Raw genomic sequence first — 72,089 nt, forward strand, 5'->3', positions numbered from 1 at the left:
AGAATCGGGGTAGGGAGTTTGTCTGTGTAGATAACTTAATTCTTGTTTATGGGCGGTTATAAGGATATTTGACTGATGTAATGTAATATTTCTGTCTCGTTGTTCGCTAGCCATCAATTAGATGAGTTGCTGGAGGATTGTCATCTGATTGTCATTTGGGAAGCCTTTTTGGTCAAGAAGTATTGGAAGTGGAGTCAGCACCCACCAAACATGGGTGAATTTGGAAGCATTGTCATTTGCAACACTGATCAGCTCTTCAATTTCTGCTGTTTGTCTGATCCGAAGATACCAATCAATTATTGGGGGGGGGGGGCGATATTCCACTTGGAAGGGATACATAGTCTGGCTGCATTAACTAAATGGCAAGCCACAAATTTGTAATAGGTGGAGTTAGGAAGAGCTGCAGCAAGTACTGAGCTGGGGTGAAGTCTAGTGTAAATGTAGTTAGTTGTGGAAAGCATTTTAAGGAGGGCTGTACCATTGGATGAAAAATAAAACAATATAAATGCAGCACTGATATTGAAAGATGAATATAAAGTCCACAGTGTATGATCAGTCCATGTCGGTTAGCATCTTTGTTTTCAAAGATGGAAAACCATAGTGGGCAATCAGGGCAGCCTACACCTCCACCACATGCAGCAATAAGCCTCTTACCAGATCCAATTGATCACTGCTCTCACAGTGATCAAGATAGCCTCAAACTCCCAAAAGCAGATCCCACTGAGGGACAATTAGTTTATCTCGAGATTCTCCCAGAGACAGTGAACACTAATCCCTGTGGGCTTCCATACAAAGCGTGATGCCAAAAGTAAAAAAATAGAAGAGGACCAATGGTGCATGTCAAAACACCAATCAAGGATGACGCAGCCTACTTCGAAACATGTAGGTGGAGTCTGCCATTAACCCGACATCACATGCCGGAAGAAGCCCGTCTCTGTATAGCTGTTTTAAATCGTATGATCTTTTGCTGTCTTCACAGTGTATGTTTTATGTGGTGAGTGCAATAAATCTTTTTATTAAAACGTCCTGTTTTGAAGTACTGCGCCATTAGTCCTCTTCTATTTTTTCCCTTTTTGGCGTCACGCATCCTAAGGAAGCCCACAGGGATTAGTGTTCACTGTCTCTGGGAGAATCTCAAGATCAACTAATTGTCCTTCTGTGGGATCTGCCTTTGGGATTTTGAGGCTATCTTGATCACTGTGAGAGCAGTGATCAATTGGATCTGGTAAGAGGATTATTGCTGCATGTGGTGGAGGTGTAGGCTACCCTGATTGCCCACTATGGTTTTCCATCTTTGTACACCAAGGTGCTAACCGACATGGATTGATCATACACTGTGGACTTTATATCCATCTTTCAATATCAGCGATGCATTTATATTGTTTTATTATTGTTATCATTTATTTGATTGATGCTGGCTGCTCTATTATAGTTGGAAGTGTGTTTTTTTTATTCTTTATTATCTACCATTGGATTGTCTTTGAATTCTGCAGGAGTGTGTTGTGAGGGTAACCAAGGGATAAGTTGTATTGGTGCTGTAGAGTGCGCTTGTTCCAGCTGGACCCATACCTTAGTATTACAGTTTGAGTTCCAGTCCACTATCCTTGCTAGGTGACAGGCAATATAATATTTGCTAATGTCGGGCAATCCTATGCCTCCTTTTAATTTGGGCAGGGTGAGCACAGTATAGCTAAGTTTAGGGCGTTTGTGCCCCCAGAGAGAAAGGGTACACAATGGGCACTGTTTTTAGCTTGTATGGGAGGCGGGGGAGTATGTTCTTTTTAACAATAGAGGCCCTGTTCCAGTACTGGGCACATGTGGTCCCAGGCCACCCTATTGGATGCCTGTTATTATGCGCTACTAGGGTACCTTGAAGACCTTTTGGGTTGGCAATCAATGAGTTATATGTGAATAGGAAGGGGTCAACAAGGATGTCAGTAAAGGTTTTATAGTAGGGTGCTGAGATGCCTTCTGTGCCTGGGCTTTGCCTGGGATTAATTTGTTTCAAGGAAAGAGTTAGTTCTTTAGTATTTGGAGGTCATTACATTTTCTGCAATTTCTCTTCTGGTATGGGTTTGGGGGTATATTTTGAAAGAAATTCAGAGATGAGCTCCTGCCCAGTAGGTGGTTGCTGTGTTATTTTGTAGAAGGAGGAACAAATTGGTTGGCTATTTCATCAGTTGATGCTAAGTGGTGACCATCTGACGATTTAATGTGAAGGATTGTGTAGGCGGCTTTTTTGGATTGAAGGGCTCTTGCTAATAGTTTGCCACTCTTATTGCTATTTTCATAGAAATGTTTTTTTGATATTTTGTAGGTATTTGGGTTTTATAATTTGGTCAAGAGTAGTGAGACGTTCCTTTCTTGCTGACAGTAAGTCGTTAAATACTTGGGCAGCTTGTGATTTTTTGTGGTTTGCTTCTAGGGCTCTAGGGCTTTCTCTATGAAAATCCACCAGTGCATGTACAACAAGGCTGACATCCTCTTGTCCCAATGCCAGACCTTTTTCTGGGGTTGTGTAAGTGGAAACCGAAGTCCCATCCACTACCACAGGGAATCCATCTTCTATTAGTTGGGGCAGAGGCCAGCAATACTCTGCCCTGTTGCCAGCTCTTCTGCTGGATTGCTGTAAGTGAATACCACAGTCCCATCCACTGATATCAGCCCAAGCTGCAGTTGTGAGATGCTGATTGCATTCTCACCCAGGAGCTCCTGTGGAGTTGATTGTTGTAGGCAGAGGCCAGTAGCGTTCTGCCCAACTGCCAGCTGTTCCACTGGGCAGTAAAGTGAAACACTGGTGGCCTTGCACAAATCCTTCAGGGCTGCCAATTGTTGTATGTAGGGGTCCACAGCGCCATGCTCTGAAGTCAGCTCTTCTGCAGGAGATCACCGGGTTGTTCCTCCTAAACAGAAAAGTCTATTAAATTCCCAGTCTCTGGTGGTGTCTGGGGATCGAAATTCACCATCTCCTGTCTGTGGAATCCAGAAGATGTTACTGGTGCTGGGCAGAGGCTAGCAGAGCTCTTCCCTGTTGTCAGCACTTCAGATTTGGGAACAGCAATCTCCGGAGTTTTCACAGCCGGCTCTAAGGCATGCTGCTGAACGTGTTCTAGCAGTTTCCTGAATGCCCTTTCCATATGCTGTTCTTTCCTTAGCAAGTGTTCTAGATCAGGGTCAAGCTCTGAGACCCCTGTGAGATGGAGCCTAGCCTCTCTGTATTCTCACAGGTCCTCAAGGGTAGGTTCCCCTTCATCACCAAACACAAACGCATCTGTAAGGCTCTCCCACAGCAGTCCAGGGCCACCAAAGTCATATCCCTCCGGAGAGCATTCTGATGTCTCTATTAAATATTTATGCTCTGCGTGCCATTGCAGAGCCCGATAATGATTGTCCAGCTCTATCTCCTGCTGGACCAGCCTGTCCAACTCAGATACTCATTGCTCCTGGGGCCGCTCTCCCAGGAATGCCATCCACAACTCCCGTTGGTCACTAGCCCATTGCCCTGGGGTTGGAAAGCACTTGCCCTGGTATATATCAGCAAGCTGGAGGGCTCCAAGCCAGAGCTCCAACCGAATGTGCTGCCTGAGCTGTAGCTATTAATCTGCAGATATCATCCTGGGGTATACTGAAAAGGTGATCCGCAGCACCCCCTCAAACTCTGATGCCAGATCCATATCTCCGTTGGGTCGACCAAAGTCTGCTATCACGATCTTGGATCCAGGTGGAGGTTTGGATGTCCCAGACTGCAGGAAGCATCCCACCGCTTGCCACCAATGTGACGGAATCTGGACACCTGGACTGGGTATCTCCTCCAAGAACCTGCTTCCTAAGCTATGGAACATGGGATCCATGAATTTGGCTATAGTTACCCCAAGAACTCGACAGTACAAGTTTTGGAGTCAAACCAGAATCAAACTGTTTTTTTGAAATACAAAGCACAAGGAGATAAACACTCTGGGACAACCCCTCCCCCTTAGAGCCAATCCACAAAAACACATACATCCAGTAATAAGCTTTCTCAAGGCAGACATGAACAATAGAACAATGGAATGCAGGTATTCAACAATAACAAACCCCCACCCCACTAGCAAGGATCTATGAAATGCTTCTGCAATATCCTAGCAGTCTGCAATATATCTTCATATATTTCCTGAGGGACACTGCTCATAAATATTACTGTCCCAAGTGAAAGAGCCCCTCACTCTTTCAACACAAACCACACATATAGAACCCAGAATAGCCGGAGTAACACAAAATGCTGAATCCTGTGTGGTTGTACAGCGAGTCTGATAAGTGCAGACCCAACTGGGGTTCTTGGTCACCTTGTGCCCCTAATAGACACAGGGTGCCTTACACATAAGAGGGGCTTGGGAAGCTGGACAAGTAGTCTCCCAACCTACCTAAAGCAATCTGGGTTCCACAAGACCCCCAACCAAAGCGACTCATGTCACAAGATTATTTTAAGGGTCCTCGGCCTGAGTATGCCCTCTTTGAAGCAAAAATTTGTCAAACAGCATACTATGTCTCTTGGCGGATCTGTGTCTTTACCCCTAGGTCACAGTGCTCGATGAATCCACTCCATTTCAATCATGGTGGTTCTGGGTCTGTCAAGGAGGTAGTCAAATATGGCTGTGACCACTTGTTGAATGTAATCATGTTTCACTGATTCAGGAACACCACAAACTCGAAGATTATTTCTAGGGCGTCGATTGTTGAAGCCTTCAAGGTGCCTGTGCATGTCTCACATTTGAAGGATCTGGGCATCCTTTGTAGTATAGAGCTGTTGAATGTGTGACTCTTGATGGGATGTGAGCATTTCTACATCTTGTACTCTCTCTGCAATGTTCTGGAAAATCTTCTTTAAGGTCGTTATTGGCAGCTGAGAATGCAGAAGATAATGTATTTTTTATATCTGCTGCAACAGTGTGCAGATCGTGCAGGCTGACATGTGAGGATTGGGCAGTGGTCTGCAGGGAGCTTGTGTCACTGGTGGTTGGTGCCGAGCCAAGCTGGTGTTGTGAAAGTGACTGAAAGGATACTTGCATGCTCGAGAGGGAGGACACCGCCATATTGGAGGCCTGGGTCTGGAAGATCTCCGATATTTGGCGGCTTAGCTGCGTCCCCTGAGTGCCTTGCTCCCGGGGAGAGCAAGAGCGGGGGCCGAGTTACTGTGGGATGATCTTTTCATGTTGTCAGCGATTCGTGTGACGTATTCTGCCTATCTGGATTTCCCCAGAACCTGATTTTCATGTTTCCCCTACCTGATGAAGAATCTTAATAGATCCGAAATGTTGTGTTTTTTGTCATTTTAATGTCTCCTTGATGAGTTATTTACTCTCTTAATAAATATGCAAGGTGCTGCAGTTTGGAGTTTTTCTGTTTTTATATATATATTTATTAATTAATTTATTACAGGTACTTATATAGCCATATTAGTGATGATAAGCTTCGAGTTTGTTCGCCCGTTCGCCGAATGGGGAACAAATGGGCTTCTTTGTGGGAACTTCGAGTTCCCGCATGCATAATTAATTGAATAGGTTTTATTTAATATCCATAATTAATATTAATCATCCACTGGCCAGGGATCTGTAACGCTCATGCGTTTTATGTATAACGTGGATTTACAGCTGCAGAAATATTCCACTTCAGTAGTCATGTAGAGAAACGCTGAGACACCAATCCCAACTCCCAAGACTCATCATGTGTGGATGATCTCAATTCAGCAAGTAAATACACACACTCAATAAGATGTTCCTAGAGTGACTTATGTATATTGATACAGTGATGATAGGCTGAAGAGACAGGTTGGGTAGAGATGATAGTTGACAGATACTTGAAAGGAATGTTCTTGAAAGTAAGATAGTAGCAGATGGGATGCAGATAGGTTTAGCAATCATGTATGGTAGCAGATGATAGAGTAGCAGGTGAACATACAGGAGAGATCAACCCAGTGCAAGAGCAGATGGTAGTAGGCTCAAGAGCTAGCAATCTTAGATGATGCAGATGTAGTAATAGTCTTTAGTATGCAGCGCTAGATAGTGTAAGCTTTTAGTATGAAGGCTATAGAGGTTTCCCCTGTGGGGTACTTATCACTAGTAGCAATGTAGCAAAGGAGAGGTTCGGCAAGAGCGGATGATCCGGTAGCGGGATACAGGGATCAGCGCAGCGTGGTTCCGACAGCGAGGTATGCTTGCAAGCATGAGAGCTTCAAGGCAGGTTAGCATCAAGGCACACAGCAGGTGTCAGAGCAGGTTGAACGAACACATGTGAGTGAAAGCTGGTGATTTAAATAGCTGTGCAGTCCGGCGCTCAGTGATGACAAAAGAGAATGGTGGGGCGCATACACTTAGGAAAAGAGTAATTAGGGTACCCAAAGGTACCAGAACATTACAGGATCAAACCCACAGCCTCTCACTAGCAAGCCCGTTATTCTACCAGCTACGTCAGTACTTTATCCACTTCACCTAAGCAATGGATTATGGGGTGCTGGTGATGTCAGAGCCCTATTAAAGCGCTGTCAAACTCAGATAGAAGTTAGTTAGCCAGAGAGAGTCTGAGGTTGATCAGTTGGCTCAGTGGTATAGCTGGTAGAATAACAGCCTTGCAAAAAAGAGGCTGTGAGTTTGAATCCCCAGGCCAGCGGGTGATTAACATTAATTATGGATTTTAGTAAAAACCTATTAATTGTCCCCGCCCCTTCTGAAGTGACATCAGTAATTAATTCACTGCACCTGAGCAGTGGATTATGGGGTGCTGGTGATGTCAGAGCCCTATAAATGAGCTGTCAAACTCAGATAGAGAATTGTTAGGCAGAGAGAGTTTTAGGTTCCTCAACTGCCTCGGTGGCGTAGCTGGTAGAATAACAGGCTTGAAAGTGAGAGACAGTGGGTTTGATTCCCTGACCAGCGGGTGATTAATAGTCATTTACATTTAAGGCTTTAAAATTAGGACTCTCTAGAACATTTTCCCTGTTCGAGATCTTCTGGTGCGAACCGAACAGGGGGGTGTTCGGCTCATCACTAAGCAACATCAATTTACACAGTGCTTTGCGCTCAACGAGTGTACAATCTAATGTTCCTAACTCACATTCATACACACTAGGGCCAATTTAGACAGGAGCCAATTACTGTAACCTACCAGCACTTTTTGGAGTGTGGGAAGTACCTGGAGTACCTGGAGGAAACGCACGCAGGCACAGGTAGAACATGTAAACTCCAGGCAGGTAGTGCCATGGTTGGGACTCAAACCGGTGATGACCCTTGGTGGTGTCTTTATTTATTTATTATTTGCTTATTAATAAGAACAGGAAATTGTACATAAATTCTAGTTTTAAAGAAGCATACGTAGCGGCCCATGGTTTCTTATTTATATATAGTGCATTCATAAAGTTTTCAGACCCCCTTCACTTTTTTCACTCATCTTTTACTCATCTGGCACTACAAACTCGCCTAAGGTGGCCACCCAGGGCAATTGCCCTGCATCTAGGTGGATGGGGAAGAAGAGGGGACAGAGCCTGGAGGGAGAGGGGGGGAGGAAAGAGCCAGGTGGACAGAAGAGAGGAGGGGAAGATGGAGCCAGGTGGACAGGGAAGAGAGGGGATGCTGCCAGGTGGAGGTGAGCACAGAGCCAGGTGGACAGAGGGGAGAGGGTGGTGCTGCAAGGTGGAGGGGAGTATGGAGCCAGGTGGATAGAGGAGAGGGAGGATGCAGCCAGATAAAGGGAAGCATGGAGCCAGGTGGATAGAGGAGAGGAGGTGAGGGGAGGACTGAGCCAGGTGGACAGAGGAGACGGGGATGCAGCCAAGTGGAGGGGAGGACAGAGTCAGGTGGAGGGGGGACAGAGTGGATGCAGCCAGGTGGAGGGGAGGGCAGATTGGATGCAGCCAGGTGGAGGATGGACATAGTGGATGCAACCAGGTGGAGCAGTGGGCAGGGTGGATGCAGCCAGGTGGAGGGGTGGACAGAGAGGATGCAGCCAGATGTAGGGGTGGGCAAGGTGGATGCAGCCAGATAGAGGAGTGGACAGAGATGATGCAGCCAGGTGGAGGGGTAACAGGGTGGATGCAGCACTCCAGTGATAAGGTCCTGTCCCTCTATGGTAGCTTTTATGCCCATTGCTCCCCTTACCTGAAAAGTTCTTACCTTGGGGGATATATAATAGAATCACTGGCACTTTCTCTCTGGCTCCCTCCATGTGCCAGTCAGTCAGTCAGCAGCAGTCTGTGTCACTGTGACACCTGTATTAGGATCAGGGCAGACATGGGGTCTCCTCACAGGCTGATAGTCACAGCTCATGCAGGGGAGACCTCTTTCAGCTCCTCCCCTGTCATGGACTGCCTCACCCATCAGCTGATTGCTAGTCTCCATCCCATGGGCCAGACGGCAGGCTGGAGAGTGGCCAGGAGGCCACAGACCTAATGGGTGGCTGGCCACGGAAAGGCGGGGTTAGCCGCTCAGACTCCAGGGACAGCTTAGCTTTGGGCCTCAAATGGACAAGTGGCCAAGCAGCCCTGGCCCACCAGCCAAATGCCCAGAATGCTCTATGGCCAGTCCGGGCCTGGTAGCAGGAGCAGCAGACCCAGGACTTGCCAGACGACAGGCTGACACTAGCTAGCAGGCAGGTGACCGCTCACAGGTGCAGGGAAGACAGGTAACTCGTGGCAGGCAGGAAGTGTGGTCAGACAAGCCAGGTCAGCAGCAGACTGTCAGGCCTAGGTCTATTGTTGTTGCACTGAGGCATAAGGCAGTCAGGAGATGGTTTGTCCTTCTTTTGCTGTATGGACAGGGGTGCAGGAGGCTCCTATAGGATACCCCATGAGTGCAGCTAATGTAGGCCTCCTGTAGGGAGGATACCGTGTGCTTGGATTCTTGGAACATAATCTTCAGCTTTGCAGGGTTGGCCCATTGATATTGGACTTTGTGATTTTGCAGGGCTTTTGTTAATGTATTCAGTTCCCTGCGACGTTGTAATGTATGCTGCGATAAGTCAGCAAACAGCTGTAGGTGAGCATAGGGTTCCGGTAGAGTCACCGTAGTTTTAAATTTCTGCATAATTTGGTTTTTGGCATGATAGAAATGGATGCACAGGATAACATCCCTGGGTATAGAGTCAGACAGATGATGAGGTTTTGGGAGCCTGATAATGTAGTCAATGACCAGCTCAATATTTTTAAGCTCCGACAGAACTGCCTTGATCAGGCTGCAAACATACATTAGGTGGATAGTTCAGGAGATTGCACAGCTTCAGATATCCCCCGGATTTTGATATTATTCCAAAGGGACCTTTCTTCTAGATCTACCAACTTGTCTTTGATCCAGTTATATTCCTTAATGTGTGCGTCATGAGCATCAATAAGATCATTTACAGTGGATTCATAGTTCCCCATTTTTGTTCCATATGTGTCACTCTGTCCCCTAGGGAGGTGATATCATGATTAAACTGCTGCATGAGAAAAAGCATATCTGACTGTGTCTAAGGGACCATTAACATATTGACGAGGGTAGTGTCCAACACTGGTTGATTGTTAGTAGGAAAAAGGGCTATGGCATCAGGTTGTGCCCCTTGGAACCCATGAGAGATATAAGGATGGCTCGGCTCATGAAAGTCAATCATAGGAGACTTTATCTGCATGCTTGCTTTAGCTGAGCTGCTGGTGACCGGAGTGCCTGGAGGAAATGCAGAAGAGCTGTGAGGGGTAATCTGGACTTCCATTGAGTTATCTTGTGGATTCATGGATGCAAAAGGCTGTGATGTTTGGAAAACAGCTGAGATGGCTGCTGAGGCAGCGGGTTTGGCACCATCTTTCTTGCACAGGTCTGCCAGTTAGAACATGAATGCTGAAAATTTCTGTGGGCGCCTCGTTTCGTTTCTCTTAGTAGCCATGCCGCCGCTATGCTTAGGGGGATTTTTCCATTACCATAACAAATTTAAGAGAGGGAAGAGGGAAAACCGGGATCTCATAAGCTGCACTAATTTAAATAGCAAGCCTAGGCCAACATTTGCCAAAAAAGAGCACATGCTGCGGTTTTACTGCAAGAATTAACATAACATTAACTACTTGTCCTCCGGAAAGTTTTACCCCTTTTACGACTAGGCCATTTTATGCAATATGGCACTGTGTTTTTTTAACTGACAATTGCGTGGTCAGGCGACATTGTACCCAAATAAAATTGATGTCTTTTTTTCCCACAAAATGAGCTTTTATTTGGTGGTATTTGATCACCTCCGCAGTTTTTATTTTTTGTGCTATAAAGTAAAAAAGACTGAAAATTTTGAAAAAAAAAAAAAAAAAAAAAAACAATATTTCTTACTTACTGCTATAAAACATATGCAATAAAAAAAACATTTAAAAATCAAATTTCTTCATCAATTTAGGCCAATATGTATTCTGCTACACGTTTTTGGTAAAAAAAAATGCCCAATAAGCGTATATTGATTGGTTTGCACAAAAGTTATAGCGTCCAAAATCTATGAGATATATTTATGGAATGTTTTCTTTTTTTTTTACTAGTAATGGTAGCAATCAGCGACTTGCAGGGCTGCAAAATTGCGGAGGACAAATCGAACACCTAACTGACCCTTTTAAAGCTTTTTTGGAGACCAGTAACACCAATACAGTGATCAATGCTACAAATATGCACTGTCACTCTACTAATGACACTGGTAGGAAAGGGGTTAACATCAGGCGCTATCAAAGGGTTACATATGTGGCCAACATGTGTTACTGTGTGTGCTGTGTGAGGTGTTTTTGCTAAACAGCACATTGCTGCTGACAGAAGAGAGCCCTGTGTTTGTTTACCTACACAGGGCTCTCTTCGGTAATCCCCTGGAGCCGATCCTCGGGTGCCGACAACCAATCAGCAACCAGCACCCACTGATTGGTTCATGCTGCAGCCAATTGCAGCACAACTGGGATGATGGGGGTGTGCAGGCGCGCTCCTAAGCCCGGCAAACGGATCGCATACTAGGTATGTGATTCAGCACAGGAGAGCCGCCATACCGCCATATATGTACTGTATACGTTTGGCAAGTGGTTAAAGCTTTGTTTCTTTTTAATTAAAATAACATGTTATACTTACCTGCCCTGTGCAATGGTTTTGCACAGAGCAGCCCCAATTCTCTTCTTCTGGGGTCCCCTGCCTGTGCTCCTGTCCCCTCCTCTTCGGTAGGTGCCCCCATGGAAAGCCACTTTGTATGGGGGCACCCATGTGTGCTCGCTCTTGAGCCACAATGTCTGTGTCTATTGGAGTGTTCGGCTTGGCCCCATCCACCCCGCTCCCTCGGTGCAGCATTTGATTGACAGCAGAGGGAGCCAATGGCTCCCACTGCTATCAATCTGCCCAGGGAGGAGGGAGACAGTGACAAGAGCCAGATCGGGCTCAAGTAAGAGCAAAGGGGAGCTGGGGGGGGGGATTTGTGCAATATAGAAGGTTTTAAAGTGGATGTAAACCCTCATATATGCCCAGTGATGTGAAAAGCCTCAGATAAGGCACAGAGATGAAAAAAATCCTCCTAGATAAGTTTTATTTGTATATCTGCTCTCTTCTCCTTTCCACTCCCTTTGAAAAGAGAAGATCATGTAAAAAATCTTTCTTCATCTTTCAGCAGTACATAGGGGTGGGGAGACTGGACCTTCACTGTGTGAGAGCTGATTGGAGAAAAGTGACACCCCCCCCCCCCTCTACATAGGCAGAGGAACCAAGGAACATGCAGGTGTAATGTTCTGGTACCTCTGGTACCCTTATTTCCACATTTCTCTCTTAAAATTGCGTCCCATCTTGCTATCCAAATGGGACGCATACACCTTTAAGGGCAATGACATCATCGCCGAGCGCCGCTATGAGCGGCTATTTCAATCGCCGGCTTTCTCTCACTCGTTGCTCGTTCAAACCGCATGTTCACCGCACCTTCTCTTGTGAAGCTGGAGCTGCTGGCTATTCCCTTTGCCTGAACTGAACCGGAACCTCGCTGCCGATCCGTATATCGCTACTGGATCACCTCTCACTACTGAACTTTGTTACTACTAACTATCTAGTGATAAGTACCCCACAGGGGATTCCTTACTAACCTACACTTCTACTGTCATCTACTGCATATACCAGGACTATCTCTATCTAAGCTATTTCCTATCATCTGCATAGACTGTTAGCTCTTGGGATTACCATCAACTATCCTTGCACTAGGTTACTCTGTCTTGTATACTCCATCTGCTGTCCCCTACCATCTGCACTATACTTGACATTAGAACCTATCTGCTTACTACCATCACCTACCACTCTCCTAATACTACTCCTAGGTGCTCACCATACTATAGTCTGTCTCTCACCTATATACTCTCACATATTCTATCCCTCCATTAACATCAGATTGAGTGTATGTATATTGCATAAACAGGCTGTGCACAGTGATGAAGTCCTGAGAGTTGGATATGTTTGTTCAACAGAATCTCTACACGACTACTGAGTGTGACAATTCTGCAGCTGCAAATCCATCCACTAACAAAAACGCATGAGCGTTACAGATTGAACGAGCCTTAAAAAAAATTATGGATTCAGCAGAATTACCCACTCATGTACTACAATTAAAAAAGCAAGTAGATGCATTGATCCTTGCTCTTACAGATGTAAAAAACGAAAATCAGGCTTTAAGACAGCAGGTTGGCCGTCTCACGCAGCTTTCTGCTGCTCAGCCCCGTGAGCCTAAGATAAACCCTCCTCTAGTGTTTTCTGGTGATCGGAGTAAATTTCGTGAATTTAGAAACGCATGTCGATTGCTTTTCTTGTTAAAACCTCTGACCTACACCACTGACCAAATTAAAGTCTGTACCACTATCTCCTATCTGACGGGTGAACCCCGGGCCTGGGCAGACGCTCTCTTTGAGAAAGATGACCCACTCCTTAACTCCTATCCTTTATTCCTAGCGCAACTCGCTAGTTTATATGAAGACCCCAATAGGCAGAGTACTGCTGATACCCAATTGAGGGCTTTAAAACAAGGAAGGAGACCTGTTGAAGATTTCGTGGCAAATTTTAAAAGATGGTCCCCTGATTCAGGGTGGAACGACACATCTTTGCGAACGCAGTTCAGACTCGGCCTATCAGAGGCCGTTAAAGACGAGCTCGCCCGAGCGGATTTACCTGGCACTTTGGATGGCCTGATACAGACCAGTATCAATATTGACAGACGACTGCGAGAAAGAAAGGCTGAGAAGATGGGCTTACCATTATCCAGTCCTTCTCGGATGTCGCCTGCTGACCCTACTCCTATGGAGGTAGGAATGATACGCCCACCTTTGACCCTTTCCGAACGTGCCAGGAGGAAAACCGAACATCTCTGCATGTACTGCGCATCCCCGGATCATTTGATAAGCGGCTGTCCCCTTGTCCGCAAAAAAGAGGGTGAGTGTTCAAATGTCTTGCTAGGGGGATTAACAACTTCCTTCTCTAATCCTTATCTTTTTGTTCAATTGACATTGCAGTGGGACCAAACTAGGATCACCACCAAGGCTATGATCGACACTGGATCTTGTGGAAACTACATTGATACTTGTTTTGTCTCCTTAAATAAAATACCTATTGTTTCAAAACCCAAACCTGTCTCTGTTAGTTTTATTAACGGTACCCCTTTATCCTCCGGTCCCATCACCAATCAGACACAGGCACTCCTTGTAACTGCTGACGAGTCTCATGTGGAGACCACCACCTTTGATGTATTAACCTCACCACATTTTCCCATTATTTTGGGACTTCCCTGGTTACACATACATCAACCAATCATCGATTGGAAAACAAGAACGCTAGCTAGCCTTCTCTTCTCACTATTGTGAAACTACGTGTAATCTCCCCTCATATGGTAGGATCCTGTCTGTGGTGTCGGATGACATTATACCAAAATGTTATCAGGATTTATCGGAGGTTTTCCTTGAGAAAAACGCTCAAGTGTTGCCTCCCCATAGGGACTATGATTGTTGTATCGATCTACTCCCTAATAGCAAGTTGCCTTTCGGTCATGTTTATCCTCTTTCACAGGATGAACTCTCTCATCTCAAAGAATATCTGGACGAAAACTTGGCAAAAGGATTCATCCGACCTTCTACTTCCTCCACTGCTGCTGGGCTCTTCTTTGTCCGCAATAAGGATTCTAGTCTTAGGCCTATCATTGATTTCAGACAATTAAATACCATTACAATAAAGGATCGTTATCCTTTACCTCTTATTCCTGAACTTATCGAACAGGTGCGCGGAGCTTCCTACTTTTCAAAATTGGACCTAAAAGGGGCATACAATTTAATTCGAATCCGTGAAGGGGATGAATGGAAGACGGCATTCAGAACCAGATACGGACTGTTTGAGTACCTCGTGATGCCATTTGGGTTATGTAATGCTCCCGCAGCCTTCCAACGTTTTATAAATGAGATATTCAGAGACTTGCTTGATGTTTGTGTTGTAGTATATTTGGACGATATACTTATTTATTCTCATTCCTTACCTGAGCACATAAAACATGTAAGACTTGTGTTGTCAAGACTACTTGCACATAACTTATATGTTAAATCAAAAAAATGTTTATTCCATAAAGAGGAAGTACTATTCCTAGGATACATTATATCTAAAAATGGAATCAAAATGGACATGAGCAAAATATCCTGCATTTTGGATTGGCCTGTGCCAACCACTCGCAAAGCATTACAAAGGTTCCTCGGATTCTCTAACTACTATAGGAAGTTCATTAAGAACTTCTCTGCGATTGTGAAACCTCTCACACAACTCACAAGCACAAAAAAAACATTCAAATGGTCAGAAGAAGCAAATGGAGCTTTCTGTCTGTTGAAATCAAGCTTTACTTCTGCTCCCATACTACGCCATCCAGACCCATCCCTTCAATACATCTTGGAGGTAGATGCGTCAAATATGGCAGTAGGAGCAGTTCTCTCACAACGACCAACAAACACCTCACCTCTTCACCCAGTTGCTTTCTTCTCAAAGTCATTAAGCAGCCCCGAGGTGAATTACCCAGTAGGTGAGAAAGAGTTGCTAGCCATAAAACTGGCACTAGAGAATTGGCGACATCTACTTGAGGGTACTCAATTGCCAATCCTTATATATACTGATCACAAAAACCTTCAATACCTTCAGACTAATAGAACTCTTTCCCACCGGCAGGTACGGTGGTCGTTATTCTTTTTGAGATTTAATTTTTTAGTGACCTACACACCTGCAGACAAAAATAAAAAAGCGGATGCGCTTTCACGATTAGTCGAGAATGATTGCACCGAGGTTCCCTCAGTTCCTATAATACCACATAAACGTATTGTCGGCGTCGTTCGTTCCCTGAAGGAGGAGATTTTGCACAGCATAGGACTGGATTCACCTCCACCACAACTAAATGCTGATGCAGAAGGCTTCCTTTTCTACAACGATAAATTATATATACCCCCTACTATGCGAACCAAGATCTTGCAATTGTCGCATGATGTACCTATGGCAGGACATATGGGTATGACTAAAACTTTCAATCTACTTACGAGGCAGTTTTGGTGGCCAGACATGAAGACAACCGTAAAAAAGTTCGTTTCATCTTGTGATATATGTGCAAGGTCTAAAATTGACAACACAAAACCATCGGGGTTACTTTGTAGTTTACCGATACCCCAGGTTCCGTGGGAAGTGGTATCCTTAGACTTCATAGTGGAACTACCACCTTCCAAAGGATTCAACACCATCTTAGTGTCAGTGGACCATCTGACCAAGATGGCACATTTCACTCCTATCCGATGACTACCTTCATCCAAACAAACAGCGGAATTACTTGTGAAACATGTCTTTAAGTTACATGGTATTCCAAAAGCACTGCTGTCTGACCGTGGTTCACAATTCATCTCAAAGTTTTGGCTAGCTCTATGTCAGATACTACGAATAGAGCGTAAACTTACTTCTCCTTACCACCCTCAGACCAACGGACAGACAGAGAGAGTTAACCAGTGCATTGAGCAATATCTACGTTGCCATACTTCATATCTACAGGACGATTGGGTGGACCTCCTCCCGCTGGCGGAATTCGCCTATAACAACGCGACCCACAGCACTACTAAACAAAGTCCATTCTACTTAAATTATGGGTTTCATCCCACACTCCTTCCACCACGTATCTTGCCATCAAGTAATCCAGTGGCATCTGATTATCTTACCCAGATAAAGGATTCTCTGGGATTACTCAACAATACCATCTCACATGCTCATAGCCAACAAAAGAGGTACTACGACCTCCGTAGGAAACCCTCTCCCCAATATGCCATTGGGGATCTTGTCTGGCTTTCTACAAAAAATCTGAGATTAAAGATCCCTAGTAAAAAACTTGGACCTCTATTCCTGGGACCTTTCCCAATAAAGAAGCTTATTGGAAAAGCTGCAGTACAACTCACATTACCAACAGACCTCAAGATACATCCCATCTTCCATGTGTCGCTACTAAAGCCCCATGTTCCTAACCAAGGAATAAGGCCTACCATATCACCTCCACCTCCTGTACAAGTTGAAGGTGGAGAAGAATTTGAGATAAAGGAGATTCTGGATTCCCGTATCCATAGAAGAAGACTCCAATATCTAGTACGATGGAAGAACTATGGGCCCCAAGATGACACCTGGCTGGATACCTCCGATATACATGCCCCTAGATTGATTCGCAATTTCCACTCGAAATACCCGGAAAAACCAGTTCTAGAGGCCTTCCGGAGCCAGCCTTAAGGGGGGGGGGTACTGTAATGTTCTGGTACCTCTGGTACCCTTATTTCCACATTTCTCTCTTAAAATTGCGTCCCATCTTGCTATCCAAATGGGACGCATACACCTTTAAGGGCAATGACATCATCGCCGAGCGCCGCTATGAGCGGCTATTTCAATTGCCGGCTTTCTCTCACTCATTGCTCGTTCAAACCGCATGTTCACCGCACCTTCTCTTGTGAAGCTGGAGCTGCTGGCTATTCCCTTTGCCTGAACTGAACCGGAACCTCGCTGCCGATCCGTATCTCGCTACTGGATCACCTCTCACTACTGAACTTTGTTACTACTAACTATCTAGTGATAAGTACCCCACAGGGGATTCCTTACTAACCTACACTTCTACTGTCATCTACTGCATATACCAGGACTATCTCTATCTAAGCTATTTCCTATCATCTGCATAGACTGTTAGCTCTTGGGATTACCATCAACTATCCTTGCACTAGGTTACTCTGTCTTGTATACTCCATCTGCTGTCCCCTACCATCTGCACTATACTTGACATTAGAACCTATCTGCTTACTACCATCACCTACCACTCTCCTAATACTACTCCTAGGTGCTCACCATACTATAGCCTGTCTCTCACCTATATACTCTCACATATTCTATCCCTCCATTAACATCAGATTGAGTGTATGTATATTGCATAAACAGGCTGTGCACAGTGATGAAGTCCTGAGAGTTGGATATGTTTGTTCAACAGAATCTCTACACGACTACTGAGTGTGACAATTCTGCAGCTGCAAATCCATCCACTAACAAAAACGCATGAGCGTTACAGCAGGGCTGTATTCTGAATAGACAAGTTCCCTGTTTATCTGCCTCTAAGCTCCCTCCCCAACACACATTTTGAGCTCATGTTATCTCATGTGTTCTTGAAGTTGTCAGAATTGCTGACAACAGAAGAACGAAGCACCAGAGAGAAGCGACACTTAGAGTTATGGAGAAAGTTAAGTAAACACTACAGATATATGTGCTTAGCTCAAATTTCATAGAATGCATTAAGGTGAAAAACCCTAAGGCTGTAGAACCACTTTAAGATGCTACAGAGGATACAATAGGATAGTTTTATCAGGAATAATAGGCCTAATCATTGTATTCCTAACTTTTATTTTACCTCTTCACACCTAAGGGTAAAACAAATCTACAGGTGCATCTCATAAAATTAGAATATAATCAAAAAGTTAATTTATTTCAGTAATTCGATTCAAAAAATTAAACTTTTACATTAGTATATCTATTCTAATCTATTATACAATATCTTAAATTTAAAGCCCTATCAACAAAAAATAACAATACTAAAAAAACAAAATAAATTCTGAAAAGCCCAAAACACCACCCATGAAACCAAAACCCTCTATTTTTAAAGGATAACATTGAAATAAAAGAGCAATTCAACCTAAAATAGAGGCCACCATACAATTTAGATGAATAACCACCCAAAACGAAGAAAAGCCCCCAAAATATTGCACCTTGAATGGATTTTGAACCTGCATAATTCACCTTGAACTCATGGTAGAGGCAAACCAGAACCTTATCCCAGTTTGTAACATTTAGTTTGTATAGCCTCATGGCATATGATGGATCTTTACAAAATAATAATAATATAATAATAATAATAATAATAATAATATCTGATTCCAGATTCCGGTGTCTCGATGCTCAGATTCCTGTTTTCCTGGCAGCAGAAAAAAGTTTGGATCTTCAATACATAAATGTTGCTATGAGTGCGTTTTGTGTCCAGAAGGAGAGATCTCCAACATTACCGGTAGATTTTGTATTTGTTAGTAAGTTATTATTGGACCGGGCAGAAGTTACCTCTGTAGTTAAATGTCAGGAAAAAATGTAGTACATCTCTGCCATGTGTGCACATTTCCCTAAGCTTTATCCTTCTAAAGACCCTGAATGTACAGAAAGATCCCTGTTGATCCTGCCAGGAATATACTCAGCTCCTAAGTTCTGCTATGGGCTGACAACATAGAGGAGTTTGTTGTCTGAAATAAAAATAAATGGTGTCAGCCCTAACCAGTTGTATTTTGCTACTACTATTAACACTATTACTACTGCTACTAAACTACTAAATCGCTCTCCTCTTCTCATTTTCTGACAGCATCAAAAGGTATTTTTACACATATTTCCAGATTTGTCAAAATGCACAGCGACAGTAAAGTTTTTTTCTAAAGTTCATGAAATTTCTAAAAAGTTCTAAAATTCATGAATAAAGCGTTATTCTTAAATCCCAGTCAGTGACTTTTCCTATGCTAAGAATATGTCATCAATCTGCTGCAGGCAGGAAGAAACATTTTATCAGTCTCTTCTCCTCCAGTGATCAGACTGCAATATTGTAACTTTGTAGCAAGTCAGAGTCTGCAGCAGGGGCTGATCTGTGCCGGGCATCCAATAACACAGCTAAGAGCTTTGCAGGCACCAGTATTCACATGATTGTGTCATCTCTCCGTCCAGGAAGTAGGCGATGACCCTGTATGATGCCTGAATAAAGATGGCTCCATCCTTCTAGAGAGAAAATCAGATGAAGGCATTGACAGGGGGACACCTCTGGACAGCGGCAATGTCAATCTGGGGGAGGGGAGTTTTTAGATGCACTTGTAAATTTAGATGGATTTGACTTATAAATAAAGCTGAACTTCAGATAACACTTTTTAAACAGTGATAGTAACAACATTTTTCCTTTTGGGATTTACATTAATAAGTATAAGCTGGTCATTTTAAGCACCCCTGTCAGTGATAAATGGTTTGGCTCAACTCTCTAACTGCCACTTTTGCTGGATTGCTTATTCTGTCAAAAGAAGTTAAAAATATTAGACTTAGTGGCAGGACTTCCCCGCCTATTCATGTCGCTTCCCTTAACGTCCAGGGTATAAATTCCCCATTAAAACAATGCAAGTACTTCCAAAATTCCCATTCCCAACAGATAGAGGTGCTTCTCCTACAAGAGACCCTTTCCCCAAGCAAGGTAATCCAAAATGTATCCACCCTAAACTTCCTCAATTCTAGTTGGCCAACACCGAGGATAAGACTAAGGGGGTGGGGATTTTCTTCTCCAAAAAGACTACCTTCTTACCATCACAGGAAATCAAAGATCCTGAGGGTAGATTCCGGGTTCTTTGGACGGGGCCCAATATTCCTTTGTCTCTTATAATGCCCCTAACTCTGGCCAAACACAATTCTTCTCTTCCATGTTGTCTACCCTTTCTCCTCACTTGGTAAGCACATTAATAATGGGAGGGGGGGGGGATTCCAATCGTGCATCGGATCAGATGCTAGATAAATCAGGCCGAGGTAGCTCTCATCTTTTGTGTCCCCCTAGACAAAGATTAAAGATTGCTAGGCTCATACAGTCCCATGGGTTGGTGGATATTTTGGGGGAATTTAATCTGACCTCGAAGGATTATACCCATTTCTATGCACCACACCAGACCTACACTGGAATAGACCATATCTTTATTGCTCCCTCCGCCATTCCATTTGTCACCAAGTCATTCATTAAGGACTCCCCACTGTAAGACCACTGAATGGTTTTAATTCTCCATAAGAAACCCCTGGGCCACAATGGCATGTTTCGCTGGTGCTTAAATGAATCCTTATTAAGCGACCCTGTCCAATGAACTATGCTGGATAAAGAAATAGGGGAATGTTTTTGGGTTAATGACAATGGGAAAGTCTCTCCTGAAACATTCTGCCTATAAAGCAGTCATCCAGGGAAAGATTATTCAACTTGCCACCAAACTCAAGTGCGAATGGTGGGCTGATAATGACAAGTTGGAATGAGAATTTCACATATTTTCCATATGTGACAGGACTGGCCCACAGTGTGCTTGTGTGCTTCCATCAGTATGCCGCTTCCTTCAGTCCTGAACACAGATATCAGATATTAGCTTTAATATGCAAGACTAGCCAAAAATAGGTTGTAGAAGATCCGGAACTTTTTATTGAACAAACTCACACAGAATACATACCCCACCAGGTCAGGAGAACCTGATTACAATATCGTATGCAGATGAAATTGTATGCAGAAATATAATTAACCTGAGCTAATAAACTAGCCATCTGGAAAGAAACATGGGAATCCACACGTAGACAATGTTGTAATTAACATGCTAAATAAATTAAACCAGCTTGGGTGACCAGAGTGGCCGGCAACAAGGCTAAAACCAAAGTACATCACACATCATCCTAAGTATAAACACAGAACACCTTATTAAACTGACAATAGCAGGAGATCCCAGTAGCAGACTGTCCGGCTCCGACCTACAATAGTCTATGAGGCAAAGCTCATACAATGTTCCATCATTCTGATACAGTGACATTAATGTATCATAGATTTCTTGAGGGATATTGTGGATAAACATTACTGTCCCATTTGAAGTAATCCAAACTATATTCTCAGTGTCCATTTAAGTAGCTGTCCATCATTTTCTAAGTCACCCTGTGCCCCAATTAGACCCAGGGTGACTTTACACATAAGAGAGACCTAGGGAGCTGAGACAGGGATTTCCCAACCGCTTTAAGGTAAGCTGGGTTCCACGGGCCCCCCAACCAAAGTGACTCCCGTCACAATATAGACATAGTCCCACTTCTAAATCTCATGCCCTTTTGGAATCAAGTTTCCTATCTTTATATTTGGCCTTCAGGCTGAAAAAAGCCTTCAGTGGTTCAGAGCACGTTTCTACCTTCAAAAAATAAAATAGGTCCCAGATTGTCTGCTAGGTTGATGCCGAAGCCCCGTTCCTTTTCCCTCCCAAAATTGTGTGTTTCCACGGGGTCACTCACACAGAATCCACAACAGATCATGGTCACGTTTCATGACTTTTACTCTAAGCTATAAAGGGCGGATGAGGGAGCCTGACCTCTCCACATCTCTGAATTCCTGAATGGCATCCCACAATAGGAGGGCCTTATTTATTTGAAATTTTGGATAGATGTCTGAATTTTCTACAGATCCTACGGGCTCTATACTCTTACCCGAGTGCTCAGGTTAAATTACAAGTTCACTACTCAAATCCTTTCTCAATACACAAAGGCACTAGACAGGGGTGCCCTCTTTCCCGTATGATTTTTGCCATTGCAGTTGAAACCTTGGCCTTAGCCATCAGGAATCATCTGGACTACTGATGAGCTGAACATGCCTCGGTTCGATTTGCACCAGAACACCGCTAACAGAGGAAAAGTTTGTTCGAACAAACAAACCCCATTGAAGTCTATGGGACTCGAACCTCGAAAATCAAACGGCCTAATTTTGAAGGCTTATATGCAAGTTATTGCCCCAAAAAAGTGTATGGGGGTCCGGGTCCAGACCTGGGAAACATGTAGCAATGAAAAAAAAGTTTTTAAAAACCATTGTTTTTAAAGGAGCACGGATTTACTGATTTTAATGAGGCTTAAAGTGACACTATAAAAATGAAAAATTCCTTCAAATATCATGCCTGGGGGGTACCCTGCATGTGCCTGTAAAGTAGTGCATCTCTACGATGTATGTAGCCTGCTGCAGCAATACTGACAATGTCATATACAAATATACAAACAAATTTAAAATCACATGTACTTGTCATACAGGTGCAGAAAAATTGGGCCTTGCTTGTTGATGGTGCCTGAACACCGTAACCCCTCACAGTTACTCTTGGTGGGTGCAGCAATGGGACCTGCTGGTAAGAATTCCATGCAAATTTGAAATCGCATGTGCTATACAAGTGCCAAAAATTGGGCCTTTGCGGTAGGTGGTGCCTGAACACCGTAACCAAGGCCTCGCAGTTACTCTTGCTTGGTGCGGGAATGGGACCTGCTGGTAAGAATTCCATGCAAATTTGAGATTGCATGTGCTACACAAGTGCCAAAAATTGGGCCTTTGGTGTTGGTGGTGCCTGAACACTGTAACCCCTCACAGTTAGCAGGACACAGGGACATGGCCTGCTGTTAAAAGTGACATACGACATTTCAATTGTATGCACCTGTCTAGAGATTGACTAACATCGGCCGGGGCGGTACCCAAACGTCAGCCGCAAATTTTCTCAAAAGTCAGCGAACCGCAAGTTTGCGGTGGGCCCATTGACTTTAGGCGAACTTTAAAAACCTTTAGGTCATATTTGCAGCCACAAAAGATGTACTAGCTGTGCACAAGTAGTCCCAGCACATGGACAATAACATAACAGAAGTATTGCAATTGAAAAAGTTGCCCTAATTTTTTTTTTTTTACAGCAAAATTTTTTTTTTTTTTTCATAAATCAGCCAGAACTGACAGCAGCCAGTAAATACATGTCTAATACATATAGGGTCCGTTCACACAGCTGTAAAATGGGTCCGCATCCATTCCACAATTTGGCGGAACCTTTACAGACCCATTGATTTTCAATTCCAGTCTGAAAAATTAGGCATTTACTGGATACAGAAGTAAGTGTCGGCCATTCCAGGTCCCAAAAATTAGCCCACATGGGTTTACCTGACAGCTAAGAATGTAGTATTCTGTGGCTGAAGGTACATTAGGCATTCACAGGATACATAAGTGTCGGTCAGCATAGGCCTGAAAAATTAGCCCACATGGGTTTAGCTGACAGCAAAGAACGTAGTGTAATGACGGCTGGAGGTACAGTAGGCGTTCAAAGGATACAGAAGTGTCGGCCTGTATAGGCCCCAAAAATTAGCCCACAGGGGTTTAACTGACAGCAAAGAACGTAGTGTATTTGATGGCTTGAGGTACAGTAGGAGTTCACAGGATACAGAAGTGTCGGCCTGTATAGGCCCCAAAAAGTAGCCATTCAATGGACATTAAATGCATTTTATGCCGCTGTATGTAGCGAAGCCAAGGACCAGGAATTGCTGTGGGTGGATGGCGGTCTGGCGGATATTTGTGGCCTGGCATGAGGAATTTCGAGGAAACGTGGTCTACTGGTCCCATATGTTGAATTCCTCAGAGAACCATGCCTCATTAATTTTTATAAATGTGAGGTAGTCTACACTGTCATGAGCTAGGTGAGTGCGCTCATCGGTCACGATCCCCCCTGCTGCGCTGAACGTCCTTTTGGACAGGACACTGGACGGGGGGCAAGCCAACAGTTCCATTGCAAATTGTGCAAGCTCTGGCCAGTGGTCAAGCCTGTCCACCCAGTAGTCCAGGGGTTCATCACTCCTCAGAGCGTTCACATCGGCCGTTAACCCAATGTAGTCGGACAACTGTCGGTCTAGGCGTTCCTTGTTGCTGGATCCGGAGTATAGCTGTCGATGATTTGGCTGAAAGAAGGATCTCATATCTGAAGTGACCAAGACATCTTCAAACCGCCCTCTTCTTGCAGGCGCTGTTGGATTGCTACCTGCAACTGTCTCTCTGTGACTGGAAATTCCACTGCCAGCGCACAGAAAAGCAGAATGCAGCATTTCCCGCAGCAAGGCCTGGAAGCCCTGCATTCTGATCGCCCTCTGTGATTGTGGTAACATTTCTTCCATTTTGTGTTTGTACCGGGGGTCTAAGTACGTTGCCACCCAGTACTGCTCCTTGGCCTTTATGTGCTTTATACAGGGGTCCCCCTTAAAACACTGGAGCTTTGAAGGCCCCCACTAAACTGGAAGCATTGTAATGGCCTTCTTCCAGCTCATCATCCAGGATAATGTCGTCCTCCTTCTCCTCCCCCCATCCACTGATAACACCAGGGATCCCGGAAAGGTTTAAAGCATGCTCTTTTTGCTCCTCCTCATCCCCCCAGCACCATCCTCTTCTGACTCCTCTTCAGACTCCTGCTGTTGATTTGTCTCAGATGGAGTAGCACCCCCTGGGAATTCATCCAACATTGCTACTTTCTCATCTTCCTGCTCCTCAACGGCTTGACACGACGCAATGCACACTCCATAAAGAAGGCGTAAGGTATGATGTCACTTATGGCGCCCTGGCCGTGACTGACCAGATTGGTGATCTCATTGAATGGCTGCAGAAGTCTGCATGCGTCCCGCATGAGCAGCCACTGGCCAGGTGAAAAAAACCCAAGCTCCCCAGAATCTGTCCTGCCGCCGAGTTGGAACAGGTAGTCGTTGACTGCACACTCCTGCTGGAGCAGCCTATCGAGCATATGCAACGTTGAGTTGCATCGCGTCAGGCAGTCACAAATAAGACGCCTAAGGGGCAGGTTGTGTCGCCGCTGAATCTCAGCTAGGCGAGCTATGGCTGTGTAAGGTCTTCGGAAATGGCCCGAGATTTTCCTGGCCTGCACCAAGACGTAGGGTATTTGCCAACGAATCACTGCACGACCAAGTTCAGGACGTGTGCCATGCATGGCACGTGTGTTATTTTAGGAAACCAAAAAGAAACAAATCACTGCTCTGAAAGCAGCCAGCTGAGCCAGATGGATCCCGAGCAACTGTGGCAGTCCTGCAGGAATGGGTGCTTACCAAGGTCCGCAACATGAGAAGTCCATGTAAGTAGAAAAGAAAGTGGCACTTCCAGACCCAGGAACTTGGAAACTTGAGTTTTATTCTTCAAATCAAAGGTACAACATCAAACAGGAACACAAGACAAACTGAACAGCAGACGCGTTTCACACCTTGTGCTTATTCATTGCTAATGAATAAGCACAAGGTGTGAAACGCGTCTGCTGTCCAGTTTGTCTTGTGTTCCTGTCTGATGTTGTACCTTTGATTTGAAGAATAAAACTCAAGTTTCCAAGTTCCTGGGTCTGGAAGTGCCACTTTCTTTTCTGCTTACATGGACGTATGTTATTTTGCCCTGTTTCAGCGCACTCAGCAGATTGGCACTGTTGTCGCACACCACTTTACCAACTGTCAAATTCAGCGGTGTCAGCCACTGATTTGCCTGTGAACGCAAAGCTGAAAGGAGTACAGGACCAGTGTGGCTCTTGGCTTCCAGGCACAACAGACGCAGCACAGCATGGCAACATCTCACCTGGCATGTGGAATAGGTTCTGGGGATCTTGGGTGGCGCAGGAGAAGAGACGGTAGCAGCGGAAGAGGAGGAGTCAGCCGAGGAGGAGAGGGAGGATGGAGGAGGAGGAGAAGAAGAGGCAGGCCTGCTTGCAATCCATGGCGGTACAACTAAATCCACACAGGCGCCACGGGTTTCATGCTTAACGGCCATCAGAAGGTTCACCGAGTGGGCAGTAAAAGTGATATACCTTCCCTGCCCGTGATCAGATGTATCTTGGCACCAACACTGTGTGTCAGAGATATATTCACTTGCCACTGAACATGGCCATACAGCTCTGGAATGCCCTTTTGCGAGAAATATTTCCTGCCTGGGACCTTCCATTGTGGTGTTCCAATGGCCACACATTTACGAAAGGCCTCCGAGTCCAACAGTTGATATGGCAGTAGTTGGCGGGCTATCAGTTCCGACAAGCCAGCAGTCAAACGTTGGGCAAGAGGGTTATCCGGCGTCATCATTTTTTTCCGCTCCAACATTTGGACCATAGAAGCCTGCCTTTTTCCAGAACAACGTGACGACAGCATCATGGAAGGTGGAGTGGAGGGCAAATGTAAGGAGAGAGGAGAAAGTGAAGGAGAAGGGGCTTGACGGAGAGAGCCTGGAGTGTGGCTTTGTGGGTTCTGATGGTGTTGCTCCCACTGGGCTCGGTGATGGGAGTTCAGGTGACTTCTTAAGGCGGTTGTCCCTAGATGAGTGTTGGGCTTACCGTGACTTATGCGTTGACTGCAAAGGCTGCAGATGGCAACACTGTTGTCAGCAACGGACACATTAAAAAAAGCCCACACTGCAGAGCCATGTGCCGGTCTCCTGGGAGCACCAGATGTGACTGTACATGGTTGATGGCTTGCTCCTGATACATTTGCAGTCTGCTTTCTACCTCTTGTGCACTGCAAGTTCTGCCTGCCTCTCCTCCCTATCTACCGGGCCGTCTCTCCCTCTGAACTCCCTTCCTCTTCCTCTCTTGTGGCCACGTACGTGACGTCCATAGACTCGTCATCATCCACGTCACCTTCCCCACCACTAACAATCGAGATCTCGGAGTAGACAGCAACAGCGGGGACCAACCTCCTTGGGCTCATCTGGGTACTGACGTCAGACTGCTGAGTGGTGGCTGTTGCTACCTCCTCTTTCTGATCCGATAACAACAATGGCTGCACATCGCAAACGTCTTGTGATGGATCGGAAAATAATTCCAGTGACTCAAGCGGAGGGTATGTGGTGTTGGTGGTTGGGGCGGTGTCTCTGGGGGTGCACACAGCAGAGCGGATGAGGAGGGTGCAGAAGAGGAAGGCTGAGTGGCCCACTCAACCAAGTCTGGTGCGTCCTTTGACGTAATTGCACGCGGATTTTGAAACTTCACAGTTAGGCTCCGGCCTACTGCTCCTGCCCTACCCCTACCACCCCTGCGTGCGTCTCTGCCTCTTCCTCTGCCTGTCATGTTTTTTAATAACCCTGTGACAAAAGTCTCTAGAGAATTGCAGTATATCTGGAAAAAGGTAGATAACACCCCGCTTCTATCTGTGGTATTGGGGGGCCACAGGTTTATCACACCAGTTCTACAAATAATTGGCCAGAAACTGTTGTCACCAGTTGTTGAAAAAATTGGCCAGGGAGTCTGGCACTGTGTGTATCCGACTTAACTCAGCAAAAGAGGCAATATTGTGGCAGGATGCAAATACACTTGTAAAAGTATACTCAGATAACACCCCACTTCAATATGTGGTATTTGGGGGCCACTGGTCTATCACACCAGTTCTACAAATAATTGGGCAGTAACTGTTGTCACTGTGTGTAGCACAGTCAACACAGCAAGAGAGGCCAAATTTTTGCAGGACTAAAATACACTCTGTCAGGGTTACCTGATCCGAGGCCGAGGTACTGAGAGGGCTCCCCTTGCGGCTCAGTGCGGCACACCCCTGGAGATGGTACGAATGGTGTGGCGCCCCAAATGGCACGGGTTACCAGCTGCAGGCAGGTAGGTAGAACCAGGAACAATCCGAGAGCGAACTGGAACAGGCTGGAATCGCAGCAGGGTATGAGTCTTCAAGGCTCTGAAGCAGCCGGGCTACCTTGTGCCAAGGAATAGTCTCTAGTAGGGGAAACCGTGGTATAAGCCAAGGTCATGCACAGGAGACAACCAGAATAGCTGAGGTCTTGAAGCAAGCCGGGGTCATACACGGTAGGTAATGGAAGCAAGGTCAGTGGGAGAACCCAAGGGTCAAACCAGGAGCAGAAGATCAAACGGAATCAGGAACAAGACAAGTCACAACAGGAAATCCAAACAGGAAACAGGAACACAGGAAGCTGAGAGATAATCCAGCAATGAGTCCGATCCTATGGCCAACTTTTATAGGCCATTTCCCTGACAGGCCAGCAGAGGGCTGTGTCAGTTGAGTCAGGAGCATTCATTTCTATTACTGCCAATGTTGCCAGTTCTCCTATGGCCATTTCCCTGACAGGCCAGCAGAGGGCTGTGTCAGTTGAGTCAGGAGCGTCCATTTCTATTACTGGCAATGTTGCCAGTTCTCCTATGGCCATTTCCCTGACAGTGCCCCCCCCCCAAGGGGCAGCCTCCGGATGCCCAGACGGGCCAGTCTCTCTGAGTGTCTGTTGTGGAACTCCCGGATTAGTCTAGGAGCGTGTATATTATCTGCAGGCTCCCAGGAATTATCCTCTGCAGAATACCCCTTCCACTTGATGAGGTACTGGGTTTGTCTACCCCACTTTCTGCAGTCCATTATGACCTCCACTTCATACTCTGCTTCACCTTCCACCAGGACTGGAGGAGGAGGTAATTCATCCCTACCAGAAAAAGAGCTGGGTACAACTGGTTTTAGCAGAGATACATGAAATCCTGGGTGAATTTTGTAGGAGTTGGGTAAAACCAATTCGAAAGCCACAGGGTTGACCTCCCTTTTGATCTCAAAGGGTCCAACGAATCTTGGACCCAGTTTCCGGGATGGGCAGGAAAGTTTAAGATTAGCTGAGGAGAGCCACACATTGTCCCCTTTTTTAAAGGTAGGTTTGTTTCTTTTCTTTTTATCATAGAACCTCTTGTAATCTGTTTGTGCTTTCTGGACGGCCTCCTGAAGGAATAAGTAGTTAGTCTGAATAGAATTAATCCGGTCTTGGACTGCAGGGACAGATGCTTCCGGAAGGGTATTGGGCAAAAAGGAGGCATGGAACCCATAATTCGCCCAAAATGGGGACTGGTTGGTGTCGGCATGTACCGAATTATTGTATGCAAATTCCGCACATGGGAGAAGGGATATCCAGTCATGTTGGGCAAAAGTACAGAAACAACTAAGATACTGTTCTAGAGTCTGGTTTGTTCTTTCTGTCTGGCCATTGCTTTGGGGATGGTAAGCGGAAGAAAGACATATTTTAATGGACAAGGTCTTACAAAGATCCTTCCAGAATCTGGAGGTGAACTGTACTCCTCTTTCGGAAACAATATTATCCGGAAGCCCATGTAGTCTGATTACTTCCTTGATGAATATTTTTGCTGTTTCTGGGGCTGATTGAGTGCCTGTCTTGGGCAGGAAGTGGGCCATTTTGGTCAGACGATCCACTACCACCAAGATGGTAGTAAAACCCCCAGAGGAAGGTAAGTCAACAATAAAGTCCAATGAAATCATCTTCCAGGGTTGCTCAGGGATGGGTAGAGGCCTTAACCCAGGACTTAGTGTTGGACCCCTTGTTGCGCTGACAGACAACGCAGGAGCTAACTTAAGACTGGTAATCCTTCCTTAAACTGGGCCACCAGAAGGAGTGTTGGATAAGCTCAAGGGTCTTTCATACACCAAAATGTCCGGCCAGCTGATGGTCATGGAAAGTCTTTAGAACTTGGAGCCTGACTGGTTGGGGAACGAAAACCTTGTCCTGGTGCCAAAGGAGCCCGTCTCGACTCTCCAAGGGGGGTATTTCTGTGTCTGCGTACTGGGTGGATGCCTGCTTAATTGAGGATTTTAATTCTGGCTGGATCTGGCTGCCAGGGAGTTTGGCACTGTGTGTATCAGACTTAACTCAGCAAACGAGGCAATATTGTTGCAGGACACAAATACACTTGTAAAAGTATACTCAGATAACACCCCACTTCAATATGTGGTATTGGGGGGCCACTGGTCTATCACACCAGTTCTACAAATAATTGGCCAGGGAGTTTCTCACTGTGTGTAGTATTGCTGCAGCAACGCTCAGTCACCATACCTATCACAATGCTGCACAGTGCACAATAATACTACTAATCCACTATAATATGCTTTCTACAAAGTATATTACACTGTGGATTAACCCCCTCCCCCCCTCCTTTTTAGTACACTGCACAGCAATACCAAAAAAATTGCAGCCCTTTAAATAACTTTTGTGGACATTAACAGAGCGATTTGTGTCACTGCTGACGATCTCTAACTGCCCAGCCAGCACAGACTGGATACCTGCCCCTATACTAAAGAGACTGTAATAGACCCTATACCGACATTGCAGCACTTTAAATAACTTTTGTGGACATTAACAGAGCGATTTGTGTGAAAGCAGCTGATCTCTAACTGCCCCTAAAGCAACGACTGGATACCTCTCCCTAAACTAAAAAAATACTAATAGACCTATACTGAAATACCAGCCCTGAACAGGACTTTTGTGGATCTTCACAGCGCTTTTTGTGTCTAGCAAACCCTCCCTCATGAGCACAGCAGACCTCTCCCTACACTGGCAGAAAGCGGAATGTGAAATGGCCGACAGCTGAGGTCCATTTATAGGGTAGGGGGACTGTCCGTGTGCTGGAATGTTTCAATTGGCTGTCCCGTTCCACCTGACAGCTGTGTAATGGGTCAAATTTCTCCCCAATGTAAACTAATATGGCCGCTGCAAACGATGCCATGTGTTCGCAAATTTGGCGGGTAGAGAACAAGCAAAATTTGGCGCGAACTGCAAGGTCATCTCTACACTTGTCATACAAGTGCTGAAAAATTAGGCCTTGGGGGTGGTAGTGACCTAAACCAAAAACATTTTTGGAAGCTAACAGAATCAAGGTTAAGGAATAGGATAGGCAGCATATGCAGTTTTCAAGGGATGGCAGATCCCTAGCAAATTCAATCAGTTACATCAGCATCAGGGGCCTGATAGCACTTGTTTATCCAGGACTGGTCCATTTTGATGGCAGTCAGCTGATCAACAGAGTCTGTGGACAGACACACTCTTTTGACCGTCACAAAACCTCCAGTGGCACTGAACGTCCATTCGGAAAGCACACTGGAAGCAGGACAGGCCAGTAGCTCCATTGCATATTGAGCAAGTTCTGGCCAGTGGTCCATTCTCAAGACCCAGTAAGCCAGTGGATGCACAGCTGGAATGGTCTCCATGTCTGCTCTTGCGCCTAGATAATCATGCACCCTATGATGGAGACCCTGGTGATTGCTGCTTAAATCTAACAGCCCTGGGTGCTAGTGTGGACAAAAGAACTGTTTAAAGGCATTGGTCAGCCGGCCGCCTTCTCTACCACTCCTCCTTTGGCTGAATGATGCCTCAGAAACACGTCCAGAGAATGTTGGCGGTACACTATTTTTTTTCAAGGCCTCCTCAAGATGTTTCATCCTCTGCTCTTTCTGCGAAGGCAGGATGAGCTCTGCACCTTTACCCTTGTAACATGGATCAAGAAGGGTTGCCAACCAGTAATTATCCCTCTCCTTGATAGCACGAATCCTTGGGTCCTTTCGCAGGCTTTGCAGAATCTGGGAGCCCATGCAACGTAAGCTGAAGACTGCTGTATCCTATCCTCTTCCTCTACATCCATGCTGCCAAAATCCTCATCCTCCTCCTTCTCTTCCTCCTGTGTGTTTTTTGGCACCGCAGGAATGATATCTGCATAAAGGGGGCCTTGTGAGGAAAGTAGGTCCTCCTCTTCCTGCCGCTGTTCTGCCTCAAGTGCCCTGTCCATGATTCCACGCAGCTAGAGTTGAGCGAACACCTGGATGTTCGGGTTCAGCGAGTTATACCGAACTTGAAAAAAAAGTCAGAGTTCATGACCCGGACTTAACCCAAACTTTATCCCGAACCCCATTGAAGTCAATGGAGACCCGAACTTTTAAACACTAAAATGCCTCTAAAACAAACATGGAAAGGTCTAGAGGGCCGCAAATGGCAGCAAAATCATCTTAAGAGCATGGCAAGTGCTATGCAAACAAATGTGGATAGGGAAATGACTTAAAATAACATAAAAAACTGAAAAATAAAAAATAATCATCTTGAATGATGTAGGAGGACGAGGCCCATATGGAGTAGGATGTTGAGGTGGCGGTGGATATGGCGGTGTAGGTGGAAGCGGCGGCAGCAGTGAAGGAGGAGGACGAGGTAGCCAGCGCTGGTTTTGGTTTGTAATAAAAAAAATTTTTAAATTCGGGTACACCCCAAAATAGTAAGAAAGATCAAATCCAACAATGGCTGGGTAAGGCCGATATACATGTCTATTCTGCACAAGGTACGGACAAGTCCTGTGGGATCCATGCCTGGTTGATTTTAATGAATGTGAGCTTGTCCTCATTGGCTCTGGACAGGTGGCTGCGCTTGTCTGTGATAACGTCCCCAGCCGTGCTATATACACGTTCAGATAATTCACTGGCAGCAGGGCACGCCAGCACCTCCAAGGCATAAAGGGCAAGCTCAGGCCATGTGCCCAATTTGGAGACCCAGAAGTTGAAGGGGGCAGACCCGTCATTCAGTACGTCTAGGCGTGTGCACACATACTGCTCCACCATGTTAGTGCTGGGTGGTGGTGCTGCTGGTGCAGCTCCTGTTGCAAGGAGAGGACGTGATCGATCTCTGGCAGCTACACGCACAGGTGAAACCCCTTTCTCAGCTGCGAGTAGGCGACAGAACCTTACAGCAGTATTTGGCAGGGCCTAATGCGCCTCTACAAATGTTGAGGCCAGAACAAGTACAGGCGATAGTAGATTGGGTTGCTGACAGTGCCTCCAGTTCCTTCACATTGTCTCCCACCCAGTCTTCTGCTGAAAGGTCAGAGTTGGCACCTGTAGCCGATGTCCATCAATCTTTCACCTCACCCCCTTACAAATCAGCCAAGCAGTCTGAGCCCCAAGTCATGCAGCAGTCTCTTCTTCTTTTTGATGACTCTGTTAGCATTGTTTCCCAGGGCCATCCACCTAGCCCTGCCCCAGAAGTGGAAGAGATTGAGTGCACCGATGCCCAACCACTTATGTCTCAAGATGAGTAAATGGGAGGACCATCGCAGCACGTCTCAGATAATGACGGAACACAGGTGCCAACTGCTGCGGAATTCAGAATTGTGGAGACCGGCAAGGGTTGCAGGGGAAAAGACTGCATGGAAGATGATGTGGAGGACGATGAGGTCCTCGACCCCACATGGAATGAACGTTATGCAGGTGACCTGAGTGGTTTGGAAGAAGAGGCGGTGGTCACACAGAGCCACCAGCACAGCAGAAGAGGGAGTAGGGTGCAAAAGTGGAGCGGCCGTGCCCTAGACACTACGCCTGCTACTGCCCAATGGAGCAAGGGACCGAGCACACCAAAGGCAGTTGAAAGGAGTTCCCTAGCGTGACAGTTCTTCAGACAATGTGATGATGACAGGACATGAGTGGTTTGCACGCTGTGCAATCAGAGCCTGAAGCGAGGCATAAACCTTCTCAACCTGAGCACAACCTGCATGACCAGGCATCTAAGTGCAAAGCACGAGCTGCAGTGGAGTAGACACCTCAAAAACCAAGAAAGGTCTCTGGCTCCTCCTGCTTCCTCTTCTGCTGCTGCAGTCTCGGCCTCTTCATCCACCTCTGTAGTGAGACCGGCACCTGCCACCCCGCAAACAGAGGATCTGCCAGCAACACCACCACCTGGGTCACCAACAACCATTTCCACAATGTCCCGTGGAAGCGTTAAGCTTTCTATCTCCCAAGCACTGGAGCGGAAGAGGAAGTACCCCCCACCCACCCGCGATCCCTCGCCCTGAATGCCAGCATAACAAAATTTCTGGCCTTTGAAATTCTCTCATTCCGTCTGGTGGCCTTATGGCGGTGGCTGTCCCACAGTACGTCGTGCCCAGCCGCCACTATTTGTCCAGGCAAGCCAGCCCTTCCCTGCACAACCAAGTGGGTGACAAAATCAGGTGTGCACTGCGCAATGCCATCTGTGGCAAGGTCCACCTAACTACGGATACGTGGACCAGTAAGCACGGTCAGGGACGTTATATCTCCCTAACAGCACACTGGGTAAATTCAGTGGTGGCTGGGCCTGAGGCGGATAGCAGTTTGGCGCATGTCCTTCCACCACGAGTATTGCAGTGCGCTTCAGTTTGCCTCCTGTTCCTAACTCCTCCTACTCTGCTTCCTCATCCTCTACTGCCTCCTTATCCGGTCAGCGTAACACCTTCACCACCAACTTCAGCACAGCCAGGGGTAAAGGACAGCAGGCAGTTTTAAAACTTGCCTGTTTGGGGGAAAAACCACACACCGCAAAGGAGTTGTGGAGGGGCATTCAACAGCAGACTGATGAGTGGTTGCTGCCAGTGAGCCTCAAGCCTGGCCTGGTGGTGTACGATAATGGGCAAATGTCAGGAAGGGCATTCCCATAGACAGAATGGCTCTTCTAGACAGCTTGCTGTGCATAGGCTACGCCCATTGCACAAGTGCGTGCACCTGTTGCTTGTATGGTCATCAAGGAGGCTATTTAAACTGAGCCTGTGCTGTGCTTCAGTGCTGTCTTGTCTACAGCATTTCTGTGTATACCTGCTACCTGTAAACGCGCATCTGATTACTGTTATCGACCCGGCTTGCCTTGACTTCTCCTGAACTCTGCCTGCATTGACCCCAGCTTGTCTTTGACCACGCTTCTGCATGTACATCTGCATCTGATCCGTCTGCCAGTGTATGACCCGGTTTGCCTGACCCTGTTCCTGCTTACTACCCTGCTGGACTGCCTGCTGCTAGTCTCTGCCTACTTTCCACTGGTGTCCATCCGGCACTCCTGCTCCGCTGCATCCCGCTGACGGTCTTGGCCTTCTCCTTTCTCCTGCTCGGTGGTGTCCATCCGGCATTCCTGGTCTGCTGCAACCTACTGCCAGACTCAGCCTGCTCCTGTCTCCTGTTCAGTGGTGTCCATACGGCACTCCTGCTCCGCTGCGGTCCACCGGCAGTCTTGCCGTGCTTGATCCTGACAGTTCATCCGGCTAAGCTACTATCAAGACCAATAGGCACTTGTGCCCCTCTGCACTCCTGTGCTACCTGTCTGCTCTATCAGGGGCCCCCGAGTCAGAGGTGTAAGAGAGGCTTTCCTCATCGTATCAGGCTCTACTACCAGGTACGTGACAGCAAAATCTCGTAGCAGCTCTGGGTCTAGACGGTTTGACACACATCCCTTGCCTGGCGCATGTGCTGAAATTGGTGGTGCAGAGGTTCCTTAGAAATTGTCAGAGCTGCTGCAGAAAGTGGGGGTCGTCTGTGTGCACTTTCGGCATTCTCACCCTACTGCTGCTTGCCTGTCAGCGCTGCAGCATAACTTCAGCCTTCCCATTCACTGCCTCATATGTGACGTGCCCACATGGTGGAACTCCACCTTGCACATGCTGGCCAGACTGTGCGAGCAGCAGCAGGCCATAGTGGAGTTTCAGCTGCAGCACGCATGCGTGAGTCGCTCTGTGGAACAGCACCACTTCACCACCAATAACTGGGCCTCCATGCGAGACCTGTGTGCTGTTGCTCTGTAACATATGCAGACTAGGCCGCAATTAGTTTTTTTTTCCCCTAAATGGGTTTTTATTGATACGCTGAATACAACAACAGTATCCAATGGGTGTATCTCACTGTAACATATGCAGACTAGGCTGCAATTTTTTTTTTTTTTCTAAATGGGTGTTTATTGAATAGCGGAATAGAACAACAGTATCCAAAGTTTGTATCTCACAGTAACATATGCAGACTAGGCCACAATTAATTTTTTTTCCCTAAATGGGTGTTTATTGAATAGCGGAATAGAACAACAGTATCCACAGTGTATATCTCACAGTAACATATGCAGACTAGGCCGCAATTAATTTTTTTTTTCCCCTAAATGGGTTTTTATTGATAAGCGGAATACGACAACAGTATCCAAAGGGTGTATCTCACAGTAACATGTGCAGACTAGGCCACAATTTATTTTTTTCCCCTAAATGGGTTTTTATTGATAAGCGGAATACAACAACATTATCCAATGGGTGTAGCTCACTGTAACATATGAATGAAAAATGTTCTATTTTTCCCTTTAATTGGTGATTTTTGAAGAGCAGATTTGAACAGCAGTGTCTAAACACTGTATGACAGTGTCACAGTAAAGTATGAATGAAAAACTGAAAAATATTTTTTTTTCCCTAAATACTGAAAAATAATATTTTTTCCCTTACATTGGTGCTTATTGAAGAGCAGATTAGAAAAAGCAGTGTCTGTCTAAACACTATATAGCAAAGTAAAATATGAAGGAAATTTTTTTTTTCTTTTTTACATGCAGATTAAGCAGACACATATGCACTGAGCTTGCATTGCATGGCTGCTACACACCGCACACCTAACACGTTGGACACTGATGTTGTTCTATTCTGCTATCGAATAAAATAAAAACCCATTTGAATGAAAAACTGAAAAATATTTTTTTTCCCCCTTAATACTGAAAAATAATCATTTTTACCTTACATTGGTGCTTTTTGAAGAGCAGGTTAGAAAAGCAGTGTCTTTCTAAACAATGTACTGTATGTCAAAGTAAAATATGAAGGAAAACATTTCTTTTCTTTTTTAAATGCAGATTAAGCAGACACATATGCACTGAGCTTGCAATACATGGCTGCTACACACCGCACACCGCCCACCTAACAGACTGATAAAAGTTTTTTTTTTCTCACTCCTAACCCTCACTGGGCTCAGGTCAGGGCATAAAGATCGTGCACTGCACCCCCACACAATACAATCAATGTAGATCGCTGTCTGATTAAAGAAGATTCTTCCTATTCTTTCCCTCAAAGCAATCTCCAGCCTGACCCTACAGTAATCTCCTATCTCTCCCTCAGCAGCAGCAGCATCAGGAACCTCTCCCTAGTATAGTTATAGCAGAGTGACGCGCCACGCTATGTGACTCCAGCTTATATAGAGTCTGGGTCACATGCTGCACTGGCCAATCACAGCCATGCCATTAGTAGGCATGGCTGTGATGGCTTCTAAGGGCACACTAGTTAAACGCTTGCTGATTGGCTGCCTTGCACCTGTTGAAACTGCTCCAAAACATACCGAACAATGGACAGTATCCCGAACATACAGTGAAATGTTCGGGTCCATGTCCGGGTACCGAATACCCAAAAGTCCGGTACTATCCCGAACAATACAGTCCAGGTTCGCTCAACTCTAGTGATGAACGATCCGAGTACTGGCTCACTGCCGGTACCATGTGACTGCCGTGATGAATCACAGCAAGTCACCTGACAGTTGTACACAATGGATTGCTTCCTTTTAAGCCACCCAGTGTGTACATTGTGCTGTCAGCTGTGATTGGTCAATTCGATCACATGGTACAGGCAGGGCCAATTGCAGAGATATTAATATAGAAAAACTACTGTGCTTACTCAACCCTATTACAAAATCAGCTTCTGGCACTACAATACAACAATATTGTTAAAGCTGCTAAATATACAGTATATATAAACAATGCTGCAATAAAATTGGCTAAGAAAAGATTCAACATGTGGTCTAACACATAATAAAATCACAAATTATAAATAACATGTATACAGGTGAAAAGATGGCAAAAGTGCATAGTGCAAAAAAATGTGCAAAAAAAGTCTTTCAATATCAGTCCAATAATACTTTCGCCATTAAGTGAAAAAGTGTGCAACAGTGCAAAAGAAATCGCTGGAATCCGAATCCGGATGATAAAATGCATATTGGAAAGGAAATTCTGTGTTCCAAAAAGGGAAGGAAGGGAATAACACCACCAGTGCTCCAATCACCAAATTGAAAACTTTGGGAACGCTTACCAGAAAAAATGGACTCTAATACCAATGGCGAAGAGTCGCATGAGCATAGGGTATAGAGACTTGCTGAAGCAGTCCTTCATGTATGGTCCCTCTAATGCTAGCTCAGGTGCTCAAAGAAATAAAAAAAGCTCCACAATTTGACATTTATTAAAAAGTAAAAAAACGTACATTTTCTGCATGAATTACAAGCATTGGATAAGATCACATGTGTCTCAAAATGGGCGCAGTGCTGAGAAGAAAGCTCACTATAACCTGATGTACATTTCATCATCACAAACTTCATCTGTAAAAAAAAAAAAAAAAAAAAAGGCTTGCCGACCGCCGCACGACTATCTACGGCGGCGGTCAGCCCCTCACAGGCAAAGTGACGTAGGTCTACGTCGCTCGCCTGTGAGGGTTTAGGGAGCGAGCGCGCGCCGCCGGAGGCGCGCTCCCGCTCCCGCGTGGTCACGGACCCCCCCGCGCGCGTGACCGGCGGACCCGATCGCCGCCGGCCACTCTGCGATCGGCGGGGGAGAGGGAGATAGTCAGGCAGCTTGTGTAAACAAGCTGCCTGTCATTCTCCTCTCTGTATGAGAGCTGATCACATGGATCTACTATGTAGATCCATTGATCACTCTGCATACAGTTGAAGCCACAGCCAATCACAGTTAGAATCACGCCCCTAGGGACACACACAGCCCCTCCCTCTCAAATAAAGTTAACCCCTTCACTACCAGTGCATTTTTACAGTAACAGTGCATATGTATAGCACTGATTACTGTAGAAATGTCACTGGTAACCCCAAAAGTGTCAAAAATGTCAGTCAAGGGTCCGATCTGTCCGCCGCAATGTCGCAGTACCGCAAAAAAAATCGCAGATCGCCGCCATTACGCGTTAAAAAAAAAAACAACAAAAATGACAAAAATCTTTCCCTTTGTTAGTAAACGCAATAACTTTTGCGCAAACCAATCAAAATACGCTTTTTGCGATTTTTTTTTACCAAACATAGGTAGCATAAAACAAATTGGCCGAAAATATTAAAAAATTTTGATTTTTACATTTTTTTTTGGGGGAATTTCATATAAAAAAAAGGGAAAAATATTGCTATTTTTGCAAAATTTACGCTCTTTTTTTGTTTATAGCGCGTGATCAAAAAATCGCACAGGTGATCAAATACCACCAAAAGAAAGCTCTGTTTGTGGGAAAAAAAGGACGCCAAATTCGTTTCGGTACAGCGTCGCACGACCGCGCAATTGTCCGTTAAAGTCACGCAGTGCCGAATCGCAAAATGCCCTCTGGTCGTTTAGCAGCCAAATCCTCCGGGGCTTAAGTGGTTAAACTAAATTTAAAATAATTATAACTTTTTTTTTTTTTCATACTGTCACCATTCAGTGTCCCTGATCACCACCACACCAGTTACTGTATATGATGATGCAGTACTGCACTGTTGACAGTATGTAAAAAAAAAAAGAAATTGTTAAAGAATTTCTTCATTTTCCAAAAAATAATGACAAAAAACTACAACTTCAAATAAACCACCATCCCTCCTACTAAATACCTTGGACTGTCAACTTTCCAAAAAGCATTTTTAGGGGTATTTCTACTGTCCTGGAATTATCAGGTCTCAAGAAACGAGTCAGGACATCAGGATAGTTTGTTGCCTCTATAACTTTGAAGCAAAAAAAAAAAAGGGAATCTATAGCGGGACTTTAAATATGTCTTTGAGAACACAACACACAGAATGTATAAAAATTTTACACAATTTCATTAGTATTATATATTTAAAAACAGACATTAAAAACATAGATACGTATACCATACAGTACAGAGCATCATGGTAAGTTTGTGGAGAGATTGAATCTCTTCAATAGTGGAGTGGTCACCATGTTTCTCGGGAGCCCCGGATTCTTCAGGACCACATTATCAGATACAGTGTACAGCAATGGCTGAAAATAGATGTCTATATCATAATGAGAAAAACAACAAGACAAAAAAATATACATCAACAATTATTCAATATCATCATGTAACATTATATATCAATGTCTAATAGTTTGGAAAACACAGGTGGGAGCAATAGTTATATTGAATCAATAACTAGTATAATAAACATAAACCATATATGGAATGGTAATTGATAGCCACCATATACGACTTTAACCATAATCAAGGAACAAAGCTTAAAATGTCTCCAGTGAGGGTTATGCCTACTGGACCATGGTACTTGCCCAATTCTACATAAACCAAACAAAAGAAGTAACAAGCAATCTATAGAGACCATAGTAGATGAAAAGAAAGAAAGGAAGTGGAATGGCCCAAAAGCTCAAAGTCTTACCAAATGAAGGCAAGGAAATGGACATATCCTATGATGTACTGTAAACAGAGATGTATAGTAACGAAGTAGAACTACTTAAAGCGGAGTTCCACCCATTTTTAATAGGTTGGAATACATAGATCTTTGTAATCCCCTTTAAAACGGCTTTTACCAATGGAAACTTTTTTTTTTTTTTTTGCTAGTAAATACCTTAATTTCGGCTTTATTCCTCCTCTCCTCACTTCCTGGTCCGATCGGCGATGACGTCATTCGGCGATCCGCAGTGTCTGCTGGGATGTATTCTATTCCAGAAATCTCAGTAGCTGTATCTGTACTGAGCCGTGCCTGCCCCGCCTCCGCCCCGCCTCCTCTCATTCAGTTGCATTGTATGAATGTATTAAGGCCGTTCTCTGCCCCGCCTCCACCCCGCCTCCTCTCATTGAGTTGTATTGAGAGGAGGCGGGGCGGAGGCTGAGCAGAGAACAGCCTTAATACATTCATACAATGCAATTCATTGAGAGGAGGCGGGGCGGAGGCGGGGCAGGCACGGCTCAGTACAGCTACAGCTACTGAGATTTCTGGAATAGAATACATCCCAGCAGACACTGCGGATCGCCGAATGACGTCATCGCCGATCGGACCAGCAAGTGAGGAGAGGAGGAATAAATCCGAAATTAAGGTATTTACTAGCAAAAAAAAAAAAAAAAAAGTTTCCATTGGTAAAAGACATTTTAAAGGGGATTACAAAGATCTAAAGTTCCAAAAATGGGTGGAACTCCACTTTAAGTACTGTACTTAAGTACCGAAATGCGGTATCTGTACTTTCCTAGAGTAGAATTTTTTTCTCCTACTTCTACTTTTACTTCACTACATTTTTTCGATGATTTCGATACTTCTACTCAAGTATTTTTTTTTTGTGCTGCATAGTTACTCGTTACTTTTAAAAAAATTACCACTGCCAGAACAGTAGATGGCAGGTTGCATAAAGCTCAAAAAAATGTGTATAATGTCATTTGTAAATCAGCGCATACGAAAATAAAGGCTGTGTATAATAAAAGCTGCTATACCAAATCTTTCCAATAAAAAGAAAATACGAAACAAACAAATAAATGGTGCTACAGCGCTTAAAGTGCATCAAGAAACTACTAACAAACACAGGTTAATCATTTGAATAAATCATTTGAAATAATAAAAAACAATATGCTGTTCAAACTTTTGACTTCTTTCTTTAATAACTACATAACACAGTACTGGTACTTTTACTTTCAGTACTTGAGTAGAATTTTTTTTTCAAAACTACTGGTACTTTTTACTTTTAGTACTTAAGTAGCAATTTTTTTTAAAAAAACTACTTGCAATACTTAAGTAAAAAAAATGTTGAATACTTTAGTACTTCTACTTAAGTAACTTTTTCTGTGAGCACTTCCACTTCTACTCAAGTCACTTTTTGATCGAGCACTTGTACTTTTACTCAAGTAGAAATTTTGAGTACTTTATACAAGTCTGACTGTAAATAGGATATCACTTCTCAGCAGTAAATCGCTGTAAAGACATATTTGTATAAGAAAGACTCCAAGTATTCCAGCACCTAATGGTATACTTAAAGGGTCCCCAGAGGCCCTCATTAGCCCTTGACAATCAAGACATACCATCATTCTTAAAATATATCCAGAGTATGTAGATAAATGCATCAAGAATACCAGCCTCATATGTGTTTCCCAATATGGCCTACCTTAGATGGAGAAACAAAGAGCACAAGCTCTCAATTCCAGGAATCAAGTTGGAATAATTGCTAAAAGCATAGATAGGTCCATATATATAGTCAGTGAGCGTGTCCAAGGGCCACCCCCAACCGAGGGCAAGACCCCATATGTGCTGGAGTGTGCCTAAAACCTGGGACGGGCCTCTCCACTATAATCGCTGGACACTGCATGGTCTGCAAAATGGTGCCGGCCCCAATCTGTCCAAGGGTAAAGCGACGCCCCGAGCATACAGTGCGCAAGTGTGGAAATGACAGCGTCAGACAGAGTTGCCATTGCACAGAGGTAGCCCCCTGATGGTCAGAACAAAAGTCAAACCACAACAAGGAGCATACGCACATAGAAACCAATGCACAATCATCAAATCAAATAGAACAAAAAGAGAATAAAAAGGTCAAAAAGGCAACAGAGATTAAAAGCCATAAAGCAATGCACCTATATGTGTACACAGCCATGCAAAGGCCAAGGCACCCCTCAACACCCACCATAGGCGAGCTGCAACCCGGCCTGGGCACAACAGCAGCCATGCCCCAGTACATGCCCTCCAAAAATTAAGAAAATGGAGGAACCAACAGTGATGCTAGAGCCAGATGGGGCCACGCACCCACTCATAGTGGGGAAAGACACAATGACACACCGTGCAAATGGCACCAGCAAGATGGAAAGAAAAAGAGGGGACATAGGCCGGAGGCGTCCTTTAGCAATTGAAGACAAAAAAAGATAATATTTACTATTACAATTAAGTCAATTTTTATAATTATATCCTAGTTGTAATTAAACATATCTCAAATGTAAGGTTGAATGCAATAATGTTGTCCCATGTGAGGTTACCATCCACAGAGTTTGCACCGGAACATCTCGAACAGAGAAAAAGTTCTAGCGAACATGCAAACTCTATTAAAGTTTATGGGACACGAACATTAAAAGTCAAAAGTCCTCATTTTAAAGGCTTATTAGCAAGTTATCGCCATAAAGTGAGTGGGGACCTGGATACTGTCCTGGGAGAGATTTATCAATGCAAAAAAACATTTTTTAAAACTATCATTTTTACAGGAGCAGTAATTTTAATAATGCTTAAAGTGAAACAATATAAATTAAAAATTCCTTTAAATATTGTGCCTGGGAGGTCCCCTTAATGTGCCTTGCACCAACCGATTAAAGTCTCCACCCCTAGGTGGGGGATGTATTCTTGCTAATGCAGTGAATTGAGGAGTGTCCGCTCAATATTTGTGTTTATCTGCAAAGTGTCTTGTGATAGGGCTGTCTACGTAGAATCCCTGTAGTGATGTCAGTCACTTTTCTCTTTTTGGCATTTTTATATCTATATATATTTTCTACTGTACCTTCTTTGTAGGAAATTACTTTGTAGCATAGTGGCTTGTATCTTAAAATCAGTTCCATCAGTGCAATTTCTATAAATCCATAGGTGCTGGCCTACTTCAATTCTCTTAATCAGATGTTGAGGATGTTCGCTTTTGTGGTGTAATTACCTCCCCCCCCCCCCCATCCCACATGGGCAGCACCTACGTTCCGCTGGAAGGGATGTTGATCACTGGTACACTGTGACAGATATTGATGATCACTGGTACAGTGTGACTGATAATGATAATCACTGGTACACTGGGACAGATGTGGATTATTACTGGTAAACTGTGACAGATGTTGATTGATCACTAGTACACTGCAACAGATGTGGATTGGACACTGTGACAGATGTGTGCACACTGGGGACACTGGCTGGGTGATCAGTGTGTGAAATGCTTCAAAACTCACTGATCCCCGGCTGGCAACACAGATTGGCTCACTCTCTCCTCACTGGCGAGCTCTATGTGAGGAGAAACAGAGCAGATTGAGTAACAGGCAGAATTGTTTAATTATGTCCAATCACATCCATCATGTAATCAGAAGCGACAATCACAGAGCCTATCTGCCAATCGGCGATGCACTGTGTCCAAGAGACACAAACAAACCGCTAAATTATATACAGTATTTAGGTAATTTATTACATTATATATATTTTTTTTTAATTATATTTGTATTATATTTACAGTACCGTATTTATCAGCGTATAACATGCACCTACATTTTAGGGAAGACATTTCAGGAAAAATGCTGAAATTTAAAATAAACATCTTTGAACTCAGAACATTTTTTTAAAATTAAAATGTAGTCTCACCAGTGCCCATGAATGCAGTCTCATCAACGCAGTGCCCACGAATGCAGCCTCGCCAGTGCAGTGTCCTTAAATGCAGCCTCACCAGCGCAGTGCCCATACATGCAGCCTCGCCAGTGCCCATAATTGTAGCCTTGCCAGCGCCAGTGCCCATACATGCAGCCTCGCCAGCGCCAGTGCCCATAATTGCAGCCTCGCCAGCACCAGTGCCCATAATTGCAGCCTCACCAGCGCATTGCCCATACATGCAGCCTCACCAGCGCCAGTGCCCATAATTGTAGCCTCGCCAGTGCCAGTGCCCATAATTGCAGTCTCGCCAGCGCCAGTGCCACTATCCAAATCACTTTTAAAAATTTCCAGAAAGCAGCGCCGAGAGGTAGAAGGGGGAGGGCGGCGCCGAGAAGAAGGAAGGACGAGCTGTCATCAGAAGTCCCGGCGCCTATGATAGACATCGACATAGGAGGCGGGACTACCTTTTACCTCTCGGCGCTGCTTTCTGGACTTTTTTTTTAAATCAGCGTATAACACGCACTGCTACTTTTTCCTCCATTTTTAGGAGGATAACGTGCGTGTTATACGCCGATAAATATGGTATATTATATTTATTATTTATTATATTCTCTTTTCCTCCCCCCACAATGCACTGATAGAAATCCCATTGCTAGCTGTGAGACAACACAAGACAATTCATTTTCTCAGAAGCTCTGACCCCGATCCTCATTGTGTTTGTATTTTTCTTCCTGCAGACAGTGAAAACTGCATGAAATGTCCTGATGATGAATGGCCAAATGAGAAGAAGGATCGGTGTGTTTCTAAATTGATGGAATTTCTCTCCTACACTGATGATCCCATTGTTGCAGTATTTTCAGCTGTCTCCATCCTCTGTTGTCTTCTGACTGGTTTAATATTGGGGATATTTATACATTACCAGGACACCCCCATTGTTAAAGCTAATAACCGGAACCTGAGCTATCTTCTCCTGGTCTCCATCATGCTGAGCTTCCTCTGTGTCTTCTTGTTCCTCGGCCATCCAGTAGATGTGACCTGCATGCTGCGTGTAACCTCTTTTGGTGTCATCTTCTCAGTTGCCGTCTCTTCATTACTTGCCAAAAGTATCATGGTGTGTATTGCTTTTAAAGCCACCAAACCTGGGAGTCCCTGGAGGAAATGGATGGGAGCCAAACTGCCCAATTTGATCATTTGTGTCTTCTTACTGGTCCAAGTCATAATCTGTGTCACTTGGTTGTCTATTTCTCCGCCCTTCCAGGATCGGGACACTCACTCTTATCAGGGGAAGCTCATCATTCAGTGTAATGAGGGTTCAGTTATCGGCTTCTACTCTGTCCTGGGATATATGGGGCTTCTGGCAGCTATGAGTTTCATTATCGCTTTTTTAGCCAGGACATTACCGGACAGTTTTAACGAGGCCAAGTACATCACCTTCAGCATGCTGGTGTTCTGCAGTGTCTGGATTGCCATGATCCCGGCCTATCTGAGCACCAGAGGGAAATACATGGTGGCTGTGGAGGTTTTTGCTATAATGGCATCAAGTATTGGACTTCTTGGCTGTATATTTTTTCCAAAATGTTACATAATTCTGTACAGACCTGACCTAAATACAAAAATATGTATCCACTAATATGTATTGATCAACACTGGGTTATCAGTAGTTATAGCATTATCTTTATTGTTGTTAATTTTAGTATTTAGTTAGTGTATTAATGAACATATATAAACATTTAATACTTAAAGTGGTTGTAAACCCCATTCATGAAAGTTGAACTAAGCACATATATAAATGTAGTGTTTACTTATCTCTCTCCAAAGCGCTAACTGCCATTTCTCTCTGGTGCTTTGTTCCTCTGTTATCAGCATGAGTCTCTTCTGACAAGCTCTTCAACACATGAGGTAGCAGTAGCTGAAAATTTGTATGGGAAGGGAGCTTAGAGCAGGGAGCTTGTCTATCCAGACTACAGCTCTGCGTGTTCCTTTGTTCCTCTTCCTTTGTTGAGAGGGGGTGTGTTCCTTTCCTCCAATCAGCTCTCACACAGTGTAAGTCCATTCTCCCCACCCACCCCTATGTGCTGCTGAAAGAGAGAGAAGGATTTTTAACATGATCTGCACTTTCCAATGAGTGTAGAAAGCTGAAGACAGCAGATATGCAGGTAACATTTATGTAGGAGGATTTATTTAATCAATGTGTATCATCTGAGGCTATTCACTTCACTTGGTATATGTGAAGGTTTACAACCACTTTAACTCCTTTGGATGGTGAATGTACTTTTTGCTCTGGACACCACTGGTTTTAGACACTTTGGGTTTGTTGGAAACCTTGTTCTCTTCTGGGTGTAGTGGTTCCCCCAACTAGCCGTTATCTCACTACAAAACAATGCAATCACTTAGTGAGGAGGAACCACAGTAACATGAAGGGGACAAAGTGTCAGATACCAGAGACACCCATCACTCTTCAAGAGAGGAAAGATTTCACTCACCACCTAGCAGACAGATAAATATTAAACATTATCTTTTATAAACCTATTGTAATGTATTTTTAGTGTCGGGTCACTTTATTATATTATACAGTATGTAGATGTATCCGGCTATATTAGTAAATACATTTAGTTTGGTGTATTCTAAAATTATTTTAATATTAGTTAAAGTTGATGAGAGCATGTTCTCAGTAAGTTCATATATTAAGTCATACGCTGAGTTCATTTTAAAGTACATTTTCTATATAGGACCTAATAAAAAAATCTTTCCCCTTGTATACATTTCCTTGTAAACTGCTGACACAAGGGAGGGTTCGGCTTCCTCATACAATGCTGCAGAGACAACGCTTCTACTCCACACCTTGCCAGATCCTGATAGGAAAACATCTGAAGCAAAAAACAGGTTCCAGGTGCTCATTGATCAATCATTGGTTTATTCTGAAGAAGATATTAAAAAGAAATTAGAATTCTGTTCACTTAATTTATTTCAAAATGAATGTTCTTACTCATAAGGGCCCCATAATTGGGTATTTCTGCCACCTCACAGATCTTCTAGTCAGACGTGTTCATGAAAAAGGAAAAAAGATTAAAAAGTAACAATCCCCCTGATCCCTTCCTATAAGTATTTAAATCATACACATGAAGAACAACTAAATACTGTATACCCAATGTGTGTAATCAGTGCAAAAATAAATAAAACTTTGTGTAGAAAATCAGTGCTCAAAATGAAGTTAATTAAGTTAATACCAACCAACTGTGTGATCAACGCAGTACACACACCTAATCACAACTGCTCAAAATTATCAAAAGCTCAGAGCAAAACAATATGTACATGCAAAATGATATAGATATTCGCGATTGCTGCTTGCACATATCAAAAGTTGTCCACCTGTAACTATCAATAACAAAAATGCCACATCAAGTGTAGCGCAATCAATGTGCATAGTCCCTATAAATATTTTTTAAAAATCCACCGCTGTGCAATAATCAATCGTTTTCTACAGTTCTATAGTCCAGTGACTTCAGTGACCACCACCTGTAGCTGGAATGCTTGCTCACCTCCAAGCAATGGCCCCACTACAGATTCTCAATTGCCTGCAACTATGCCCCTCTGGATCTCACTTGGATGGTCTTTCTCTGGATGTTAATTATTTGGATCTAGCATCAGGGAAATCTAGGGCTGTCTTGGGAACAAATAAGCGTACAATTGCTGACAATTAACTGCAAATGGATGCAGCAACAGGATGAACAATAGATGAAAAAATTGGCGCAAAAATACGTAGAATAAATATGTGATATGTGCATAACCAGTGGTAAATATATAAAATACACAATACATAATAATATTCAATAAGAAAGTGCACGGTATTCTCTTGGATCTACATCTGCTCTCCCAATCTCCAACCTCCCCATCTCCACAGGAAATGCCTTCTGGATCAACTAAACTACAGATGCCCACAAGTCCTATTGCACCTCTTTGGCAAAAGCCCAAGCACAAGTGCTCCAAGAACTCCAAGCGACCGGGATGAACTTTTTTTCTCATAGGCTGACCCCTGCCCAAGGAACTCTGCAAGTGTAGGGCCAGCGTGCCCATTTTTACCCTGAGCAGCCGCCCTGGTTCCGGGAGGTTCTCCACCTATTCCTTTCCGGTCTCCTCAGTTTATTTCACCACTTATGCCTTTTTTGAACACAGCGCTACCCCGTCCCCCTTTCTTCTTTTTTTCTTTGTCCCCCTGGTGTAAGTCACAACAACATCCGTGGCTTGCTCCCCTGATGTCTGTTCTTATCAACACCCATATATACCCTCATTGTTTTAAATATATTGTTGTATTCTCAGGATATTGTCTGTCGAGGACTTTTGGTCCACTATATACATGTTTTGGCATACAAATACTTTGGTTCTTTGTTTTAATATGCTTGATGCATGGGCACTGCGGCCGGGTTGTAGACCTTGCGCCCTTACCTATTTCGAGGACTAGGTTATGTTCTGTCCTCTTGATAGGTTCCTCCTCACGATTTTAGCGAGGGAATTGACCATTTTCCTTTGGGGGTGAGGGGTTTTTACCTCTCATTCTCTGAATGGAATTTTCTCTTTTGTGTGTCCCTCTCTCTGTCGTTTCTGTTTTCCTCCCTTCTAACCTTTCTCTGTGTTTTTAGGCCCCGGAGGTCTCCCTTGTCACAATATCCACTCCATGGTATACCACATCATGAGGTTGTTCTTCCGAGCCCTCACTTCTTTCAACAGAGGGGTAAGCGTCTCGTGTTCTCTATGTTTCCTCCTACCCTCTCTCCATGGCTGATGACAATAGTCATGTTCCACTTCTCCGAATAGGTACCCACAATGCTCAGGGCCTAAACTCCCCTGTTAAGAGGAGGAAGGCCTTTCAATCTTACCACTCACAGAAAATAGATGTTATGCTCCTACAGGAGACCCACTTCCATAAACAATTCAGTCCCAAATTTCTCCACCCTAAATTTCCTGTTTTCTTTCTAGCTAATGCTGAAGGGAAAACAAAGGGAGTGGCTATATTGTTTTCTCATCGCTGTAAGTTCGCCTCTACCCTTATTCACAGAGACCCTGAAGGTCGCTATATCTTGGTTAAGGGTTCCATTGACAATCACACATTCTCCTTTATCCCTTACTATGCTCCCAATCTAGCACAAGACAGATTCTTTAGTTCCATGTTGGCTTCCCTCTCTCCACAGGTTGAAGGCTCCGTTATCTGGGGGGGGGGGACTTAATTGTCGCATTCGATATGTGCATCGACAAAAAACGTCCGGTAGGTTTCATAACTCACATGACCCACCAACCATCAATATTTTTACCAACTTTGCTTGTCCCCCTAGCTCGCAGGGCTGACATCAAGGACGTGGTTTGGTCCGACCACTCATTGGTGATGCTTCTGCTTCAGCGACCCAACTCCCTCGCCTCACACAATAATTGGAGACTAAATGAATCTGTACTTAGTGACCCAGTCAAAATCCAGGAGATTGAAATGCACATCAAGGAATATTTTTTGCGTAACAATACAGGAGACATCTCCCCCTCCACTCATAAAGCCACTCATACAAATTTCCACCCAGATAAACCATGCCCAACAATTCGACATTGACAAGCTGGAAAGGGAATTTCTTGCTCTCTCCAAGCGACATAAACATCGTCCGGACTCGGTTTAAATTTCACAACTGGACACAGCCATAACGGAACTTAACTTAGCTTTGACAGCTAAAGCAGACAAATATCTAAGATGGCAAGGTGCCAAGTTTTATTCCCAATGCTATTGGATAGGAACTTTATTAGCGGCAGGTCTTTCTTCAAAACCTCGCGTTCGAACTCCTCCAGTCCTTCGTCTCTCAGACGGTACAAAATCGCGTAATCCTAAAAAACTTATGTCAGAATTCCACAAGTTCTATCAATCCCTCTACAGTATGCGATCCGTGCCCTCCTCCTCTAAGCTAATGGACTTCCTGGACTTGATTCCTATCCCTAAACGTAATGATCATCACAGCTCCTCGATGGAAACTCCTATTTCCACTGCAGAAATTGAATTGGTTATCAAGAATCTGAGGGGGGGCTCTGCTCCGTGCCCCGACGGATTCTCAGTCCCCTACTACAAAGCCTTTTCTCCCACCCTGGCACCTTATTTAGCGCGCTTTTTTAACAAACTATGTAAAACAACGCACTTAGATCTGGCCCTCAACTCAGCCTTCATCACCGTAATCCCCTAACCAGGGAAAGATGACAGTGAGGTTGGCAATTATCGTCCGATTTCTCTCATTAACAATGAGTTAAAAATTTTTACCAAGATATTTGCCAACAGCTCTCCTCATTCATTGCGGGTCGACAGGGCACTGACCAAATTAGACAGGCCATTGATGTTGTGTCACTGTTGCATTCAGGATGGGCGGGAGGGCCCCACCAGGAAGGTCTCCTCTTGTCGATCAACTTACAGAAGGCATTTGATTCTATTTCCTGACATTATCTTTTTAAGGTCTTGGATAAATGGGGTTTTGGTCCCAATTTCACGAATATCCTTAGAGCTTTAAACTCCAAACCGGCGGCTAGGGTGCAGTTCCAGGGTTGCTACTCTGACCCACTCCCTATACCAAGGAGCACACATCAGGGATGTTCGCTCTCACCCCTCCTGTTTGCAATAGCAATGGAAACATTGGCACAAGCAATTAGATCACACCCTGATATCCACAGGGTCCAATGTGGCCCACACACACTTACAAAAGCGGTCTTTTTGCTGACGATCTGCTCATCTTTATCACCTCTTCATGTATCTCCCTTCTGAACATTTATACACTCCTGCAATCTTTTGGCACTATATCTGGTCTTCACATTAACATGTCCAAGTCCCATGCTCTAAATATCAATATACCTGCACAGATCTAGCATTAAGCCCCATTTCCCCTTCATCTGGAGTGAAAGTTCTATCCCATACCTGGGTATTTCCCTCACGAATAGAATAGATGGGTTATATGAAGCCAATTACCTACCTCTTTTCCATAAACTCAGTCAAGACTTACAAAACTGGTCTCACCTTTCCCTATCCTGGCTGGGAAGGATCCACGCAGTGAAAATGACATTATTGCCGAGAATTCTTTACTTCTTTAGGTCTCTACCCATTCCCTTGATTAGGGACCATGTTAAATGCTTCCATTTTAGAATCATATCTTTCAATTGGGTTCAAATGGTCATAGATTAGCGAGGGGGCTATTGTTCAGATCCCGGAACAGAGGGGGATTGGGGGTCCCAAATCCAATATGGTATTATCAGGCTGCCCAACTGGCACAGATATCGTCGATCTACTCTTGCACGGCAAAACATGATTGGGTGCACATGGAACGCCAGGTGGTGCCGCTGCACACCATTGATTTCCTTATGTGGTGCCTCCCTAAATACAGACCGGCCATTTTAGCTCCAACACTCTCACACTCCTTAGCTCTATGGAACAGGCTTAAGGGTAGACCCGAACTCACCTCATCTTTAAGTCCACTCTCACTCCTCTTCCAAAACCGCAGCTTCCCTCCGGGTCTAAATATTGTTGAATTCAAATGGTGGCTGGACAAAGGCTTATACAGGATAGGCCACTTTTTCACCCCCTCGGGACCCATCTCTCTTTCCTACTGTAAAAGCAAACTCAAGATGCCTAATTCTGAACTCTTCAGGTTTCACCAAATTACACATTTCTTGCATTCCATATGGAAATCTAAGCCATTGCTTCCCACGGCTACGGCCTATGAGGTGTGGTGTTGTTCAGCCATGGAGCAGAGGGGGGAATCTCTGCTATTTACGAGTCACTTTCCGGGAGTGGCCCCAAGCCGAGCTATGCTCTGGCTTGGGAGAAGGACTTATCACAGGTTTGGGAACTGGAGACGTGGTACTCAGCTTTGCAACAGGCATACAAGGGGGTTTTGAATGTTACCTTAATAGAAGCAAGTCTGAAAGTCTTAACCAGATGGTACCTTTTTCCGTAAAGGCTACATTGCTGTTTTCCCTTGTCCTCGCCACTCTGCTTCAGGGGCTGCGCTCATAAGGGCACCCTCCTGCACACATGGTGGGAGTGTCCGAAAATACGGGGATTCTGGAACAGGGTCTTTCATCTGACCTGCAAAGTTACTGGAATATCCATACCTCAAACCCCACCGATAGCCCTCTTAAACTTCACTCCGAACAGTGCCACCAAGGGCCAAAAAAGGTTGATTCATTTTATGCTTTTAGGGGCGAAATTGACCATAGCTAAAGCATTGAAGAGTCCTACAGTCTCTTTCACCTTGTTTAAAAGAAAAATCTCCTGGATCTTGACCCAAAAAAAACTATCTAGTAGTCTCCTGAGTACCAAAAATTTGAGACTGTTTGGGAACCTTGGGCTGCCTATACTCACACCTCGCTGATCTATCTCACCCTGTTAGTGGCTCTTGGGACCTCCCAGGCATATATGTTTCCCATTCTTACTCTTCCCCCCTTCTCCTTTCCTTCTTCTCTTTTGCTGTCCTGTTTGTCTCCTATTACCCCCTGGTCTCTCTGTCCATTCTTTACCCCAATTGGTAGGTATCTATTTTTGTTTGGGTAACCATACCAGAATTCCAGTTGATCCTGCTCTCCTATTGTCTCCCTTCTACAGGAACCTTTTTCAAAAAATACTACTTATGCTTCTAATCAGTGCACAGACGTTACCGCTCTCATGATTTGTGCTCCTCACCAGTGACCTTGGCAAATTACCTAAGCGGTTATGATTCCCATCCGAACCGGCTTCACAATTTTGCCTTCTGAGCTCCTTGTCACAACTCACCTGGGGTCTTGCAGTGGAGAGGGAACCCAGTTGCAGTGGAACAGCACTCCCTTACAATCACGACCCTCAGGAGTCCCTGGAAGTGGGAACAGGGCCCCGTAGGGTCTGTGGTGGCACGGAGGCCTTTAATGAAGAGGTGGAAGTAAAGTCAACAACTCTGGAGTCAGGTCTGGCAGGCAATCAAGGAGTATCAACCTGAGGGAGAAATGATCAGGAACCAGGAACACAGGCAAAGCAATAGCGGACACACAGGAGCAAGGAAAATAACCAAGCACTGACTGGAAGGTGTGCTTGGTTTATATAGGGAGCCAGGATCACATGACCCGTCACCTCCCAACAGTAGGTGGGGCTGCTAGGGGCTATAAAGGAAGGTCAGAGACCCAGCGCCATCTTGATTTGCTTCATAGAACCTGATCTTACCAGATCTTCAACTTTCCTCTCTCCCTCTGTGTAAAAAACTGGAACCGCATGGTGGCCGCCATCTTGCCACGACAGTGTGCTGCTGCAGTCCTCAGAGGTGAGGGGAGGAGAAGGAACCACTGCCGACCCGAAGGAGGTGTCTCTGAGGACGGCAAGCACCGAGACTATGTTGCGAGAATGCCGCAGGCGCCCAGACGCAGGTGAAAACGCGGCAGTGCCATGATAGAGCCCCCTTCCTAAACGCAACCTCAGGGCGCGAAATAGGGTTGGTCGGCCAGGGTGTCTTCTGTGGAAAGCTCTAACCTTGGCAGGTGCATGAACCTTTCCTCTGGGCCATACCCTTTCCAGTGGATGAGATACTCCAGATTTCCCCTACGACGTCTGGAATCGAGAATCTCTTGGACTTCAAACTCTTCAGAGCCATCCACAACCACTGGAGAGGGTAGAGCAACAATACGGGAAGGAAATCTGTTGGGTTTCCAAGGTTTTTAGGAGGGATACATGAAAAACCTGATGTAACCTGTAGGTAGAAGGGAGATCAAGGCGGACGGCCACAGGAGATAGGATCTTGGTTATAGTGAAAGGCCCTATGTAGCGTGGTCCCAACTTCCGTGAGGGGCAGAACAAATGCATATGTTGTGTGGACAGCCAGACTTTGTCCCCTGGCACATAGGTGGGTGCTGGGGACCTTTTCTTGTCTGCATATCCTTTGTAGCGTTGTTGTGCTATTTTCAGGGTCTGGTACAACATAGGCTTAAGATGTCTAAGTTTGTTCAGTCGTGAGGCTACATCGGGTACTGTGTTTGGACAAGGTAGCTCTGGAAGGGCACATGGATGGAAACCATAGTTGGCATAAAAAAGTGTCATCTTGCTGGAGTGGTGCATGTGGTTGTTGTAGGAGAACTCTGCTGTGGGAAGCAGAGATAACCAGTCGTCTTGCAGATGTGTAGTGAAACAACGAAGATATTGTTCTAGAATCTGGTTGGTATGTTCTGTTTGGCCGTTGGTCTGAAGATGATAAGCCGAGGATAAACATCGTTGGATCCTTAGATGACGACAAAAATGGGACCAGAAACGAGAGGTGAACTGGGACCCACAATCAGTGATGATGGTTTGGGTTAATCCATGTATCCGAAATATGTTTTGCAGGAACAAGGAGGCAGTCTTTGAAGCAGATTGAAGTCCTACAGAAGGAATGAAATGTGCCATTTTCGTGAATCTATCCACTACCACCATGATGGTGTTGTGTTTGTGTGATAACGGTAGATCCACAATAAAGTCCATGGCTATGTCAGTCCATGGTCCTCGAGGAACTGCAGGAGGTTGGAGAAGACACACAGGTTTTATCTTTGGGTCTTTGATCGAGCACATACTGTATATCAGAAGAAAGGACATAATCCCTGATGTCCAATTTAATAGAAGGCCACCAATAATAACGGCTAATGTTTTCAAATGTCTGGGTAATTCCTCCATGACCTGCTGAAAGGGTATCATGGAACTGGCCAATTACCTCAGATTGGAGTGAAGGTGGTATATACAGTTGTTCGCCATGGTACCATAAGCCTTGTTTCTTGATCAGAGGAGGTATCATCACTAGGGTTGAGCAAACACGGACTGTATTATTTGGGTTAGGTCCGGATAATTGGATTTTTGTTACCCGGACACAGACCCGAAAACTTTACTGTATATTCGGGTTTAAAATCCGTGTTCGGTAATTTTATTTCCTGTTTTGTATGTAATGGCGCGGTTTTAATGGTGCGGTTTCAACAGCCAATCAACAAGTGTTTAACTGATGCGCCATAGAAGCCATCACAGCCATGCCTACTAATGGCATGGCTGTGATTGGCCAGCTGAAGCATGTGACCCAGGTCTTTATAAGATAGAGACACAGCGCGGTGTGCGTCAGTCTGTTCTAGTGTAGGGAGAGAGCACACACAACGGTGCTGGCTGCTGCCGATTAGGGACAGAGACAGGAAAAAGAAACATTGTGGCTGAAAAGAATGTAGAGACAGGTCGGAGTGTAGGCAGGGAAAGATAGAAAAGCATTTTAGGGACAGGCTGGAGAGAGTAGGCAGGGAGAGATTAGGAGACACAGGACAGAACAATCGTCCGTTAGCGATCTACATCGATTTTGCTGTGTGGGGGGTGGTGCAGTGAACAATCTTTTTGCCCTCACTTGAGCTCACTGAGGAGGAGGGAGAAAAAAAAAATATTTTTATCAGTCTGTTGTGTGCAGCGTTCAGCTATACTTTACTACAGAGTGCTGTTCTAATCTGCTATTTAAAAATTACAAATTTAAAGGGGAATTTTTTTTTTTTTCCCTTCATAGCCTGCTGCTGACCGTGACATAAAACATAAGACACTGCTGTGTTCACATGTGCTATTGAAAAATCACCAATTAAAGTGAAAAATAATTATTCATTTTTTCATTCATACGTTACTGTGACATACAGCCTTTACACACAGTGCTGTTCTAATCTGCTATTTAAAAATTACAAATTTAAAGGGGAGTCTGTGTTTGTACTTGTGAGATACATCGTTTTATATACTTTTTTCTATTCCGCTATTCAATATACACCCTTTTGGGGTGAAAAGAATTAAATTGCGGCATAGTCTGTATCGGTACGTGTGAGATACACCTTTTAAATTTGTTTGGCGCATCTCCTTTCACCGCTGAGGATTGCAGGGCGCTTCAGTTTGCCTCCTGTTCCGAACTCCTCCTGCTCCTCTTCCTCATCCTCCCTTTAGGGTACAAAAAATTGTAATTGGGGCCTAGTCTGTGTTTGTATGTGTGAGATACACCATTTTATATACTTTTTTATATTCCGCTATTCAATATACACCCTTTTGGAGTGAAAAAAATTAAATTGCGGCATAGTCTGTATCGGTACGTGTGAGATACACCTTTTAAATTTGTTTGGAGCATCTCCTTCCACCGCCGGGGATTGCAGGGCGCTTCAGTTTACCTCCTGTTCCGAAGTCCTCCTACTCCTCATCCTCCCTTTAGGGTACAAAAAATTGTAATCGGGGCCTAGTCTGTGTTTGTACGTGTGAGATACACCGTTTTATATACTTTTTTCTATTCCGCTATTCAATATACACCCTTTTGGGGTGAAAAAAATTAAATTGCGGAATAGTCTGTATCGGTACGTGTGAGATACACCTTTTAAATTTGTTTGGCACATCTCCTTCTACCGACGAGGATTGCAGGGCGTTTCAGTTTGCCTCCTGTTCCGAACTCCTCCTACTCCTCTTCCTCATCCTCCCCTTAGGGTACAAAAAATTGTAATCGGGGCCTAGTCTGTGTTTGTACGTGTGAGATACACCGTTTTATATACTTTTTTCTATTCCGCTATTCAATATAAACCCTTTTGGGGGTGAAAAAAATGAAATTGCGGCATAGTCTGTATCGGTACGTGTGAGATACACCTTTTAAATTTGTTTGGTGCATCTCCTTCCACTGCCGAGGATTGCAGGGCGCTTCAGTTTGCCTACTGTTCCGAACTCCTCCTACTCCTCTTCCTCATCCTCCCTTTAGGGTACAAAAAATTGTAATCGGGGCCTAGTCTGTGTTTGTACGTGTGAGATACACCGTTTTATATACTTTCTATTATTCCGCTATTCAATAAATGGCTCAGCTCAAGACCTGGTATTACACTAAAATGCAGCAGCTGTCTTGATAAGGCAGCATATCGGTCTGGTGATTGTGCATTCCAATTTCTGGTGAAGGATCACTGGTGGAGGAGGTTTTTTTTAGATATACCGGCACTGAATATCAGCACAATTGTGGATTTATTTCTTCCTATGGACTGAATTATTATTATATTCTGTCACTTTAAATCACTTTTTGTTTAAACGCTGTAACTTAACGCTGCAACTTATTTCATATGTATTTGACATAATTGCAACATACAATATTTTAAATTTTTTGATTATTTGTCACCTTTATCACCATGTTTAGCGCTGCAACTTTATTTTACATGTTATTTTGGTGTTTGTATATTCACACTGTTTGCTAGCTGCTGTTTTATATTTGTAAGGCACTGACTTTACTTTATTATTTTGTTTTTTTCTTTCCAATTTGGTCCCCGTTCTATCATATTACTCCTCTCTTCACTTCACCACTACCTTGCACAATTTTGGTGTCTTCCTCTTTATTTTACCAACACCATGGTATTCTCCTTGGTTCTGTAGTACACATTACCAGATATTGTTTATCTGATCATATATTTAGATTATACCTATCACTATATAATTTTTATAGATTACCTGGTCACCATTGGTGTTCACATCTTTTGGTATTATTCTTGAAGTCCTCATTGGTTTCCCCAGTTGGGCTCCTTCAACCCTCTCTTTCCATCTTGTTGGACTGTTTGGCCTATTGCTACTGGGTTTACTTCAAATATCAACATGTAAGTGCTAAGTTCTTACAAAGAGTTTTGTTGGGAGCAACATGCTATGTTATGTTTTTATATATATTTTTGTACTCTAATTTAAGTCTACATTCACAGATATGACTTTTAAATCAAGCTCCTGATGAGTGGACAATGATCCACGAAACACGTAGAGCCCTCAGTTGTGAAGACATACTATCTGGAGATTGACCATGTATCGTTTATAATATATTATTAGTGTTGAGCGAACACGGACTGTATTATTCGGGTTCGTACCGAATAATTGGATTTTTGTTACCCGAACACGGACCCGAAAACTTTACTGTATGTTCGGGTATAAAATCCGTGTTCGGTCATTTTATTTCCTGTTTTGTATGTAATGGCGCGCTTTTAATGGCGGGCTTTCAACAGCCAATCAACAAGCATTTAACTGGTGTGCCTTAAGCCATCTCAGCCATGCCTACTAATGTATTAGTAGCTGTGAATGGCCATCTGAAGCATGTGACCCATGTCTTTATAAGTTCGAGTCACAGCGCGGTGCGTCATTCTGCTGTAGTATTAGGGAGAGAGCACACATCATACGTGCTGGCTGCTGATTAGGGACAGACAGTGAAAAATTGTGTCCGAAAATAATGCAGGGACAGGTCGGAGTGTAGGCAGGGAAAGTTATTTGAGTATTTTAGGGACAGGCTGGAGAGATTAGGCAGGGAGAGTCTACATCGATTTTGCTGTGTGGGGGGTGGTGCAGTGAACAATCTTTTTGAGCATTCTAGGGACAGGCTCGAGAGATTAGGCAGGGGCAGTCTACATCGATTTTGCTGTGTGGGGGGTGGTGCAGTGAACAATCTTTTTGCCCTCACTTGAGCCCACTGAGGAGGAGGAGGAGGGAGAAAAAAAATCTATTTTTATCAGTCAGTTGTGTGCAGCATTCATCAGCTATATTTTACTACAAGTTAAAGGGGAATTTTTTTTTTTCCCCCCTTCATAGCCTGCTTGCTGCTGACTCTGAGCTGACCGTGACATAAGACACTTCTGTGTTCACATGTGCTATTGAGTGATTTTCAATTTTATACACTTTTTTCTATTCCACTATTCAATATACACCCTTTTGGGTTAAAAAAATTAAATTGTGGCATAGTCTGTACTAATCTATTTAAAAATTACAAACTAAAAGGGGAATTTTCTTTTTTTTTCCCTTCATAGCCTGCTGCAGAGCTGACTGTGACATAAAACATAAGACACTGCTGTGTACACATGTGCTATTGAACAATCACCAATTTTATATCATATTTTCTATTCCGCTATTCAATCTACACCCTTTGAGGTAAAAATAATTAAATTGTGGCATAGTCTGTATTGGTACGTGTGAGATACACCGTCCAAATTTTTGGGGCGCATCTTCCACCGCCGAGGATTGCAGGGTGCTTCAGTTTGCCTCCTGTTCCGAACTCCTCCTACTCCTCATCCTGCCTTTAGGGTACAAAAAATTGTAATCAGGGCCTAGTCTGGGTCTGTACGTGTGAGATAGATACACCTTTTGATATCATATTTTCTATTCCGCTATTCAATCTACACCCTTTGGGGTAAAAATAATTAAATTGCGGCATAGTCTGTATCGGTACGTGTGAGATACACCTTTACAATTTTTTTGGGCACATCTTACACCGCCGAGGATTGCAGGGTGCTTCAGTTTGCCTCCTGCCTGTTCCGAACTCCTCCTACTCCTCATCCTGCCTTTAGGGTACAAAAAATTGTAATCGGGGCCTAGTCTGGGTTTGTACGTGTCAGATACACCTTTTGATATCATATTTTCTATTCCGCTATTCAATCTACACCCTTTGGGGTAAAAATAATTAAATTGCGGCATAGTCTGTATTGGTACGTGTGAGATACACCTTCCAAATTTTTGGGGCGCATCTTCCACCGCCGAGGATTGCAGAGTGCTTCAGTTTGCCTCCTGTTCCCCATAACCCCGACACTTACACAGCAGCTCCAACAGTGACTGGTGCTGGGGGTGGGGGCAACAACCCCTGATGTCTCCCCCGGGAGCTGAGGGCACGTGGGGCCCGCGGGCAAGGCGAAGGTGTCACATACAGAGTAAGTTTGTAGAAGTATTGCTGAGTAAACGGAGTATATCTGAGTAGAGTAAATGATAATAATTGGTGGTAATTAATTGTATTAAGTACACAACTTAGTATTACTGAACTGATGTGTGTGGTGTAGGAAAATAAAGGTTAATGTGAGGATGAAAAATAAAGTGAGGTGGAAGTGGGGGAATGTAATGAAAAGCTAAGATAATGAAAAGTTGTGAAATGGTCATGATTATGATGATTGTATAACAATAGCCAGAGTATATCTATATAGAATGAGTATTGGCTATAGTAGATAAGTATATACTATATAGGGAATATAAGGCTACTCAATAAGTATATATGGTAATAGAGTACCTACATGACTATATACTGTGTGGAAATCGTAATGTTAGTAAATGGTATATATAGTAAGGGAAATGACAAGACATGTTGGAATGTTGGACCTAATAATTATATGAAGTGAATGAGTGTGGGGATAATATGTAGTAAGATAGACTAGTAGAGGCAAGAAAAGGGGGGGGGGGTTTGGATTTGATAATGAACTAGTAAAAAAGTATGAATGAGGTGATAAATTTGAATAAAGTCGGAAGCAACCCGACTGACAGCTGTGCCTAATTTGGGAAGCGTGTGGTGGTGACTAAATGAGGAGCGGGGTGATAGAGAAGGGGAATTGTGTGAGAATAGTAAAAGTTAAAAGGATAATATGGAATGACCTGTAGAAGAAAATGAATCCAGCCAAAAAGGGAAAGTGTGACACACAATGACGCCCGAGCCCGCCGACCGTCAAGCGCCCAGCGTCACGAGGTGCATAGATATGGAGTCGCAGAGCGGAGGCAACGCCATACCGCCCAGCTGGCTTCCTCTTATGCACCGGATGAGACAGCAGCCGTCGGCGTGCGGCGCCAGATGACGTCACACGTCGGCGCAGGGCGTGACGCCGATGTGCGTCGGGACCGCCCACCCGATCCGCCACGCTCAAGGAGCATAGGGGGAAGGGGAGGGCACCCGATACACATCGCAGCTCCCGAGGAATGCAGAGGGGAAAGAGCCATCACCGCCAGCCAGCATTTCCCTTACTATATATACCATTTACTAACATTACGATTTCCACACAGTATATAGTCATGTAGGTACTCTATTACCATATATACTTACTGAGTAGCCTTATATTCCCTATATAGTATATACTTATCTACTATAGCCAATACTTATAATCATTTTATATTGATATACTCTGGCTATTGTTATACAATCATCATAATCATGACCATTTCACAACTTTTCATTATCTCAGCTTTTCATTACATTCCCCCACTTCCACCTCACTTTATTTTTCATCCTCACATTAACCTTTATTTTCCTACACCACACACATCAGTTCAGTAATACTAAGTTGTGTACTTAATACAATTAATTACCATCAATTATTATCATTTACTCTACTCAGATATACTCCGTTTACTCAGCAATACTTCTACAAACTTACTCTGTATGTGACACCTTCGCCTTGCCCGCGGGCCCCACGTGCCCTCAGCTCCCGGGGGAGACATCAGGGGTTGTTGCCCCCACCCCCAGCACCAGTCACTGTTGGAGCTGCTGTGTAAGTGTCGGGGTTATGGGGATTTTCTCTCCTATCCCCCCCCCCTTTTTGTCCCCTTCTCTCCCAATTTCCAAATTACCATCCAATGCAATGTACTTATACGCTTATACTCATTTATTTATAGATATATCATACATCGACTCTGAAGAAGTGGTGTTAGTCCACGAAACGCGTCAGTATATGGATGTTATGATATCATATTGTTACTCTGTTACTACTGTTTCATTGTCATGTTGGTTCTTTTGAGATTGTATTTGTTGGGGTGTACACCATGTACTTTACTACTCTATTGTTATCATATCATGTCAGCCTATACGTGCATTACATCATGTTTACCCCCTTTTTTATGCATCAATAAATATGATATAATTTTTTACTCAGTCATGTCTCTCATTCAAAGTCCCAACCTTTTTTGTATTGTCTCAAATAATTAAATTGCGGCATAGTCTGTATCGGTACGTGTGAGATACACCTTCCAAATTTTTGGGGCGCATCTTACACCGCCGAGGATTTCAGGGTGCTTCAGTTTGCCTCCTGCCTGTTCCGAATTCCTCCTACTCCTCATCCTGCCTTTAGGGCACAAAAAATAGTAATCGGGGCCTAGTCTGGGTCTGTACGTGTGAGATACACCTTTTGATATCATATTTTCTATTCCGCTATTCAATCTACACCCTTTGGGGTAAAAATAATTAAATTGCGGCATAGTCTGTATCGGTACATGTGAGATACACCTTCTAAATTTTTGGGGCGCATATTACACCGCCGTGTATTGCAGGGTGCTTCAGTTTGCCTCCTGTTCCGAACTCCTCCTACTCCTCATCCTGCCTTTAGGGTACAAAAAATTTTAATCTGGGCTTAGTCTGGGTCTGTACGTGTGAGATAGATACACCTTTTGATATCATACTTTCTATTCCGCTATTCAATCTACACCCTTTGGGGTAAAAATAATTAAATTGCGGCATAGTCTGTATCGGTACATGTGAGATACACCTTCTAAATTTTTGGGGCGCATATTACACCGCCGTGTATTGCAGGGTGCTTCAGTTTGCCTCTTGTTCCGAACTCCTCCTACTCCTCATCCTGCCTTTAGGGTACAAAAAATTGTAATTGGGGCCTAGTCTGGGTCTGTACGTATGAGATAGATACACTTTTTGATATCATATTTTCTATTCCGCTATTCAATCTACACCCTTTGGGGTAAGAATAATTAAATTGCGGCATAGTCTGTATCGTAACGTGTGAGATAGACCTTCCAAATTTTTGGGGTGCATCTTACACCACCGAGGATTGCAGGGTGCTTCAGTTTGCCTCCTGTTCCGAACTCCTCCTACTCCTCATCCTGCCTTTAGGGTACAAAAAATTGTAATTGGGGCCTAGTCTGGGTCTGTACGTATGAGATAGATACACCTTTTGATATCATATTTTCTATTCCACTATTCAATCTACACCCTTTGGGGTAAAAAGAATTAAATTGCGGCATAGTCTGTATCGGTACGTGTGAGATACACCTTCCAAATTTTTGGGGCGCATCTTCCACCGCCGAGGATTGCAGGGTGCTTCAGTTTGCCTCATGTTCCGAACTCCTCCTACTCCTCATCCTGCCTTTAGTTTACAAAAAATTGTAAGTGTGAGATAGACACACCTTTTGATATCATATTTTCTATTCCGCTATTCAATCTACACCCTTTGGGGTAAAAATAATTAAATTGCGGCATAGTCTGTATCGGTACGTGTGAGATAGACCTTCCAAATTTTTAGGGGGGCATCTTACACCGCCGAGGATTGCAGGGTGCTTCAGTTTGCCTCCTGTTCCGAACTCCTCCTACTCCTCATCCTGCCTTTAGGGTACAAAAAATTGTAATCGGGGCCTAGTCTGAGTCTGTACGTGTGAGATTTATACACCTTTTGATATCATATTTTCTATTCCGCTATTCAATCTACACCCTTTGGGGTAAAAATAATTAAATTGCGACATAGTCTGTATCGGTACGTGTGAGATACACCTTTTCAATTTTTTGGGCGCATCTTACACCGCTGAGGATTGCAGGGTGCTTCAGTTTGCCTCCTGTTCCGAATTCCTCCTACTCCTCATCCTCATCCTGCCTTTAGAGTACAAAAAATTGTAATTGGGGCCTAGTCTGTGTTTGTACGTGTGAGATACACCGTTTTATAAATTTTTTTCTATTCCGCTATTCAATATACATCCTTTTGGAGTGTAAAAAATTAAATTACGGCATAGTCTGTATCGGTACGTGTGAGAAACACCTTTTTAAATTTGTTTGGCACATCTCCTTCCACCGCCGAGGATTGCAGGGCGCTTCAGTTTGCCTCCTGTTCCTAATTCCACCTACTCCTCTTCCTCATCCTCATCCTGCCTTTAGGGTACAACAAATTGTAATCGGGGCCTAGTCTGTGTTTGTATGTGTGAGATACACAGTTTTTTAACATTTTTCCTATTCCACTATTCAATATACACCCTTTTGGAGTGTAAAAAATTAAATTACGGCATAGTCTGTATCGGTATGTGTGAGATACACCTTTTAAATTTGTTTGGCGCATCTCCTTCCACCGCCGAGGATTGCAGGGCGCTTCAGTTTGCCTCCTGTTCCGAACTCCTCCTACTCCTCTTCCTCACCCTCATCCTCCCTTTAGGGTACAAAAAATTGTAATCGGGACCTAGTCTGTGTTTGTCCGTGTGAGATACACCGTTTTATAAAATTTTTTCTATTCCGCTCTTCAATATACACCATTTTGGGGTGGAAAAAAATTAAATTACAGCATAGTCTGTATCGGTACGTGTGAGATACACCTTTTAAATTTGTTTGGCGCATCTCCTTCCACAGCCAAGGGTTGCAGGGCGCTTCAGTTTGCCTCCTGTTCCAAACTCCTCCTACTCCTCTTCCTCATCCTCCCTTTAGGGTACAAAAAGTTGTAATCGGGGCCTAGTCTGTGTTTGTGCGTGTGAGATACACCGTTTTATATCCTTTTTTCTATTCCGCTATTCAATATACACGCTTTTGGGGTGAAAAAAATTAAATTGCGGCATACTTTGTATATTTGACTGTGAGATACACCCGTTGTATTTGTATACTGTTTTTCTATTCCGCTATTTAATAAACACCTTTTTGGGGTAAAAAAAATTAATTGCGGCATAGTTTGCATATTTGACTGTGAGATACACCCGTGCGATTCTGTTGTTGTTTTGTTCCGCTATTCAATAAACACCTTTCTAGGGCAAGATCATAAATTACAGAAATATGAGGAGACCGTCAAATAGGGGCCGTGGCCTGGGTCGTGGTGCTGCTGGTAGAGCTCCTGTTGCAAGGAGAGGATGTGGTCGATCTGTGCCAGCTACATGCACAAGTGAAACACCTTCCTCATGAGTGAGTAGGCCACAGAACCTGCAGCAGTATTTGGTAGGGCATCATGCGCCTCTACAAGTGTTGAGGCCAGAACAAGTAGAGGCGATAGTAGATTGTATTGCTGCTGACAGTGCCTCCAGTTCCTTCACATTGTCTCCCACCCAGTCTACTGCAGAAAGGTCAGAGTTGGCACCTGCAGCCAATGTCCAACCGTCTTTCACCTCACCCCCTTGCAAATCAGGCAAGCAGTCTGAGCCCCAAGTCATGCAGCAGTCTCTTCTTCTTTTTGATGACTCTGTCAGCAGGGTTTCCCAGGACCATCCACTTAGCCCTGCCCCAGAAGTGGAAGAGATTGAGTGCAGCGATGCCCAACCACTTATTTCTCAAGATGAGTACATGGAAGGACCATCGCAGCACGTCTCCGATGATGACGAAACGCAGGTGCCAACTGCTGCGGCACTCAGAATTGTGGAGACCGACAAGGAGGGCAGGGGTGAAGACTGGGTGGAAGATGATGTGGAGGATGATGAGGTCCTCGACCCCACATGGAATGAAGGTCATGCAGGTGACCTGAGTAGTTTGGAGGAAGAGGCGGTGGTCGCGTCGCACAGAGCCACCAGCACAGCAGAAGAGGGAGCAGGGTGCAGAAGCGGAGCGGCCATGCCCTAGACACTACGCCTGCTACTGCCCAACGCAGCAAGGGACCGAGCGCACCAAAGCCAGCTCAAAGGAGTTCTCTAGCGTGGAAGTTCTTCAGAAAATGTGCTGATGACAGGACACGAGTGGTTTGCACCCTGTGCAATCAGAGCCTGAAGCGAGGCATAAACCTTCTCAACCTGAGCACAACCTGCATGATCAGGCATCTAAGTGCAAAGCACGAGCTGCAGTGGAGTAGACACCTTCAAAACCAAGAAAGGTCTCTGGCTCCTCCTGCTTCCTCTTCTGCTGCAGTCTCGGCCTCTTCATCCACCTCTGTAGTGATACCGGCACCTGCCACCCCGTAAACAGACGATCTGTCAGCAACACCACCACCTGGGTCACCAACCATCTCCACAATGTCCCGTGGAAGCGTTCAGCTTTCCATCTCCCAAACACTTCAGAGGAAGAAGTACCCCCCTACCCACCCGCGATCCCTGGCCCTGAATGCCAGCATTTCAAAATTCTTGGCCTTTTAAATGCTATCATTCCGTTTGGTGGAGACGCACAGCCACTTAAGTCGGTGGCTGTCCCACAATATGTCGTGCCCAGCCGCCACTACTTTTCCAGGCAATCCATCCCTTCCCTGCACAACCAAGTGGGGGAAAAAAATCAGGTGTGCACTGCGCAATGCCATCTGTGCCAAGGTCCACCTAACTACCGATACGTGGACCAGTAAGCACGGTCAGGGGCCTTATATCTCCCTAACGGCACACTGGGTAAATGCAGCGGCGGATGGGCCTGAGGCGGATAGCAATTTGGCGCATGTCCTTCCACCACCGAGGATTGCAGGGCGCTTAAAATGAACCAGGCATGGATCCCACAGGACTTTTCCGTACCTTGTGCAGAATAGAGATGGATACCGACCTTACCCAGCCATTGTTCTATTTTTGATCTTTCTCAATCTTTTGGGGTGTACCCTCATTTAAAATGACTGAAAAAAAGCAGTGTTGGCTACCTCGTCCTCCTCCACCGCCGCTTCCACCTACACCGCCCATAGGTGTGCGCAGCCTATTGCATTAGGGTGTGCACCCCAAAGTTTAAATACACATGCATGTGTTTGCCTACATGTATATGGCCCCAGTACATTACTCTCCCTGCTGGCAAAGTGAAATAGAAGTGTGTGGCACTTCTCTTATGGCAGAGCAGGTCCGAGGGAGATCTTTCCCATCTCCTCACTGGCAAACAGAGCGATAATGCTAATGTGCCCTAGGTGATTAGGGTGTGCCCAGGCACACCCAGCACACTCGGCACACCCTGTGCGCACGCCTATGACACCGCCACATCCACCACCACCTCAACCTCCCTCCTACTCCATATGGGCCTCGTCCTTCACAGATGAAGAACATTGTTTTATTTTTCAGTTTTTTTTTGTTGTTTTAAGTTATTTCCCTATCCACATTTGTTTGCAGAGCACTTGCCATGCTCTTAACTACATTTTGCTACCATTTGCAGCACTCTAGCCCTTTCTATTGGTGTTTTAGAGCCATTTTAGTGCCTGAAAGTTCGGGTCCTTATTGACTTCAATGGGGTTCGGTGTCCGGGTAAAGTTCGGAAAAAGTCCGGAACACGGACATCCAGGTGTCCGCTCAACTCTACCCATGTGGGCTAATTTTTGGGGCCAATACTGGCTGACACTTACTCCTTTATCCTGTGAATGCCTAATTTTTCAGACTGGAATTGAAAATCATTGGCTCTGTAAAGGTTCTGCAAATTGTGGAATGGATGCGGACACATTTTATAGATGTGTGAATGGACCCTATATGTATTTGACATGTATTGACCACCTGCTGTCAGTTCTGGCTGATTTATGAAAAAAAAAAATATACATTTTTTTGCTGTAAAAAAAAAAAAATTAGGGCAACTTTTCCAATTGCAATACTTCTGTTATGACATTGTCCATGTGCTGGGACTATTTGTGCACAGCTAGTAAGTGTTTTGTGGCTGCAAATATTACATAAAGGTTTTTAAAGTTCGCCTCGCATTAAAGTCAATGGGGCCCGCCGCAAACTCGTGGTTCGCGGACCTTTGAGAAAATTTGCGGCTGACGATCTCAAACCGCCCCGGCCGATGTTCATCCATCACTACTTGGCCGATGCCGGCACCTGTCTTCCCGTTCTCTTCCCTGCGACCGTTGCAACGCAGTGGGGTGGAACCAGTGGCAATTTCAAAATTGTAAATACACTCAGTGGTCCTCAACTCCGGTCCTCGGGGCCCACTAACAGGCCAGATTTTAAATATTACCTTGGGGAAATGCAGACTAGAATACTGCAATGACTGAGCAGCAAATTAGATCACCTGTGATGTAATTTAGTTATCTTGCAAACCTGGCCTGTTAGTGGGCCCCGAGGACCAGAGTTGAGGACCACTGCATAGTTACATAGTTGGTGAGGTTGAAAAAAGACATCAGTCCATCCAGTTCAACCTATGATGTGTGTGTGTTTGCTTTTAACCGTACATTGTATAACCCCTGTATGTTGTGGTCTCTAAGGTGCCCATCTAACAGTTTTTTGAAACTATCAATGCTCCCTGCTGATACGACTGCTTGTGGAAGAGAATTCCACATCCTTACCACTCTTACAGTGAAGAACCCCTTACGCATTTTAAGGTTAAACCGCCTTTCCTCTAGTTTTAGTGAGTGGCCACGTGTCTCTGAATAGTTTGTTCCTTATGCTAGGGTCGCCAGTACAGTATTTTTACATTGATATCATATTCCCCCTCAAACGTCTCTTCTCCAGAGAGAATAAGTTCAGTGCTTGCAGTCTTTCCTCATAGCTGATGTCCTCCATTCCCCTAATTATTTTTGTTGCCCTTCTCTGGACTTTCTCCAGTTCCAGCACATCCTTCCTGAGGACCGGTGCCCAGAACTGGACAGCATACTCCAGATGTGGCCTGGACCAGAGTCTTGTAGAGTGGGAGAATAATCTCTTTATTTCTGGAGTGAATCCCCTTTTTTATACATCCCAGTATTCTGTTGGCTTTACTTGCAGCGGCTTGGCATTGCATGCCACTGCCAAGCCTGTTGTCTACCAGTACCCCCAAGTCTTTTTCCATCCTAGACTCACCCAGAGGCTCCCCCCTAGTGAGTAGCTTGCTTTCTGGTTTTTGGCCCCCAAGTGCATTACTTTACATTTTTCAACATTAAACCTCATCTGCCATGTAGTTGCCCACCCCGTTATTTTGTTCAGGTCCGCTTGCAAGGTTTCCACATCCTGCATAGAAGATATTGGCATGCTTAGTTTAGTATCATCTGCAAATACTGAGATTGTACTAGATATCCCCTCCTCTAAATCATTTATGAATAAATTAAACAGGATTGGTCCCAGGACAGAACCCTGGGGGACCCCACTTTCCACACCCGCCCAATCCGAGTACTCCCCATTAATCACCACCCTCTGAATTCTCCCCTGGAGCCAGTTCTCTATCCAGGTACTCACCTTATCGTCCATACCTACCTTCCTTAGTTTGTACAGTAAGCGTTTGTGGGGAACGGTGTCAAAGGCCTTTGCAAAGTCCAGATACACCACATCCACAGGCTTTCCTTTATCTAGGTGGCAGCTCACTTCATCGTAGAAGGTTAATAGATTGGTTTGGCACGAACGATTTTTCATGAATCCATGCTGATTACTACTTATAATACTGTTTTCATTAATAAAGTCTTGTATGTGGTCCCTTAACATCCCCTCCAAAATCTTGCAGACTACCGATGTTAGGCTGACCGGCCTATAGTTCCCCGGGATACACCTCGGCCCCTTTTTAAATATTGGTACCACGTTGGCTTTTTTCCAATCAGCTGGCACCATACCCGTCTGTAAACTATCCTTAAAGATCAAGAATAATGGTCTGGCAATCACCTGGCTGAGCTCTTTAAGAACCCTCGGGTGCAAGCCATCCGGTCCCGGTGATTTATTTATGTTAAGTTTCTCTAGTTTAGTTCTAAGTCTATCTTCTGTTAGCCATGGCGGCATTTCCTGAGGTGTGTTGTTTAGTTCGGCCTTACAAGCTAGGTTCGTGTAGCCCCCTGATTCTTTTGTGAAGACTGAAGAGAAGAAATGATTTAACACTTCCGCCTTTTCTCTGTCCTCGGTGGCCATATTTCCTTTGTCATCTTTTATTGGGCCAACGTGTCCTGGCCTCGCTTTCTTACTGTTTATATACTTAAAGAACTTCTTGGGGTTCTTTTTACTCTTCTCCGCTATATGTCTCTTGTGTTCTATTTTAGCCGCCCTGATTTCGTCTTTACATTTCTTATTACACTCTTTGTAATGCTTAAATGCTGCCAATGACCCCTCAGTCTTGTATTTTTTGAAGGCCTTTTCTTTAGCACTAATATACATTTTTATGTTGGAGTTTAGCCACCCAGGGTTTAATTTTGCTCTTTTAAATTTATTTCCCTTTGGAATGCACTGGTCAATCCCCTTGTTAAGTATGCTCTTGAAGCACTCCCATTTTTCCTCCGTGTTCTTTGTTCCCAGGGTTCTATCCCAATTGATATTTTCTAGCAGCGAGCGCAGTTTTGGGAAATTGGCTCTTTTGAAATTCAGTGTCCTTATATTGCCCCTCTGCTTCCTATAACTGTAATTAATACTGAAACTTATTGACCTATGGTCACTGTTTCCTAAGTTGTCCCGTATTTCTATATCCGTGAGCAGGTCTGTATTGTTGGTAATCAGTAGGTCAAGTACTGCATTTTTTCTCGTCGGTGCATTCACCATCTGACCCATGAAATTGTCCTGCAAAACATTTAGGAACTGCCTAGCCTTGGCTGAGTGTGTGGTTCCTTCTGCCCAGTCTATATCTGGATAATTAAAGTCCCCCATTATAATGACATTTCCCATCCTTGCTCCCAATCCTATCTGTAAAATGAGGTCCGCCTCCCCCTCCTCCCTCAGGTTGGGGGGCCTATAGCATACACCCAATATTACCTTCCCCACCGTGCCTTCCCTTTGAAGCTCTACCCATAGGGATTCTGCTTCGTCCATAGCTCCATTATTAATATCATCCCTCATATTTACCTGTACACTGTTCTTAATATACAGACATACCCCTCCCCCTTTTTTACCCTCTCTATCTCTGCGATAAAGGGAATACCCCTAAATGGTTGCCATCCAGTCATGAGAGCTGTCAAACCAAGTCTCAGTTATCCCCACAAAATCTAAGTCCTCCTCAAACATCAGCAGCTCCAGCTCTCCCATCTTGTTGGCCAGGCTTCTGGCATTGGTATACAAACCTCTTAATTTTGTCCGGTTACATATATCCTCATTTGATGTTTTTAGGCTGCTCTCCTGATTTTTCCCCATACCCACCCTGGGTATAGGAGCTCCGAACACCCTACCGCTAATGCCCCCATTTCTGCCCTCTGAAACTTGCTTTCCACTGGCTAATTCTACATCTGTACCCTCCCCCCCATTCCCTAGTTTAAAAGCCCCTCTAACTGCACTAAATTAGATGATACAAAGTTGTGAACGGATTACACTGTATCATGCCATTTCACCACAGGATTTCACCCGGTGACCTTTCCAGTGCCCTGCCTGTGTTTTCTAGTTCTTTGTGCCTGGAAAATTGAGAGCGACCATGGCGTCCAAAAAGCGTTCTTTTTGCGAAAAAGCGCTTTTAGACGAACTGGAAAACAGCAACAGAGAAATGGAGTTACTTGAAGAACTGAGCGATAGCGATTTGTGGGAAAATTCGTCATCAGGTACGGAAAGTGAGGACAGCGACGATTCTGATGTCTCTTTCTGACACATCGCTCCGTTGTAAATTCTAAAGAATCAATTGGAGATACTTCCCAAATTCCACAAGCTATGTGCCAGAAAGAGACATCACAATTGTCGCTGTCATCACTTTCCGTACCTGATGACAAATTTTCCCATGAATCGCTATCGCTCAGTTCTTCAAGTAACTCAGTTTCGCTGTCGCTGTTTTCCACTTCGTCTAAAAGAACTTTTGCGGAAAAAAAAAAGATTTTTGGGTGCCATGGTCGTTCAAAAGTTTCCAGGCACAAAGCACTGGAAAAGCACAGGCAGGGCACTGGAAAAGTATCCAGGTGCAATCCTGTGCTGAAATGGCATGATACAGTGTAATCCATTAGGATCACAGATTTGTATCATGTCGCAGGGAAGAGAACTGGAAGGCAAGTGTCGGCAATCGGCTGCGCACAGAGCGGGGAGAGAGTGCGAGGACCCCGGGAGGATGGCGGGGGAGCGCAGAGAAGGTGAGTAACATTGCAGGGTAATCCCGAGTGTGGCTCGGGGTTACTGCTTTTGGTACTGAAAATTAATCCCGAGCCATACTCGGGAATACCGCCAGAGAGGTTAATACATGCTATGTGTAGCAGCCACCCCAGCACCACTTAATACTTACCTGAGCCCCCTCTCCATCCAGCGATGTTCACGAGTCCCTCGGCTGTCCGGGACTCTCCCTCCTGATTGGCTAAGACACAGCAGCGGTACCATTGGCTACTACTGCTGTCATTCAAAGTCAGTTAGCCAATCAGGAGAGAGAGGGGACAGGGTTGTATGGTAGCTCCATGTCTGAATAGACAGCCGGAGCTGCAGCTCGGCTCAGGTGCCCCCAAAGCAAGCTGTGTGCTATGGGGGCACTCAACAAGAGGGGTGGGCAAAGAGGGACCTGAGAACAGGAGGATCCAGGGTGCCCTGTGCAAAACCAACTGAACAGAGGAGGTAAGTATAACATGTTTGTTATTTAAAAAAAAAAGACTTTACAATCATTTTAATCTGCTGGATTATTTGGTAGAGTCCCA

The 72,089-nt window shown here is 44.5% G+C and overlaps 1 protein-coding gene across 1 annotated transcript; it reads left to right on the forward strand.

The window, feature by feature from the left end:
- Nucleotides 1–18,504: 18,504 nt before the first annotated feature.
- Nucleotides 18,505–45,612, forward strand: LOC309563191 (vomeronasal type-2 receptor 26-like; the record flags this gene model as incomplete). The annotated part of the gene is made up of 2 exons (XM_082267554.1): nucleotides 18,505–18,568; nucleotides 44,720–45,612. 2 exons carry the CDS (start codon nucleotides 18,505–18,507, stop codon nucleotides 45,610–45,612), a joined length of 957 nt encoding a protein of 318 aa, XP_082123680.1.
- Nucleotides 45,613–72,089: the final 26,477 nt, after the last annotated feature.

The sequence above is a fragment of the Pelophylax lessonae genome (assembly GCF_965119305.1).
Source record: "Pelophylax lessonae genome assembly, chromosome: 1".
Lineage (NCBI taxonomy): Eukaryota > Metazoa > Chordata > Amphibia > Anura > Ranidae > Pelophylax > Pelophylax lessonae.